The sequence below is a fragment of the Amphiprion ocellaris genome, chromosome 6, assembly GCF_022539595.1.
Source record: "Amphiprion ocellaris isolate individual 3 ecotype Okinawa chromosome 6, ASM2253959v1, whole genome shotgun sequence".
In the NCBI taxonomy this organism is placed as follows: Eukaryota; Metazoa; Chordata; class Actinopteri; family Pomacentridae; genus Amphiprion; species Amphiprion ocellaris.
Window position 1 is genome coordinate 16682621 of NC_072771.1, and position 56855 is coordinate 16739475.

Below are 56855 nucleotides of genomic sequence, written 5' to 3' on the forward strand. Positions count from 1 at the left end.
ATGGCATACTAGAAAAAATTACCTAACATAGCACAAACATCAGCAGAGCATGTTGCCTGCTCGTCTTTCACAGTACTAATCTCCCTCCTCTGACTTTCTGTCTGTTCCAAGATTGATTTTCATGATTTTATTGTTTGCTTTTAACGTTTTAAATGGTTTAGTGCCACCTCATTTAGCAAAACTCGACCATCTTCATACCCAGGTAAGGGCACTAAGGTTGACCAATTAGATGCTCTTGCATGTTCAGAAATTTAGAAACAAAAACAGAGGCGATCGAGCCGCTACAGTGGCTGCTCCTAAACTCTGCAACAGTTTACACACAGCTGCTAAAACTTTACAAAACTTTGAAGTGGCTGCTGAAGAGCCTCCTCTTCTTATTGAGATTTGAGTCAAGTAAAGCTTGACATCCTGACTTTGTCCGTTATATTAAATTTTACTTTTTTTTGTCTTTCAGTTTTATTTATGTTTTGTTGTGTCTATTTTAATCGTACAGCACTTTAGTTTGACTCTTGTCATTTGTAAATGTACTTTATAAATATATTTGACTAGACTTTCCATGCTGATATTACCATTTTGCTGAAAGCCTGAGTGCAGCCTCACAGAGCCACTATCATATCTGTTGTTACTGTAATTACTTCATTCACAAAGAAAGCTTTCAAATGTTTTCTCCAAAGCAGGTTAGTTCTTTTTCATTTTTATAAAAATTAGGTTACATTGTCAAAGCTACCTTTCCTTTGTGCTTCCTCTGCTTTCCATCTCCTATTAGTCGTTACACAGACCTCCTGCTCTGAGAAGTGTTCTGCATCTGTGATTGCAGAGACCTTTGACATAAAATAACACCCTGCTCCTTCCAGACATGCCTAAACATACACTCACAAAACCACACAGGCCATTTGGCAGCAGCTCGTCTGCATTCATCTGTATGAGACCGCTGAATCACACAAAGCTGTAGACCCTGAACTATAAAGCGCTATATAGCCGAGAACGTAAACTGTTGGATGCAAATAAGGCAATAAAACGTATTGCCTCTGCGGTCTTAGCTTTATTGCAGGAGAGAGGACTTGTTCTGAGTCAGACAGGACAGTTACCACAGACGGCACCAAGGTTAACACGAACAAATTTCAGAATGTACAGGTTTTACTCATACAGCAGTAAAACGTTTTTACATCAGACATCATAGCTAAACTTGCAGCTGTGGATATAGAGCATATTTGTGCTCTAAAAGGTGGACTTTAAATATGAATTTGGATGATGACGCCATTGCAGTTCTCCTCCCTGATCCCTCCCTCTGTATGTTTGTACAGGTGCACGCGTGATGTATGTGTTACAGCCACTGTGTGACTGAGCACTGACCCACTTCCACTATTTGGCTCGCTGGCACTGCTGCCTCTGTCCTGAGCAGAGAGACCATGAGGCCGAGCAACAAACAGGCCTCTGTCACTGGGAAGAAGCCATACTCAGTTTATGTTTAGTCTCACGCCTCTGCTTGGCCTCTTTGATGAGCTGAATTCACAATTATTCACGACTATATTCACATTATGTACATACAGACCTGCACTTAATGTATGTATCATGTGAAATTTGCACAGAAACTGTAAACCTGTAATATATACTGGTGTAAAAATTATCACCTGGAGCTCTGCGACTGACCGACCACAGCATTTACCAACCATTTAACAGCAAGAAGTTTGTCAAAACACAGCCACGCAGAGTAATGGGTAGCAGAAGCAATCAATGTGGCAACCATCAGCATGAGTGGGCCTGGTGGGAGAAGGAGAGTGGGGAGCACAGTCTGGCAGGAACATAGTAAAACCTGACCTTTGGGGTTAACTTACATTAACTTCTGTGCCAATTCAAGCATATTAAATTGTGGAGCGTCAACAGGCAAGTGGGTTTCATGTGTTCGCCATGCTGACTCTCTGTCTTCAGAGCTCCCCTGCTAAGCACCACGAGAGAAGCTGGAGATAGTGACACATTGTAAAGTCTGACTGATAAATTTATCATTCACATGTTATGTGTATATTTTATTATGTGTCAACACAGCAAGTAGGGGAGAGATTTTTTATACTGACTCCAAATGTGTGCATTATAACAGTGTTGGACAGAGTTGACATCTCTTGATGTTTTGAACCTGCTGGAATAAAGTCTTTCTTAAATTCTCAGGAGAAGAGAAGAGAAGAGAGGAGACGACCCTCTGACTCTTAGAGGGCAGACCAACATGAGGGAGATGCACGTCTCTTTGCAACTCTAATGTGTTTCTGTGGTCAGTGAGATCAATGTCTCTGCACCAAATCCAAACAGGCCACTAGGTGTCTCCTGTCACTGCTAACAAACAGTCAGCTCCAGTGTTCATGCAGAAGTGCATAAAGAACTCCACTAAAGTATTCAGGTATGTCAAGGCCCAGCGAGGATAATAGTTTGGCTATTTATGAACAATGAAAAATAACAGAAGAGACACAATTTATATGCAAGTCACGCATTTTAATCACATTCTGATGGAACAAACTTTGCACAAGGACATCAATGGAGTTCTGTCTGTTCATTCAAATAAACAACTTATTTAGTACAATTAACCCATTAATAAATAAAAGGCTGGTCACCCTTTTAAGTGATACATGTCTAAAAAGTCCAACAAGGAAGGCAGTAAAAACTGCAATAAAAAAAAAAAAAAACGCATTTTAAAAATATTTTCTGAAGCAAATACTTGCAAATTTGGACAAAAACTCAACCACATATCTCAGAAAACAAGCAGGCGACAGCCGTAGGCCCGAATGCACCTCGGAGTCATTCTGTGGAGAATCTCACTCAATGCACATTTTGACCTTCAAACTGGAATATTGCTTCAGCATACTGGTGATATAAAAATTGCCAGAGGGCAGAAAAATGCACAATATTTTCCTCTCCATTTTCCGGGTGAGTAGTTTATGTGTCCATATCTCAGCAACAGCACCAGTTATTTGTTGTGCCGAGACAGCTTCAGGGCCTTCGACTTTATGAGCCTCGGAACACAAATCCAGTCACAAAGATTCACTTTTGGCAGCAGAAATAAACACAGAGACTGTCGATGTAGGGGGACATGTCCAAATGACAAGCAACCGTATACACACACACACACACACACACACACACACACACAAACATATATATATATATATATATATATATATATATATATATATATATATATATATATATATATATATATATATATATATATATATATATATATATATATATATATAGGCCCATTGCACATAAATACTCGTGATCTGACAAATTAAGAAAAAAGGTGTATTGATTTTTGTTAGTCGTTCCAGCCCATCAGTCTACCTTCCAACCATCCTCCTCTTGGCTGTTGATCTCTGGGAGTGGTGTGTGAATCTGTCCCCCTGCCAGCCTCCTGCACAGCAGCTCTGAGACCTCAACTACATCTTAATGGTCTAAATTACAGCACTGCGTTTGATGGCTGCCTGGCAGAGAGGGGCTTTCCACACCTGAAAGCTGACAGGCCAGTGAAGCTGACTGCTGCTGGCAGAGGTTAGATTGCCTTTGCTGGACAGGGAACAGTCACTTTGGCCATGGCTGTGGAGCTATTCTGTTCACGGCTACAACCACCACCGTCACCCCCTCTTTACTCTCTGGAACTAGGCCAAGCAGTTTGGGTGTGCGCTGGTTTTTATGGAGCTGAAAAGCAATATTCTGACAAGCAGACATGCCTGTCCAAAAAACAAGTGACAGCTGAGCTCAGAGAACGTTTGGTGGGACATTAGGTCTAGGGTTGACTCCCTATGACTTGAAACTGCAGGCATATGGAAAAGCAGGCAAACTTCCAGGTCAGGAACTGGACAGACAACTTCACCAAGTGGCAGCGACACTGGGTGGTGGCGAAGAGTGAGGCTGCAGTATATCAACATCTGCAGTAAAATTTAAATACATGTCAACATTAAAAATAGTCACCTTTAACTAAAGCTTGAGCTTGAAATAAGCCAGTTACTCTTTTTTGACTCACAGCAGATGTTGTATTTTGTGGGACATTAGTCAGACTGAGTGTGGGTGAGTGACACTCTTTCCATTTTTAACAGCCTAATACACCTTTGAGGTGCACTAAATACAGATTAATGCATTTTTCTTACATGAACTTGAACTTGTCCAGCAGCTGTGATGGAACACTGCTGCTGGCCAATAGCACATTATGACAGGCAGACACTCCTCACCTCAGCTGATCCTTTGACAGACCCTGACTGTGCATTTGTATGAGCTGAAGAAAACTCTGAAAATAGTGGTGACCAAATTCCTGATCTGCATGTGGTTTATCAGCGCAGCAACCAAAACCACTGCGAGCTCTGCAGCAGATGGAGGTCTGGACTGCCTTCACTGAAGCATGGGGAGCCCATCCAAAAGAGGCTCAAGAAAATTGGTGTCAGCTGTTGAGATCCTCACAGATTTGAGGTGCATCTCCAAGAACAGATTTTGACGTGTTATTTTGTTGCCGTCTGAGTGTTTCTTGGAATGAAGTAGATTTGCTTCAGCCTGATAAGAATGTGTTCTCTATTGTTTCTACAGTGCATTACAGTAACGTTTTGCTGCTGGAAGTGTGTACGTGGTGCTGCTGCAGCACAGATTTGTGTCTGGGGCTACGAGCAGGGCTCCTTCCTGTCTCTCTCAGGATGTGGGGTATCCTGTCTGGCGGCAGCAGAGAGGGGCGCCCGGCTTCAAAGGCAGGAGGAAGTGGTCAGGGGATGGAGAGAGGTAGGCAGGACAGGGGGAGGAGGCTCACAAGGCCAGAGACTGAGCCCTGCAGCGATAAATGCCTCTCTTTCTTGAATTAAGTACATTTCAACATGAACTCCAGAAACACACAGTGCAAACTTCATAAAGGCTGCACTACAAGAAAGATTGATTTTTTCATACACCAGAGAGATGTTTTGCTTTACTTGCAGCAGCACTCTGACATTTCAGACATCTAGTAAAGCGGATACACACAACACACAATGCTGTATTCTTCTGAATGTTGTTAATAGCTCTACAACGCTCATAAGGGGCGCTCAGTTTCCTTCCTACAGACCCTCGTTCTGTTTACAAGTGAGGGGGCTGCCTGAAAGACACTTGCAAATCTTGACTTCAGAAGTATGTGCAGTTGGCTCGAGCAGACGCACCCTGTTCCACTGGCATCTGAGTCATGCCATCGTCAGCAGCGAATGTGTCAAGAGGCATGCATGCTGCACACACAAACAAATGGGAGAAAAACTATAGGGATAGGTAAGGCGGGAGAGAAAGGAGGGAGAGAGAGATTTCCTAATTGCACGTGTAACAGTAAAGTATGGGGCTTTTAAAATCACGCTCTCCTGTAATTTTATGCTTGCCGTGCAGGCTGACTTGCATGAGATCAAAGGCCAATGCTGAGAGAAGCAGAGTAGGAATCAAGTAATTATCACTTAAAAGATGAAACATCTCTGCTTGTCTTTGCTGTAAACCCTTTTCCTCGCCACATATGTTTGACATTAACTATCCAGTGCCCCACATTGGTAAAGACATTCTATGAGCACTAAGAGGGCCGAAGTAAAAGGAGGCCTGAGGCACAAGAAAGCCTATTTATAGACCTGGGTCACAACAAGCTGCCACTAATTAGTCAGGTTCATCACGAAACGGCAAATGTAGTGAAACACTGAGCAAGAGAAAAACATTGACTGTAAATAGGTCAAAACGGGTTGTTTGCCATGTGGGTTTTAAAACTTGAAGGCGCAAAAGCTGAGACAGTTACAGCAGAGATTGTAATACAGCAAATGTGCTTCTAACCAGCAAATCTGCTATAAATTTACCCAGTTACTTATTATCCTCGATATTTAATAAAGTATAAGAAATGCTTGCTATACATTATTCAGTACTTCAAAATAGTTAGCACAGATATAAATACGTGAGGAGCATGCAGGTGGGTTAACAAAGCTGTATTCAGAAATATATAGCCACACAGAGCAGATTTAGACTGACACATTAGCACCTGATAAAGTTGACATGGCAAACATGAAATATCTGTCTCTCTAGCTGTTAAACACTCCATCTATGTTCACAGGTTAGCTGCTCTCTGTTTATCTGATGTTTGGGTTTACTGTTTCTTTAAACTGAAAATGGCTACCTGCTATAGGAGAGCTACTTCAGTGAAAGCAAACCAAAGCACTTAATTTGACTCTGGAATAATAAAACAGTATGTTGAAAGATGTTAAATGCTCTGCAGGGCTGAGGGGAATGTTAGAGTTTTTTTTTTAAGTAATACATTACTTCACTTATTTGCTCTCTGTAGAAAGTAATTGGCACCGTACTCATTATACAAATCTTCATCCTTAATCAGGACACATGCCAGATCTTTCTTTATTCTCTTTACTTAAGTCTTACCACAAAGGAAACAGCAGAATTGGTTAAAACCAAGCTGAAAGAGCACTTCACAGAAACAAGTTATGCCATTAGCAAGGTTCAACTGCATGATTAAGGCCAGTGTTCTACTTTCCACGTCCACGATAACGCAAAGACCCGATAGGGATGTACATTTCTGGTCAAGTTCACTTGAGTCCAAATGCCCAAGTACAGTCAAAAATGTTTGCCCACGTCTGTCTTTGTGGCCACAATGCTACATGAGCAGAAATGTGCAATCACAGAATACATAGACACTGATCTACTGTATATACACTACCGTTCAAAAGTTTGGGGTCACCCAGGCAATTTCATGTTTTCAATGAAAACTCACACTTTTATTCATGTGCTAACATAATTGCACAAGGGTTTTCTAATCATCAATTAGCCTTTCAACATGATTAGCTAACACAATGTAGCATTAGAACACAGGAGTGATGGTTGCTGGAAATGTTCTTCTGTACTCCTATGTAGATATTCCATTAAAAATTTCCAGCTAGAACAGTCATTTACCACATTAACAATGTCTACACTGTATTTCTGATTCATTTGATGTTATCTTCATGGGAAAAAAAACCAACTGATTTTCTTTCAAAAATAAGGACATTTGTAAGTGATGCCAAACTTTTGAACAGTAGTGTATATCGGAATCCTCCAATTGGATTAGGAAGTAGTTTAATATCAATGCGACTGTGGTGCAAGGGAGTATAATCAAAGTTTAAGAGAATCAAGATGGCACTGAGAGTAGGCTTAACTGCAACAGGCCAGTAGTAACTGTAATACGATTACTGAATTTAGGGTTGCAGACAAACGTAGGGGTCCGTGTAACATAAATTTCACCATCCCCTGAAGTTTGTGAGAGTCTATGATGACATCCGCATGCAGCTCAAAATTTGTGTCCACACTGCTGCTACACTACTACAGCCACAGAATGCTGATCTACTGTAAGTGTATAAACATACATCTTCCAGAAGACTAGAAAGCAGCATAATTTAAAACAACTGCACATCCATGTTGCCCTCAAGGAAGCAAAATTTATAATGCGTTGTACCAGCAATCGTTGCACATACAAGGGGTCACAGGTTCTGTTGTTAATATGAAAGTAACACCGTTGCTTAAAAAAAACACGTTAATAATCACCTGCTCATTCACGAAGATGTATATTACATTTACAGTGCACGTTTGGGCTATGCAGAGTTTCTCATATAAAGCCCCATTGTGTGAATATATCACCAACTTGGTTGCATCATTTTGGACTAGTCTGCATTCTCAGTTTAAATGACGATATGGACAATTTGATCCTGAAGAGTTTCACAGCCAAATGATTAATGTTCTTAATGCAGAACTACCCTGGCCGTATCAGCAATAAGTTGATGATGTGTGATTTTAAAAATAGCAGAATATAAGTGTGACGTGCCTGTCTGCGATGTCTTACTCAGTCCATGCTTCAACGGTCTGCACTGCAAAGACTTGTATCACAGTCAAAACGTTAATGCATAAAAATACATTAGGCAATAAACTCGACTGGGCCAGAAAAGTAATAATATACGTCCTTTCACTTACAGTTCCAAAATCCACTAATGTCATGTGGTGCGACTGAAATACTTGGCTGTACTCTTATTTGGTCTGTGGCTCTGAGACGGAGGAGTTAGTATTCACAAGAGCGAAACCGTTGGAATAACAAAATGCTCCTGATGCCTGAACCTCCTCATAGATCCTGCCAGGGTGTCAACATGCCCCGCAAGAATGTGCTGAGCTCCACTCTGGCTGGGGGTCAGTCGAGTGTATGTGTGTGCGTTCGAGTGCCGTGTGGATTTGTTTCTATCTGAGGGATTCGCTATCAGTGTGTAGGCGTGTGAGAGGGCTTTAGGATGAGTCAGCTGGACCAGTATGTCAGGACAGGTTGGAGACATGAGAAGAAGAGTTCAAGTGAAGGAGGATGTTTGGTGCTGGACGAGTACAACCGCCGACCAACAGTAACCAACACTGTCAGCTACACTTTAGTACAACATTGTAGCAGCTGTCACTATATTACAGTGTGAGTGAGGAGACCAGTTTCATCCCACTGTGTCTGCAGCCACCCAGGTCCATGACAAAGACACAAAACTCTTCCAGTTCTGTATGTGACCTTTGATCTTCATGTGGAGGACGGACATTATCCAATCTTTATCAATGAAGACTGTGTGAATGTATGCATTTTAAGCCCACAGTTACACCCTTGTGGGTTCTTGAGGCATTTTAATTGCACTTAAAGATTCTGTGTGCAATCTTTCAGAAATACTGGATGCTGCCAGAGCACATTTCAGAGCACACAGTCAACAACAAAAAAAAAGTAATGCAGCCACAACTATTAGTCCAGCTATATGCCTAGCTTTGTAAACTACATTCATTTGGCCTCAGCAAGTTATTGTAAACTCAGGTAATGCTCTCTTCAATTCACCTGCCTCTCTTTCTCTATGCTCATGTCTGCTCTGCTCCATGTCTGTTTGTGTTTCTTTTTTTTATTCTTTATTTTTTATACACAGACTCTCAAACTGAGCTGGAACAAAATAAGTGCACATAAATCACGTCAATACTATATTAAATACTTTGTTTTAATTTTTTTATATTTTTAGGACTCTGGCTAAATGCTGAACTGTACTTTTGCGTTTTCATTCTGGTGTGGGAACTCACTCTCACTCTGTTTCTAAATGCGAGGGACAGTTTCAAAGGGAGGGACTCATATGCACTAAAATATAGAACAGAAAAGCTTGGATTACACGGAGAGGGAGTGTGAGTTTTTCTCTGCTAAGAATGCCATTCTATAACTATATATTTACATTGCAGGGAGCTATTTGCTGTTGTGTGATTGCTATATTTATATTCAAAATATTGCATAGTGCACCTTTAACTACTTCGTGTTCTCTGTGCGCACATACAATTTTAACACATTTGCACTGCAGCAAGGTGCATCATTTTCTTCTTGTCTCTCAATATGTAAATAATATCTTCGTCCTGTTTATGGGAACTGGGAGTGGAATTTTTCGGCTCCATTTTGTCCAGCAGCTGTTGCCCAGAGGGGCAGTCGTCCCTGCCTGCGGTGCCTCTGCAGGCCAACTCGGCCCACATGCTGTGGAGATGTGAAGTGGCACAGTGAACTCTCTGAACTATCCCCTAATCCCCCTTGGTAACAATGATCAGTCACAGTAGATGTGGAAAAGGTAGAGGATAACCTCTGCCCTTTGTCTTTGTGTGTATGTTAATGCAGTGCATTAACATTTACGTTTTTCTCTGTGGCAAGACTTTGTTTACAGTGTGCATATACATAATTTAGGTTCCCATTGGTGTGTACAGCCACTTTGTTTAGCATATTGGGGTGAAGGTGTTTTCACTCAGGTGGAAACATGGTCTAGGTCAGTGTTTGTCACATGGGAAATACAGTAACTGCTGTCAAGGATGCTGCTCAAAGACACAAAGGCTGATTCACAGGGCTAATGGGAACATGTGCGCAACACATGGTGAGGCTTGAACAGAGTGAGAGCCACGGGCTGGAGAGGCCCACAGAGACCTGGCTACAAACAAGCTACACACACACACACACACACACACACACACACACACACACACACACACACACACACACACACACACACACACACACACACACACACACACACACACACACACACACACACACACACACACACGCTTGCACAAATAACCATGTTCTTGTACATTCTCCTCTTTTACAGGGGGTTGAAGGTTCACGCTATTACTTTGGTTTCCAGGTAGTGCTCAGTGTGTGCGCTTCGCTTTGCTGTGAGAGCATGAGTGGGATGTGGTGATGAGGGATATCCGGTGCCAGTGTGTGAAAGTATTGTAGAACACCCAGAGAGCTCAGAGGGCTGATTACAGCTAATTGCCCAGATAAAGCACAACACTGGGAACTGTGTAGCTGTCATTTAGAGACACCAAACACACACACACACACACAGCAGTGACCCTCTGGTTTTTACTTGGACAGAACTGAGTTCCCTCTTTGCACCTCACCTCCTTATTCCTCTGGCTCTCGGACTCTTGGCAGGGCCAGATCTATAGCTCAGAGAGCTCTGCAAGATGACTGAGAGGTTGTTGGAGTCGATCTGAGCTGGCCCACATTCAGACTGCTGAGGTTGCTTTTTTCAGCTGTGGGGTTTTCCCCCTGGCTGTGGTATTGATGGAATCCTAAAGATGCTTGCAGCCAGATGTCTCAAAGACACAGAGAAAGACAGAAGGAGAGAGGGAGGCAGCTTGCAGCTCCGCAGAGAGCCTTCAACATGCCTGAGCTCTCCTCAAGTTTGCAAAGCCTAAAAAGTATGCATGCTGATCCTCGGGGATACAGAAATAAGCTGGTGCATACGTACACATTTTAATATTATGATATAAATATGAATATAAGATCACCATGAAACTCAGAATAAGTATCACGCATGTGAATTTCTGTTTATTGTGCAACAATAAATTAATCAAAAGCCAAATCTGCAGTTGTTTGAACAATAATAAATATTCAAAATGACTTCAAGACAAAATAATAATGTTGTTCTTGGGATGTTTAGTAGACTGAAAAATATTTCTCTGGTTTATAACAACATTGCCAGACTGTTCTGATGCAAATAAGAAAGCCAACAACACACTGATGATGACAAGTCATGCATCCCATTCTTCACCTCTGCAGCCCCCTTTTTGCTGTTTTTTTAAATTCTCATTTTCCTCTCACTCACACACATTCTTCCTCTCTCCACAGTTTTAGGCCACATTGACGTTGTCTTTCTGTCTCCCTGACCCTCTTTCCTGTCAGTCCTCTGGTCTTTCTCCCAGAGAGCAGCTCTGAGCAGCCAGGAAGTGTGGCCTCCTCTGGGTTGGGCCCATCGCTGCAGTGTTTATTGTCCTAACCTCAGAGAATTAGCATTGTAGACACTGAGTACAAAGTCAAGGGCATCGGAGCTGGTGGACTGGGGAGGGAGAGGAAGCAAAACAGGACCTGACTGGGTTGTATATTTGTTTAGTGAGGGGTGTGGGGCTGACAACAGGCAGCGAGATGATCGGAAAGGCGAGGAGAAGGTGGAACAGGGTGGAGTGATTGTTCCTGCAATTGTGGCCCGTGCGCCTCCTCATGCTTCTCCTGTCACTCTCTTCCTTTACTAATTTAAAAGCGGTCTGATTTAGGTATACCTCTGTCTCCTCAACTGATGAGTTGAAAAAAAAAGCTCAGATTCTTAGTTCACATGCTTCGCTCGACCCCGAATTCTCCGAATCACTTTTCCATATGTGTAAAATAGTCAGTGGACATGGACAATGAAAAGCCTCCATATGGCACCTTTTTGCCTAGCTACTTTAGGGCAATAAAAGGGCAAGTTAACGACTGAAAGTGTGTGTTCCTCCTTTGTAAAATGCCATGCAGAGCAATTAAAGTTCTTCTCTTCCACAGCAGCAGGGAACAGGAGGCTGCAGGAATGTGCTCTGTCCACACAGTGAGAGGCAAGAAATACTTATTCCAGCTCTGGAGAAAGCAGTGAGGAGGTGCCAGCTCCCACCTACAGAAAGTAAAAATACCAAAGCTCCATCTGCATGGCTTCTTAACAGCAAAAAATGTCCAGCTTTAAAATCAAACATGCAACTAATTAATGCAACAAAATATAAGGCAAAAAGAAAAACATCTGTGGTTTTTGCCTACAGATTTGCAGCCTATTGAAATTCTTTAGTCATGAACACAAAGCCGGCACTGTGCAGCCTTTTGTTAACACTTACCTACAGCAAATATGCATCCTGATTGTGACCAGCACAACCAAAGATGGATTTTCTGCTTTATTTTACAACATCTCTTTGGTTTTTACTAGTATAATGTTCAGCATAGGAAATAACAATCTCTAACACAGTACATTACATTTCTTATCACTAAATAGTAATTTCAAACAACTGTTATAGCGTGTCTTTATATTATTCTATTTCATATTATTTCTTTATGTGCTTTTTTTTACTATACAGTGTGTGCATATTACACAGACTGCACATATATTATACATACTGTACATATTTTAACATTATATACCACATGTTATTATATACTCTGTGCTTATTATTAATACCTAAATGTAAATACTAATACTAACTAAGGCTCACACACCATGGCTGCAAGAGTTTCACTTCTGGGTCTTCTTGTGCACAAATAACTGTGCAATTTACACACACTCTTATGTATTGTTAGGCACTATATATTTTACATATTGCTGTGTATTATTACCTCGCTCTTTATTAATTTGAAGTCAATCATTTAAAAAAAGAAAAATAATGATTTTACTGTGGTTCCTGTCTTTTTGTCTTGCAACCTTTCACATTTATTTTGCACTATCTTCTCATATGTACAACACATTTCCATTATATCATAAACTAATATGATAATTTAACATTTTAAGCATGCATTGAGTTTTTTTTAAATTCTTCAAGTCAGTGTGGGAAGCTGTAAACAACATACTGACACAAGAAATGCACTCAGAGAGCGCAGCACTCTGCCAAGGCTGTTCATTCCCTCATATGTCATTGTCACAAGTGCAGCATGTTTTTGTAGAAATGCATCATTTGTTTATTACTTATTGATGATTAGAAATCACAGCACTATAGAATGTGATCATTCTACATAGATGTACCTACAAACAAAATGACCTTGTGCTGAACACAGGTGTGTGTTATGCATGTGTACATTATGTACTGATACTGAATCACATGATCTAAATATGTAGCGGGTGATAAGGATTGATGGGACTCGGAAACACTCCCACAATTGAATCAATTGTTGCTTGTATCATTTGTGATGGATAAGTCCCGATAAGTCCACAACGGCTGATTTATAGTAGGATCGCAATCATGTGATCGTCAGTAGGCAGCTGATGTAGTGTTCACTTGTTGTCATAGTTACAGTGACACCGTGCTGCTATCTTGCAATGACACAGAAATCTTTAACAAATCTGTAGATCCAGACTATAAGCCACATCACTGCCAAAATCTATTCACTTGGTCTTTGTGTCATTTCTGACCTTCCCTGTAAATTTCATCCAAATCCGTTATTCCGTTTTTTTGAGTAATGTTGCACACAGGAAGACAGACAGATAAACATCACATAACTCCATCGCATTCCTTGACAGAGTAATAGCAAATAATATCCCCTTCAGTGGTCCATGCTGGCAAACAGTTGATGAAAGTAACATTCACTCTGTTTCTAGTCACCGTAGTGAAATATTTGGCTCTGTAAGAGGTTAAAACTTTAACTATGTTCACCAGGTATTCACTTACTGTCACTCTTTCTCTGCTTGATGCTGAAAATCCAGTGTACAGTCACTTCATCAGAGCTTCTGTCTGCTGAAAAAAGCTGCTTTCTGCTGATTGGAATAAGGCAAAACAGTGAAGGATTCAAAAACCAAAACAATGAGTTGAATGAAACAAATCTCTGTAGAGCTGAAGAGAACTGCAGTTTTGCATTTTGCATTTTTCACGTTAAACAGTCATTTGATACACTGTAATAATTTTAAAAAATATTGATTAGTGCAATTGACTTTTTTGACTTTGCTGCTGCAACATGGAACTGCATTGGTTTGCTTTCCTTTTATGCCTAGTCAGACACTCTTATTGAAATGTTTCTGAACTGGGATAAACGTGAAAGTTTCCTCTCTGTCATTTGAAAGTGGCACTAGCTTAAAGGACAACCGCCGCTGAAAACAGCCACGCAGTCAGAAGCAACAGCCATATCCTTTGGGGTAATTGCACTGTAGAGGAGGTGGGATAATTAACATAAACCTTTAATTAGTGTTAAATACACCGCTTTCCCTTCATTTCCTTCAATCAAAAACATGTGAAGGCTCCTTTTTGTGGAGAGTCCTTCAGAGACTGATTCACACAGAACAGAGAAGTAAAGAAACAGAAACTTCTATAGCGCTTTGTAAACCAAGTCAAATGTCAATGGCTTATGCAGTTAAAGCTAATTCCCATGGTTTGTGGTATTATAAAATGCCAGGAGCTCGGAGCCAAAGGTGGCCAGTAAGAAAAAGTATCCACATTCAGTGAGAGCCAAGAAATTATCTGTCTCATTAGGCAAAGAAAAGCGTTTCAGTTGATGTTGTTAGCGATCGAATGCAGTAAAGACTTGCAGAGAAAAGCTGAGAGGGCCGAGCTCCCCCGGTGCTCTGCTTCCCTCCTCTGAAATGAAAGCCATTCCTCTTCCTGAAGAAATGCAAAAGGAGAGAAAGCGACAGAGTGCAGAAGCAGAACACCGGCCATGCCCAGATTAGTTACGCTGTGAGCAGCCAGAACGAGAGCTGGACATTAATAAAGCACTTCTACCTGCTAAAAATTAAGTGGATTACAAATAAAACCAACTGGGGCATGATTCAGTAATAGATTTGCCACTAATGTCCAAAATAAGGTGGGAAAGGAGAAGTAAACACACCGGTTTATGAGGTGACTTAAAAATACACAACAGCGGTTTGGAGGTCAGCCTCTTATGAGGGTTAGAGTGTGTTTGTTTGCGCTGGGTTTTCAGTGAAAGAAACATCTATGCACATAAATCCTTCAGCACTGATTGGGCTGTTGTCCAAATCAGATGTTACACAGAGTTTCACGCTTGTGCCTCTGAATTTGCCGAGAGGGAAAAAAATCACAGGGGGAGGCCACACAACTCAAGCGCAATCAAACTTTAAGAAACTCAACGGGCACACAGTGTGACGTGGAGAGAGGCTTGTTGCAGGAGGATTAGAGCTGCAGTTGTTTTGCTCCTGGTTACGACCATAGCTGGGCCAGCCGTGCATGACAAATCCCATAGACGTAAATGATGGAAGACCATGAGGATTTAGCTGTAAACGGGGCTGAAGGTCTGGCACTCCCAAGAAGCCGGGAAATCTCTGCCATTTCATCCACTGAGCTCTGTGACACTAATCAGGAAAATCTCCCTGAAGTGGAGAACTTGAGATGAAACCACAAAATGTCTGGAAGGAGTTGACTCCAGGGGAAAAGCTGGGGTAAGGTAAGATATGGCAACCGGGCCTGGGCTTAATCTGGAGTGCAGAAACAGTTATAAGGACCTGCCCTAGATAAAGGCACTGATTAGTGTAAATATAGGCTCTGGTGTCTGATGAATCAGCCCGGCTGGCTATCAAAGCAAGACTCTACGCCTGGGAAAGAGAAAGATCTGGTGAGCAGTGGTGGTAGAGTATAACTCAGGACCTGCAAGTATGTGTGGGTCCGTAGCTTTTAGCCCAGCTGTCCTGCCACTCTCAAACCTCTGTGAATTTTGGCCTTTGGGTTGAGTTAGCAGGGGAATGTTTTCATACTGCTACTTCAGAACTGGAATGGAAGTATTAAAGCAATTCCAAACATGACCCTAATTTATTAAAAGTCATCTGTTTCCTATAAGAGAGTGCTAATTAATGGCCGTGGCTCGGGGGGGAAATGAGAGGCTGCACAGATGAGAGGCACAGAGGGAAAGAGGAACGTTTGTGTGGCTTTGGGAATTAGAGGACACAGAGATGCTATACATTACTTACTGTCACATGTTTCAAATGGGATTACTGCTCGAGTTAGACAAGCGGGCTGCGCTCAAAAACCATTTTCACTTTCACAATGTTTTGATTAAGACCAATTTGCTGTATTTGTTTGGTGACTGGAAAAGCAGGGTAAACAAAAACGAGGGTGAGTTTCCTCTGTGTTTACTTTAACATGCAGGGAACAGCATATGTCTTTGGACCACTTATGACAGCAATTTTCTCAATCCCAGCGAGATGTATGGAAATGATTAAAGGAAAAATGTGCACTGTGGTGGTCACAGTTATTCTGGCAATCAGCAGGCGGAGGAAACCTTGACTTTTTTTTTTTCTCTGCATTTTTCTTGCACCTGGACTCATCCTCATCGATAGAGAACCATTAGAGATCCTTTTCAAGAATTGAAATGCAATGTGTGCTTTTCCTTTCTTCTTTTCTTTTCTTTGTATTAAATAATCAGATCCAACTGCAGAAGACATCAGCGATGTGGAAAAACTCACAATACCTCTTCCCTTCAGACAACCATCAGTCAGGTCTGGCAGGAGGAAGTGTCCTTGTCTCCACATTGAATATTCTAGATTAAATCAGCATCCAAAGTCTGGAGAGGCTCAGAATCAGCCGACCAGAGAGCATCCGGTAGCAACATCTCCACATCTCTCCCACTAAATCTCACACCCCACCTGTCGCAGACTGATGAATTCCATGTTTGCACAGCTGCTGCTTGTTCAGCCTTTCTCCATAGTGCAAACTGTTTCATACACTCCTGCTACAAGAGAATAACATTGCAGAAGCCCCCAGGTACCGCAGCCTGTCTGCAGCAGCTCCAGACCAGTAACTGAGCTCCTGGATGACCACGGCCTGACCGACCCGCCGGACGTCCGCTCTCACGGTTGCACCGAACAAGCTGGTGTTGACAAAGGAATATGAGGACATCTTTGCTGGAAGTGCGGCTGCTTTTTTCTCCCTCAATCTAATAAATGTCTCAGATTTCCAGAAAAGCACTAAGTCCTGGTTGACTACATGGCTGTCAGCAGCAGTGGATTTCTTACCGCCCACCAGCTCAGGCAATATATCTTTACATCAGTTCAAGTAAACCTCTGCTGATAGACTGTTGACCAGCTCTGACACTAATGTAGCTGTTTTATGTACCGCAGTGTGGAGTGGTAGACATGAGGTACAGCATGACATACACTACCGTTCAAACGTTTGGGGTCACCTAGAAATGTCCTAAACTTTGAAAAAAAATATTTTTTTTTCAATGAAGATAACACTGTAGCTGGAAATGGATGCTTTTTAATGGAATATCTCCATAGGGGTACAGAGGAACATTTCCAGCAACCATCACTCCTGTGTTCTAATGCTACATTGTGTTAGCTAATGGTGCTGAAAGGCTAACTGATGATTAGAAAACCCTTGTACAATTATGTTAGCACATGAACAAAAGTGTAAGTTTTCAAGGAAAACATGAAATTGCCTGGGTGACTCCAAACTTTTGAATGGTAGTGTATAACAGGATCTACAGTTGAGAAATGAAACTCAAGGGAAAATGTAAAGTTGAAACAGCATCTCCATTCAAACCGGCCTGTTTAGTTCAGATACAAACTGATCAACTGCTCACACTCACTTTTGTCCTTCACCGCCTTGACACAAATATATGACAGTAATCAAAATAATATCAGCCCTCTTTCCGAATCTAAGCTTGTAAACAATGTGTTTACAATGAATATGAACTACAAAACCGTGCTTGTAAATAACATCAGCGCATTAATTAAAATCAGATCCTGTGATTAAATTTAATTTGGTACTAAACACTCATTACTGTGGGGATTTTCTCCTGCACTTCCCACAAATACTTGTTCATTGTGTTACTGTCATGTCTGGGATGGATCTGACAGGGATTTACAGCCACGTCTCTGTTGGTCCACCACTTTGGTCCAGACTGGAATTATTATAAGCATTAGATGCAATGACGTGGCATTTATGGAAATTCATGGTTTACCAGATTCTTGATGATTCATGATCCTCTGAAATAAACGTGCTGTTTTGTTTTCGAGTGAAATATCCCAAAAACTGTTGATATATTTCCAATAAGGTTTGCCACAGATACTCAGTATCCCCAGAGGATGAATAGCAACAATAATTGCCTCCCAGATTCTTGCTTAAATGCCCCCAGCAGGCCAAAACTATCACATAAACAACAAAATATCTCCACACATATGTGATAGACACAAAACATTTGTTATTCCCATGCATTATAATTTCCTGAGTTTGGTGATCCTCTGACTCTCTCTCAGTGAAATCATCAGTTGACATTGTGGTTTTAATTTTTTGTCCAGCTGTTGCATTGCCTTGAAAACTGGTACTCACATTCCAGTCCCCCACAGAGAAGCTTGATTTATCCTTCTGCACTGAATCTACAGAGTCCATACTGTGATCCGCACAAGTGGCCTAAGCTGTTGTGAACAGTTGTTAACTGGAGCGTCTTTGTTGCAGTGCAGTTACAGTTACTTAGAGGTGGGTTTTCTGTCCCACTGCGTTGAGTTTCTTTGTGTTCTTCAAACAATGAGGACTGAAACAGAGCGGCCCATGTCGGAATTTGAGCTAATAAATGTTGAGCATTAGTTATTTCATGGGGAAAAAGTCCTGACATGCAGAAAAGAGACAAAACATTCGAAACAATTGAGTGTATAGAAATATGATAATGAGAAAATGCACATCATGGCTATATTGGCAGAATAATGGCTATTGTGTTTGCATTATGAGCAAGCCAGGGACAACAACAGCTGATTGCATGTTATATTTAGTTTCACAGAAATATTACCTTTGCTCATAGTGGATCCAAGGATTTGGATTTGTTGGGTTTTTCATGTATATTTTTGCAGGGTCAAATAAATTAGAATAGAATAGAATAGAATAGAATAGAATAGAATAGAATAGATCTTTATTGTCACTGTTATAGAAAATAATGAAAATCGGTTTGGTACTCTCTGAATAGCAGCATTGAAAATAGACTATATACCACACCCTAAAATATATACAACATAAGAGTAAAATACGGAAACGGTTCGTGGTTAGAGACCTGCTCTACACATGATTATTGCACATGAAATATGGATTGCACTGATATAAATATTGCACTTGTAGGTATGTGATATTGTCATTCAGTGGGGAGGGAGCAGACATTTGACAGCTTGGGGATAAAAGCTGTTTTTGAGTCTGTTGGTTTTGACTCTAAGTGTCCTGTAACGTCTACCTGAGGGGAGGGTGGAGAACAGAGAGTGTCCTGGGTGTGAGGGGTCTCTGGTGATTCCCCTGGCTTTCCTCTGAAGTCTGCTGGTGTAAACGTCTCTGAGGGGAGGTAGTGTGGTCCCAATCACCCGCTCTGATGCTCTCACCACCTGTTGCAGGTCCTTCCTGTCCTCTGCAGTCCAGCAGGTGAACCACACTGTACAGCAGTAGGTCAGGAGGCTCTCAGTGGTGGAGCGGTAGAAGTTTATGAGCAGCTTTTGTGGGAGATGAGCCTGACGCAGCTTCCTGAGGAAGTACAGTCTCTGGTTGGGCCCTCCCCACCTGGTGTGAGGTGTGGGTGGACCATGTGAAGTCCGCAGAGATGTGGACCCCGAGGAACCTGAAGCTCTCCACCCTCTCTACCTCCTCTCCATCGATGTTGAGAGCGGAGTGCTCGGTTCGCTTTGATCTTCTAAAGTCCAAGACCATCTCCTTGGTCTTTCCAGTCTTGAGGTTCAGGTTGTTGTGGTGACACCATCGTCGCAGATGCTGGATCTCCTCCCTGTAGACTGATTCATCGTTGTCTCTAATCAGTCCTATGATGGTGGTGTCATCAGCAAAATTAGGTTAAGCTCCATAATTAGCAGTGCTATGCTTACATCGGTAAGGTTAAATTCCACCATTTATGATACCGCAGGGTCTTAACTGAATTGTTCTGTCAGTTAGGTTGCGCCCCCTTTTGTTATTATTATTTTTATTGTTAATATTGTAGGGTCTCATGTTTATTACGTATTGTAGTCATGTAAAGTAGTATTTGTTTATTCCTTATTATGTAAAGTGCTAAGGTAAAATCACACAGTAAATTCTAGTTTACTTTTGGAGCAGTAGTTATTATCCTTTTTACTGGAAGGCACTTGTACAGAACTGCAGTTGTCTTGAACATCCATCCATCCATTATCTATACAATGCTTAATCCTCATAAGGATCGTAGGAGGGCTGGAGACTATCCTAGCTGACTTAGGGTGAAGGCAGGGGACACCCTGGACAGATCATCAGTCCATCACAGGGCTACATATAGAGACAATCACACTCACATTCACACCTACAGACAATTTAGAGTTACTTATTAATCTCAGCATGTTTTTGGACAGTGGGAGGAAGCTGCAGTACCTGGAGAAAACCCACATATGCGCACACACACACACACACACACACACACACACACACACACACACACACACACACACACACACACACACACACACACACACACACACACACACACACACACACACACACACACACACACACACACACACACACACACACACACACACATATATATGAGACTAAATTCAATGTCTGTCACCACTCCAATTATTGTTTTTAAATCACATTTTCACCGTTTTTACTACATATAGATCTACTTAGATGAACTGAAATTAAGAGTCATTGTTTTAAGGATTTGTTATAGGGGATGATTGCTATTCTAAAGTACAATTTTAGAGCCTGGGCTTCTTACTTATTCAATTGAATTTGTTGTCAGTATTTGTCTAATTTGACATCTGTTTTATTGTAAACCACTTTGTAACTTTGTTTTCAAAAGATACTATAAAAATAAGGCATATTCCTAGCAAGCAGATCTATGTCACCTCTGGCTGCAGTTTCTATTTAATGCAGAAGATGAAACTTATGAAATATGACATACAGCAGCGGCTGCCTGAAACGAGATCGATGAATATAAACTTAACATATGTTTCTTCAATCCTGTCATTTAAACAGCAGCAGTCTTTTTGATGCAGAGTGCATCGTGTAACAAATCAAAATGCTGAACTGGTTCAGGTCCACTGAGGAGAAGAACTGTAAAGTGGTGACAAACACACTGGAGATGAAAGGAACCCATCGGGAATGATTTGATCTGTGTGGGAACAAACATGATGAAAGAAAGAGAGCATTTTATGCCGTAGTAAATTCGTCCACTGAAGGGTGGGATGTTAATGCCAAAGATAAGAAATATTTACATAAAATGTGCCAGACTGCTTTGAGGGTGTGTTTGTTGGGAGGGGGCCCTGGTTCAAGGTGAGATTATGTTTCCCTTTCAGATAAGAAGTCTGGGATATGTCAACACGATCTGACTCCCACATTCACCTTTGTCTTTCTCACACGCTGGTGAAGACAGGCAAATATAATCACACTGTTTTTCATATTTCGAGGAGCTGCGGATGTTTTATCAAGCCTGATTCATCTCCTGTGTAAGTGGCAGATTTCCATGTTTTCTCAGAGCAAACAGTTTGGTCGTTAGGCGGCTTCACTGAGCTTGATTTCAGAGATCACGATAAATCACCCACCCAAACACCGAGCCACACTCTGCAGCCTGCTGTCTCCTCTCATACGTGTATTTTTGGACAGTGCCACTGGTCCTATAGTTGGTGCAGTAGCAGGATATTTTTAGCCGGTTTATGTTTGTCTTATATTTGACTCCCATTCCTATTTTCTGTCCTTCTTACGCCTCAGCAGCAGCCTCTCTGCTGACTGCTGCTTGGGTTTGGCTGCAGACACAGAAATGCAGGAGGAGGCAGGAGCACCGACAAGGAAGGGTGTGGTAATAAATGTCCAAAATTCACGGTAGGCTGGAAGTTAATTTTAGCCCTCTGGAGCCGGCAACTACCAGGGAGGCCCAGCAACAAACATATAGAGGGAAATGAATGTGATGGGGTGAGCCAGAAAATGCTCCTGTGTGAGAGACGGAGACACAGCGTGGTCATACAATCTGTCATCAACGGCCAACGGTGCTGTATCACGCCATCATGTCTCTGTCTCTTTCTCTCTGCCGTTTATAAATGTTACACGAGACTAATGTGTACCTCTGTCACCGTCTGGGCACATTAGAGCAGAATGTTCGGTGTCTGCAGGCCAATTCTGGGGGCAGTTTTTGTTCAGCACAATTCAAATAGTTTGTGCAACGGAGCGTACAGCATGTGGAAGATGGTTTACATGCTGCATGCATACATCAGCGCATACAGTACATACATTCATACCAACACATGCGCACACGCAACCCGAGGCCGCTGTAGTTGTGCGCGTGTCCAGCATCAGTAGTTTTCAGCCAACTTAGCAGCATAGCTCCAGGTGTGACAATGCCAGTCAGTCTGTCTGTCACATTGTGAATAAATCCACCCGACTAAAATATCTCAATAGCTATTGACTGATACTGTGCCAAATCAATGTGTGAGTCTCAGCCTCCAGAGGATTATTTGTGCTGACTTCGGTAATCCCTTTGATTTTTCTCTAACACCAGCGTAGGGTTGACACTTTGGAGTTTTAGTGAAATGTCACAACATTTGGATGGATTACTGTGACATTTGGGACTGATAATTCTCATCCAAAAGGGGTGAAACTGGTCAAATATTTCTCTTATTTTGTGAATATTTTAATGTATTTTTATGTATATTATACATTGGTTCAAAAAAAGAAAAGAAAAATGTGAAATTAGGTTTTTATTTAAGTCTCGAGCCAAAAAGAAGCTGTGTGTCTGTGCTGGATTATAGTGATGCTACATGCATACCTCCTTCCATTGTCTACATGCAGTGGATACAGAGCACTGAGGTTTGCTGCGAACATTAAATCTCTTAATCACCATTGCGTGTTACATGCTTGAGTTGCCTTGTCTACTTGTAGACTTAGTCACTTTCATGTCTGCACTCATAAAGCCATTCTTGGTCTACTTCCATCATATCTAACATCTGTATTTGTCAGAAAAATTACAGGAAGATGTTGTTTTCTCTTCCAGAACTTATTCCTGCTATCTGTTCCCAGATCCTGTAATAAATTGGGGAAAAGGGTGTCTAAGTACGCTGCCCTCTTTTCCTTGGAATCTGCTGCAAAATTTCCTCAGTTGTAAAGAGAGGATCTCACTAAACAAATTCAAAGCAACTTTATGCAACTTGGAGACACATTCATATTTAAATGCTCTGACTAACCCACATTGGCCCCGCTTGATCATTATCACTGATGACTTGTGACATATTTTTGCAATTTTATGATACTGTAAAACACTCTTAATCCTTATGTAAACCTTATTTAAACTGTTTCATGTCCGTAGGTCTGCCTTTCTTGGCCAGAAAGCTCTTGTAAAAGTGATTCTTAAACTCAATGAGCCTTTTCCTGGTTAAATAAAGGTTAAAAAAGATGGAATGACACAGTTTTTCTACATTTTGGAGAAGTCTGGTGAGGTCCAGATTTTTCTTCTTGTGTGAGTTGACATTTGAGAATTCTCAGAAAGATTGCCATGAAATTTGGTACACACACTCATGCCTCCATAATGACAAATTGTAATAAATTTGGTTGTTCTTCAACAACTTGCAGAATCTGACCACAGAGAATGTGGGTGGTACCAGGATTCCTGCTTGGCGGCTGGGAGTGATTCTTTATGGCCCAGACTGTTTATTAGAACTGTTGTCCCGTTGACAAAAAGCCCTACGACTCGGATAAGACTTTTTAAGTTTGTTTAAGGAACTTTGACCTGCTTTTTTTAGTAACTTCTTTTAAATTACTTTTGAATATTCATTTGCATCAGATAGCTCTCTTATAAACTGCATTTAAATTTTTATGTCTGGTTTTGTTCTTGGCCATGAATGACACTGCACTTGAGTCTTGCATTACTCTGTTTTAAATTTAAACCGACCCACTGCTGACTGTTAAGATTTTGATGTTTTTTTCTCCCTTTTTTTAGCATCCATTGATTAAAATTTAAATTCTTGTTTAACAAGAGTGTGTATTGTGTTATTTTGTGTTTATTACTCCGCCAAGGAACACGGCGGAGTTATGTGATGATCGGTGTATGTTTGTCCGTCCGTTAGCAGCATTACTCAAAAACAGACAATTGGATTTGGATGAAATTTTCAGGGAAGGTCAGAAATGACACAAGGACCACCTCATTAGATTTTGGCAGTGATGCAGCTTATAGTCTGGATCCATGGATTTGTTAAAGATTTCCATTGCAAGATAGCATCACAGCGTCACTGTAACCATGACAGCAAGTGAACGCTGCGTCACCTGCCTGTTGACGATCACATAATTGTGATCCTACTACAAATCCACCTGCGGACTTTTTGGAAATGATACAAGAACAATTGATTAAATTCTGGGGGTGTTTCTGAGTCCCATCAATTCCCGTCGCCTGCTACATATTTAGGTCACGTGATTCAATATCCGTACATAATGTACACATGCATAACACATGCCTGTGCTCAACGCAAGGTAATTTTGTTTGTGGGTTCATCTATATTAAATGACCACATTCTATGTTGTCGTGATTTCTGATCATCAATAACTAATAAAAAAAATGCTGCATTTCTACAAAAATATGCTGCATTTCTGACAATGCCATATGGAGGAATGAACAGACTTGGCGGAGCACTGCGCTCTGAGTGCATTTCTTGATGTATTATTTTTCACTTATGGATTTGAATCAACCTGTTGGACAGATCTGGCAAATTAACAGTAAAATAATTCTAGAGTGACTGTCTCCTAAATATATGTGTTCTTGTAAAACTACACTGCATTCTCCATTACATTTTAAGGAAAGTTTAATCAACTTATCTTTGACATTCATTGTATTGCTTTTTCAGTCAATCAATCACTTATTAAATTGTTACCCCGATAACACAGAAAATGGATGAGAGACTTGAGATGTATTTTAACCGAAACCAAGATTTTTTTATTTTTTTTTTAATTCACCAAACAGTTTAGGCGCCACAACCTGACCAATACAGACTCGTGACTAAAAATGGACACATTTGCAGCTATGTCCTGTTACCAGACAAGGAGGACACATTTCAAAACCTAATTAAGAATGTACATTTGTTATACAGGAACATAATTTTCAAGAGATTGGGTGGAAAAATGTCACTTTTCCCCCCCTTGCCTCACTGATTAAGGTGTCTATTGTCTTTTAAGGGTTTTAAAGTAAAACGTAAAAAGACGTCTGCATACTTAAGTGGCAGAGTGTACTAGCTGGTGATGAAGGCGCCACTTGTGCAACCAAATGCAAATTGTTAAGACTTTATCCCTACAGCACCCTAACCCAAGCTTGTGTGGTGAGCATGTTTGCTCAGAGCCAGCATTTAATAACAAGTTATGTACCCAATTGAAATAAATAAAATCTCAGAATTTCGTGCCAGAAGCCAGCATGGTCCCAGAAGTGAAGCGCTCCCTCAGTGTTTGGGTTTGTGGGCTGTCAGTGGTGGTGAAGACTCAAGCTCTTTGGTGAAACGCATTCATGCCCATCATGCATAGCAGCGGTGAGGGCGTTTCTCTTTCTCTCTCCCCCCCTTCTTTCCGATCTCTCTCTCTGTCACTGTCTTTGTCTCCGTTTTTCCCCTATATCTCACTCCTGACAGCGGCAGCGCATGGTCTCCGCTTCTCACTTTGTAGGTCGAGCCTGAAACCCAACACTGGCACCAGGAGTCACCTTCCACATGGCTCAAATGCCCACCACCGTCTTTGTTCCCCACAGTCACAAGACTGAGGTGGGACAGGGGGTCAGGATGGGAGGTGGAGCTGCAGAAGCAGACCAGGAGGTGGACCCCCCTCTTGGGATGCTTACATAACTTGAGAACTTGTCGGATGGGACGGCACCTCAAGACACATGATCAAAGTACATCTCTGTCTGCTTGATCAGTGCTGGGGTCGGACTCTCAGGTGGGCTCGCTGACCTTCCATAAACCTACGTGACCTCCCCTGAGCACTCCACTCGCTCTCCCACTCCCATTCTGAGGGTCCAGTTTCAGCAGAGCCATGCAGTACATTCCTGTAATACACACAGGGACAAATTAGAGAAGCAGTGAGTGAGAGAAAAGGAATGGCTGCAATGAAGGAGTGAGTGTGGAGAAGAAGAAGTAAAAAGGCGTAAACAGAGGGATGAGGTGGCAGCATGCAGACAGACTGGTCGGTGCTTTTCTCGGTTGTTGGGGCTTCAGATGAAGAGATTGATGGTCATTGGGTGTAAAGTGGTGTTTGTGTGTGAAAGTGTGGGCACAGGGTGTTTGCTGACTTTCCAAGAAGTCAGCAGTACAGAACCTGAGCCCTGGTCAGACCACCCACACTGTCCTCAGCCTGTCAGAGAAGTGGCCTTTAACAGAGTTAAAGTGACCACATGAGCAGCGCCAACCTCCTCCTTTATCACTGCCAATCTCATCCTACAACTCTTTATTGAGACTTGGGTTTTAACTTTTCATGTCAGTGTATTCACCAAAATAACTGCTGATGTGGGAACTTGTCAACAAAACTAAGTATGACCAGGCAAAAAATACATAAAAGTAGATGATGAGACATGATGTAAACATGAATGCAGTTAAGTTAGATACAACTGAAAAGTCAGAAAAACTTTGGTCCGACACATAAAATAAAGTAGGTCAAAGCTGAGAAAGTCATTTTGTAAAGTACTGGTTGTTTTAAACAGGCAGTTTGGAAACTTTTTTGACAGTTTACATGTTTTTTTACCCAAGAAGTTCATTTAAGCAGTCACACTTCTTGTTATCAGTGTAGTCACATTTCCAAATTTCAGCAGTTAAGCTTGTCAGAGCATGTGATTAGTATCATGATCAAAACTCTGAAAATAAAGTAAAATTTGCTGTAAACTGGAATTTTCATTTTACTGCTGTCCCTTGAATCCTCACTTTAAACAGGAATTCATGGCCACATTTGCTTACAGTCCCTCTGTGGTCACAGATACAACAATTAAAAACTCATCATCATGTAACAAACTTACAAATTTGAAATTTCATTCAGTGAAAAGAGTTTGTTTATGCCTGAAAATATCTTAAATGGAACTGTACTCCATTGATTCCCTTAGAATGTGCAGACCTGTAATGTCTGAATCTGAATTTGTATTTTTAAGATTGTCATTTTTACACTATAATTTCATGGTGCGAATGCTCAGCCATGGTGTTAACCCTCGTGTTGTCCTGCGGGTCAGATTGACCCGTTTTAAAGTTTGAAAATGGGGAAAAACATATATTTTCACAGTGAAAATTCTGACGTCCACATTTTGGGAAATTTTTGAACATTTTTTGGTGGAAAAAAAGAAATGTTAAAAAAAAATGTTTCTTTACAAACATTCACAAAAAAGTCTAACAAAATCCAACGAATTTCACAGGATTTTGATTGATTTTTTGGTGAATGTTCTAAAAGAAAATATTAGAAGTTTTACTAATATTACTGATTACTGATATATGAATATATCAGTAAAACTATATATATATGTGTGTGTGTGTGTGTGTGTGTGTGTGTGTGTGTGTGTGTGTGTGAGTGATCACTAGATATTTTTAAAAATATATATAAATATTTACAAGAATTTTCTTGTAAAATTTGGGGGATTTTTTTTAAATAAAACTTTTGAAGGAAACTTTTAAGGAACTATTGGGATTTTCTTCCTGAAGGTTTTGCAAATTTAAAGTTTGAAAATATAGGGGAAAAATATCACTTTAGATATTTTTAGGATTTTTTGGAAGATTTTTACTCATTTTTTGAAAATATTTACAAGGATTTTCTTGCCAAATTTGGGGGATTTTTAACAAAAATAAAACTTTTAAGGGAAACTTTTAAGAAATTATTGGAATTTTCTTCCTGAAGGTTTTGCAAATTTTCGGAAATTTAGGGGATTTTTTTTGCTGAATTTTTGGATTTTTTCTCAGACGAGGAAACAATATTTTTTGGTGCCCGTAAATGAAGACAACAGGAGGGTTAACTGCTTTTTTTCATTATTCATGATGCATCCTCTGTTATACAAAACACCACATGGACATGTTAACACAGTAACAATTAGACTTTTAATCATAAGAGATGTTAAAAACAGCCCCATAGATACATTGTACACTGATTCATTGTGACAGGGCCCAAGATAACATAGTTAAGAGGTCGGGGTCGATAGATGGGACAAGGAAACACATATGGACATATTATCAAGGTCAAAACTATGACATTTACAGAACTCTTTAAAGTTGCACAAACACAATATTTTGATATTAATAATATATCAAGTTCTTATTTGTAATGTAAGAGGTATTGTGTTTACTGGCAGCCCCACAGTGAAATCATCACCCCTCTGCAATTTCCTGCAACTCTGCTGTACTTTTGAGCATCTTTCATTGTTTCTCATTATTGAATTTTTTACAGATTTTGCAGTCTGCAGCTTTATTGTTAAATTCACTATCACAGCTCTCATCTACAGTGTTTCTTTCAGCTGCAACAGGCAGCTGTTTTTGGTGAGAGAGCTCTGATAAAACCATAGCGAACAGAAGGAACCTATTAACAGCTAAAGAGTCAGATATGTCCCAGGAACTGGTGGAGACCAAATCAGAGCTAAATACTGGATGGAAGCATGACTGAAAATGAAAGGTAATGTTGCTCTGTGTCCGCTGGGTGTGTAAAGAGGCAGCGGTTTGCAAACACATTTGCCATGATAACTTCATATGTCAGAGAATTGTGTTAACAGCTTGCTGTGACACGCGTGTCTGCAGCATCCTGGAAACCTGCACTCTTTTTGCTCTGTTAACACTCCAATCACACAGCAGCAACCGATAACAGAGAAAATATACATCTACAGAGCTGACAGTAATTTAATCCTCATCTCAGTAGTCGACATAACTGCTTTTATCCGTGCGCCCCAAAACTGTGCCCCCTGTGACCCTGCTGCCAGTAAAGGTGACACACGCTGTCACAACATCAGATTGCACTCAGTCATACAGTTACAGCCAGCAGCCCCTGATGTAAGCTTGCACACATTAAATTCTTCTTGGTAACTGAATGCCGTGGGCAGCCATGCAGGAGCCAGCTTCCGTGAACCCGCAGAGAGTTATAAAAAGAGCCGAGTGCAAGCAAAAGGGCACTCCCTCTCTGTTCCTTTGCCTCTCTCCTGACCTCCATCGGCTGGTTTCCTCCAATTATTCACTTCTGCTAGAAATAACAGCTAATAATTGTTATGGCTGATTAATAATACTGGGAGTGTTTATTGATTTAACTTTAAATGCCCCTAATTGTGATATTGAGAAAATGATCACAAATCAAACAAATATTATCACGTCACACACAATATATTGTCATATGATGTCATGCAGTAAAATAAGTTTTAATTATTATAAACATAATGAACTGTGTAACAAGTATTTGCATGTGGTTTCCTAAACTGCCTGAGCTTCTCCTATTGTCATGCCTGAGATTTATGGAAAACCCCTCTAATGTGGCATTCATCCAGAATAACACCAGCAGTATTAAGGCATTTTGACAGATGACCGTCCCTGCCTTTCCTTTGGGCTATGTATTTAGCACATAGCTCAGAAGTTTAAAAAAAAAAATATATAACAGGACTAAGGCCTTTTTTCAACAGAAAAGTTCCCAAACTTGATGTTTAGTCTCCAAAAGTCCTTCATGTTAAAATACTGAAATTTACAGCAGAAATAAACATGCTTCAGCCTATTACAATAAAGACGTTGGTCTCATTACAACTACACAGAGAATAAATGTTTACATAACTCACCCATTTAGATTGCAGTAAAGTATTCAATTGTGCATAATTAAAGCTCGTGGCCACTTTGAGTGACAGGTGGGTGCCATCACAGGATAGGCTGTGGACCACCCCAGCTCCACTCATGCTCCACCTCTTTACTCATTTTTAGATTAGTCTGTAGTTAGGAGGAGTCAGACTCAAGACATCTACAGTCAGAGGCACCACACTGAGATTCAGAAGCGCTCATCCAGAAACATACGGCCATATTATTATTAAACCATATCTAAATTCGTCTGCAGAGGTTTGGAGCAATGCATATAAATGTTCACTACAGTCACTATCAGTACTACAAAAAATAGCAATAAGGATAATCCATAAAACTGGTTATAGAGAGCACACAAATTCACTTTTCTTAAAATCAAAAATACTAAAATTCCCTGATCTGGTTCATTATCCAACAGCACATACACTGTACAAAGCAACAACCAAGTTCCCGTAAATATTCAGAACTACTTTTTTAACATGGGTTATAATTGGACAGGGGATTTAAAATGAAAACATTTCGCAACACACTAAAATCATTTTGTCATTCAACATGTGGAGTGAGGTTATGGAACAAACTGGAGGTGGAGCTCAAGCAATGTCCAAGCAGGACCCAGTTTAGAAAGCAATAAAAAAATATGGTTTTCAGGAGGTACATGGAGGAGGAGGGGCTTTGACACGGGTATACAACTGATTATATAATATCTGTTTATTTATATTATTTATTTTCTATTTTTTGTAAATACATACATAAATAACTATGGGAGTGGGGTACTGAGTGACTGAAGGGGTAGGAGGAAATAAGCTTATGCTTCATCCTACTCCTTTTTGAATATGTTGGGTTATTATTTTTTGCATTGTTTTGCTGTGTTTTATTTTGTTTTGTTGTTGTTTGGAATATTTTGTGGCTTTATTTTCCTTCACATGTCCAAAATAAAACATTCATTCATTCATTCATATTATTATATGTGCCACATTATCCATCTTTTTATACAGTCATCTCCACCAACTCCTGTTTCAATGCACTTGTTGTCCGACATATAATTGGTTCTATATCTGAATATAATGTGTCTGGAAACCTCAGAAATGAGAGTAATGATAGAGAACCGAATAGAAAGGGTGGGGTCAGTAAACAATGAGTTGAAAGTTGAAGCTGAAAATTTTCTAGTACCCGAATTTACTAGTTATCATCCAATAGTTTTCAAGACGTCAAAATCATCCCTTTAAACTCGCACTGTGTTTCACACTGTTTGAGATAAATATCAACTTGATGCATCACTACTGAGCCACAAATTCAAATAGAAAAAATACGAAACAGCATTAAAGACAAATACTGTACTTCAAAATGCTCTTTAAAATAATGGAAACTAAATGCACATTTGTCTGTCTAGACGGAGAGTGATGGGATGAAAGAGAGGCTGAGCTCTGAGCTCTGCCTGCTGTCCCATGTGGATTGAGTGTCGAGGTGTTGAAATGGCCCATTGAGCCAGAATGTCAGCTATACACAGCAGATAGGACGGAGCAGCGATCTGTCCACAGCTCAGAGCTGCTGCACCCAACACCTCCCACCCACTGACAGTTCAGAGCCTGTGGAAAACCTCCCACTGCACACACACAATTCACACATATACAGCACCAGCAAAGGGGAAGGAAGCAGCCAAGTATGTACTTAAAAGCATGTAAACAGCATCAGTACATGCACACATTTTAAGTGTGAACCGTGTTTTTTCCTTCAAAACTTCAACTCCGAAAAAGAATCTGGGACCTCTTTGCCCAGTCTGACACACAGAAATCAATTGCCATTGTGAAACATTCAAAGGAATCTGTTTCTCTGAAATGCCACGTCCTTAACAGAAAACGCATGGAAAACCTTCACAAGGCCAACATTGTTCCTCAGGCCTGTTAAAATGCACATGGAGACATTGTTGAAAGAAAAAACCTGATGTAGCACTGTGGGTGAGAGTTCAGGCCACTGAAAGATCGTTGGAAGTGGGTGAACAAAAATTAACCTCTTACAGAGCCAAATATTTCACTACGGTGACTAGAAACAGAGTGAATTATACTTTCATCAACTGTTTGCCAGCATGGACCACTGAAGGGGATATTATTTGCTATTACTCTGTCAAGGAATGCGATGGAGTCATGTGATGTTTATCTGTCTGTCTTCCTGTGTGCAACATTACTCAAAAAAACGGAATAACGGATTTGGATGAAATTTTCAGGGAAGGTCAGAAATGACACAAAGACCAAGTGAATAGATTTTGGCAGTTATGTGGCTTATAGTCTGGATCTACAGATTTGTTAAAGATTTCTGTGTCATTGCAAGATAGCAGCACGGTGTCACTGTAACTATGACAACAAGTGAACACTACGTCAGCTGCCTACTGACAATCACATGATTGTGATCCTGCTACAAATCCACCGCTGAGGATCAAGAAGCTTTTAAAAATTTCATCCATCGGAACTCATACAAAGACTGGGCAGCCTTGGCAGAGTATTGCGCTCTCTGACTGCTTTTCTTGTTATTATTTTAGTCAGTCAATTAATCAATATGTTTGCACATAGAGCAATCCTCACAACTTTCTTCAACATCTTGCAGTTCATTGTCTTGTTAGACAAACAGATTATTATATTAACTAGCTGCTAGAGCATTTAACAACTAGCTAAAACCTTTTGGACTTACATTCATGAATGTGCCAGAAACACTCCAAATAAATGCTAACGTTGTTACACGTCGTTTGGATCGGTGAATAAGTATCTGCTAACATCTTCACCATAACAATTTAAAAATTATAACACTTCATTGACTAGAAAATCTGTTAATTTAAATTAAGTTTTAGGAAATGCTATTTTTGACTTCTTGTATTTTCATCTAGTAGTAATGATGTCTGTTGCTTTTTCTTGAGTAAATCATCTGAATTCATCTCGCACTAGTGACCACAGGTAATCTCAAACACTGTCATTCACAAAAACATCACCCAATCAGTGGACATGTCACCTAACATCAAAAGGAATATCAGGACTCCAGCGGTTCATCTGAGGCAACTGTGAGAGCCTGCTGCAGGGTATGATATGTGCTAATAAAAGTGTGGCTGAAGGCCAGCTCCTCTGTGTAAGTAAATGCAGCCAATGTTTCAGAAAGGCGATAACAGTTCCTTCCATGCTGCAGTGACGCCCCCCTCAGCACCCCTGGACGTGTCGGCAGAGTTCACCTCCCTCCCAGTGCACGGCAGAGCAAACACAGGAACCACATCAAAGCAGCTGAGTCCGGCCGCAGTGCCCCTGTGTACTGCTTTGTTATTCTCCTCCAAAGGTTAATTGCAGTGGGGATTGGACGGGCTGGTTGGCCATCTGCAAGGAATTTGAACGTTGAAGTCTGAAACTCCTGTCAGGCCGAACGAAAAAATAAACAGACCAATCAATCAGCACACTGCTAAATTACACACCGCTCCACTGTGGTTTGTAGGGGGTAATGGTAAGTTAATGTCTTACTCAGAAAATAGCTTGTGACCATCAGGGAGAGATTTGACACCTTCATAATCCAATCTGCAGCGCAGTTCACGTGACGAGGTTATCTCAGGGTGTATCACTGTAGGCACAAACGAGGCACCAGAGGAAATAATGCAGTGAACAAATGTGCTGCTGGAAAACATCTTTGCCATGATGTAAATGCCTCCGTATTGAGGTTGTGGCACAGAAGGACAGGGGGGATTTTAGGACGGAAAAAAAACACAGGAAGAGAGGAATGCAAACAAGAAAACATCGGGGAGTCAGAAAAGAAAGTTGGAGGGAAAGGTGAAGTTATACGGGAATGCCTTTACATCCACAGCCCTGCATGGTTTCTTACCCCGAGTCATGCCATAACTCTGCAAGTGGCGACAGTGCATTTCAAGGCCTGCTGGCGTCCCTGGCAGCTCTCATTAGTGCTATGAATAGTCAGCTATTTGTGTTTGTGCAACTGAATCCTGGGTTTTTTATGACTGTTTACCAGAGGGAGTTTTGCTAAGAGCCCCCCACACTATAGGGTGTCACAAATAAATGATATCCACGGCCAGAGCTGGATCAAACAGTTGTTCAAATACGCATTTGTTTTCCCCCTCCTCACAGGGCCACATGAGTGGACTTCAGGGTATCGGCACATTTAAAATAGAGTCTGGTCAACTGGAGCAGAGCACGGGACATATTAGCTTTAAAATATACCTCTCTAAACTTTCTCACACTGATTGCACCACATAGTGTATATACTGGCGCTAGGGTTAGCTTAAACAAACCACAAGAAATATACGGCTCAAACCCCTAGGTGTGTTAGCCACTTGTCAGCTGTCCCAAACCTGCAAACCACCTCTGTTTATTCTAATAGGGCACAGAGGGCTAAAAGTGAAGCATTAACTGGGTATAGTTGTGCAGTACCCCTCAGTCTGTATTTATTATTCCAATATGGAGAGCAGGCGTGTCTAATTGCTTGAACAGCTATGTGTGTGTGTGTGTGTGTGTGTGTGTGTGTGTGTGTGTGTGTGTGTGTGTGTGTGTGTGTGTGTGTGTGTGTGTTGGGCTGTGCAGTACACAGACTGGATTGGACTGAGAAGTGGGTCCCTTGCAGAGCAGCAAATCCAGGCTCACATGGTTTTAATGCTTCCTGCTTGTTGTTTTATGTGTCTGCATTAAATGGAGCCACATGCTATCAATAGACTTATACACATGTGGAGGAAATATTGGTCCTTGAAAAAGCTGGGCCCGTTTAGTTGGACACATGACGAGGGAAATCAATAAATGAATCAGTGGAAACGTCGCAGCCGTGAAACGCTCCTAAAAACCTTGTTGGCCTAAAAGGTCTTTCTGTGCCTCAAGGGTCTGACGGGCAGGATTCATTTGCACCAAGTACGTCAGAAGCAGAGTTTTTGCACAAGCAGGGTGTGCCTTGGTGGCATGTGACGGGCCCGGTCGGTGCAGGTGTCACAATCGTGCAGTGAGTCACAGTCTGCATCTCTTTCCACGCAGTCACCCTAAACCGGCAGCTCAGGACTGCGTGTGTGTCACGCACCCGCCAAAAACATTAGACCTGCTCAGCCGCCGCACTCCCTACATGCATGTGCGAGCATGCTGAGGCGTGCACGCTCACATGGCATCAAATGTGTGCTTCACAGGACAAAACCATGCAAGCTGAATATAATGTCATATTCTGGCTCCACAAACAGCCAATCATGCCAATAATTATGGTGACGGCCTCTACAGAAGATACAATAAAACAACTGCAGGTCCACAAATACTTGAAGGTCTTTCATATGCCACAGCTGAGAGTTAATATCACTCATAAAACAGGGAAGAGATAAGATATCATGTTTGTGTAATCATTAGATGACCTGTTGTGGCGCATAGCGAAACAGAATATAGGAAGGAATCAAAAGAATTCTCCTCTAATTTTTCATGCAGGTGGGTCTAGCAGTGCCAGAAGACAGACAGTTAGTGCACAGAGTGTGATTCATTAAGAAAAATCTCCAAGAGAAAAGGAAAGTCTCTCTGCTCTTATCTTATCAATTATCACATCGTTGGCTCGGTTCCGATAAATCACTGTAAAACATGCAGCCATCACCTCACTCAGCTGTACCCCAAGGAAGAGGCTTCAGTGACTTGGCAATGGAAGAGTGATGGCTTTAAATATATCCATCAGCGGCATTGGTAGTAAATCTTCATCATGTTTATGGCCTCCCAGTGCTGAGGGAGTACAGGGGCAAGAATGTGTCTTCCAAAATCCCTTGACTCACCAGTTTCTCACTGCATCTCTTTCAGTCTGCTAAATACCAAGAAACTGACAGTAAATGCAACATGAGCCAATTAAGCACATTTCCCCTAATTATGAAGCAATTTCTCTTGAGATTCATTTACATGACTGTACTATATTAAGTTTTACACACAGTTATCGTGACTCTTTGCCATGAGTCTGCATGAAAAAGCCTTAAAATGACTGTCAACTGGGAAAAATTTTTATGTATTTACCATATTAGTGTAATTGTAGTATTGGGGTTATCTCGGGCAACATGTTCAGTTTTGCAAAACCTTACAGCACATGAGGCTCCTGGGTTGAGGTGGGACCACCAGTGGAGATAAGTGCTGCCACTTCCCGTCCTCCTGTCCGCAAAAATGTTCAGAAAGACTTCAAATTACATGGAGAATGTGAATGAGGTGCTCCGAAAAAGACTCCAGTGTAACCGTCAATGAATATTACACAGTAGCTGCCTCTCACAAACGATACCTATTTAGTAAATGAGTATATGTAGCAGACAGATTGAAAATATCCAAAAGATATAAAGCTTGGAGCCACATCAGCAAAAATGTGTGTCAAAATCTTCCCCTGAAAGCTGGAATAGGTAGAAACGTAGACTCTCCACCTGCAGTTCTTTCCTCCTCCTCAAACTCCTCACAACAGACAAGGACGGTGCACTGGAAACATGCCCCTCTCAAAACAAGAAAAAAAAAAACTCATTTCAAGGAACTTTTAACTTGAAATAAGTGAAAAAAAAATCTGCCAATAGAACAAGTGAAAATGGCTTGGTAAGATTTTCTGAAATAAGATATATTTAGAATATTGAGATCTTAAAATTAGCTGGGAAAACTTATTTTAAGCTATATGTTACCAGGATTGTCAAGCTTAGGCGTCTTAAAATAAGCCGGACATGCTAAATAAAAAAATAAATAAAAATAGCAGTTTTTCACTCAAAAATAAATTTTTGCTTTCATGTGATCTTCTAATTTGAGATGTATTAACCCTCCTGTTGTCTTCATTTACGGGCACCAAAAAATATTGTTTCCTTGTCTGAAAAAAATACAAAAAACAAGGGAAAAAAAATTCTCCAAATTTCTGAATATTTGCAAACCCTTCAGGAAGAAAATTCCAGTAATTCCTTAAGTTTCCCTTAAAACTTTTATTTAAAAAAAAAAAAAAAATCCCCCAAATTTGGGAAGAAAATTCTTGTAAATATTTTTCAAAAAATGAGTAAAAATCTTCCAGAAAAAAATCCTAAAAATATCTAAAGTGATTACAAATATACCAATAAAACTTTTAATATTCTCTTAAGAACATTCACATAAAAATCAACCAAAATCCAGTGAAATTCACTGGCTTTTGGGTGATTTTTTGTGAATGTTCTTAAGAAACATTTTTAACATTTCTTTTTTTCCACCCAAAAAATGTTCAAAGATTTCCCAAAAATGTTGAAAATGTGGACATCAGAAGTTTCACTGTGAAGATATATTTTTTCCCACATTTTCAAACTTTAAACCAGGTCAATTTTGATCCGCAGGACGACACGAGGGTTAAACTTATTTTGAGTTTTCTTGTAACATACAACTCAAGAGAAGATAATTTCAAGATCGTTTGACTTAACAAGATACTTAAGATGTGTTGTCTTAAAACAAGTCCCTCCATCTTGCTGAAATGACACTTGTTAAGTGAATTTATCTTAAATCAAGTGGGATGAGACACTGACTAAAAATAAGACAAACAGACTTGGTAAGATTTTGAGTTTTTGCAGTGTGATTTGCATTCATTGCCAGCTTGCAGGTAAATCTACCTGCAAAACCAAACCACTGCAGCACATTTAGGTTTTACAGGAAAATTAGGTCAAAGAAGAACTGCAAGCTCAGGTTACAGTAGTTACTCCAGCTCTATGAGTACACTCCACCAAAACACTTTCATATTAGTGTCATCAGGCCTACGCTGACAGGGATATTCGTCTCAATGATATACATTTGCTCCTTTCAAAACATAAAAATAAAAAATTCTGTCCACACCATCATTTTACAAAATACGTCCGTACGAAAGAGAACACAAAAACCACTACAATCACCTTAACGACTATAGTAGCCCAGTCTACATCCAGAATACAAGTGAAGAGGACATCATTTCATCATTCCTGCAGACTTCAAACTGTGGATACAGTAGACTGAGTGATATCAGGCACAGCAGACATTACAGTAAAGTGGTGCAGCAATGTCAAGTTAAGTTGTAACCCTCTAGCAGCAAGTACTAAGAAAATGTTGTTTCAGAACCATAATCATCAGAGCAAAAATAGGCGAAGTGAACTGGGACATCACTGGTTTCCAAACTGTTTTACATTTGCCCATGAATACACAGAGACCAGGGTTTAAAAATGTTAGATTAGCGTTTCTTTTTAACCGGCAAATTAGTACGGATTATTAAGGTTGTTTCAAAATCTTGTTTTTAGAAGCTGGAAAAAGCAACTTTTCTTAGAGGTTTTTGTCTACACTGAAGCAGTATTTCCACCATCAGGATGCATTTGTAAAGCCAATAGGAACAAACAAGACCCTCCTCTTAAAAGAACCTGTGATTGGCCAAACTCTCCAGCCAAGATGATCAAAAGCCTGCAACTGGAGCCAAGAGAAGATGCAGAAGACTATTTTCTTCTTAGTTCACTTGAATTTAAAAATAGCGAAAAGTTACTGTGGGATTCCTGTCCAGTGATGCTATAAAATAAACTGATTACCCCATCTTTAAAAGTCCAAATCAAATCAAATTTTAAAATAACCTAAGTTGACCAAAGACGACACAATATTAAAAAAAAAAAAAGTGCCAAAAAGCAAGGCAGAAAACTTACACAATCAGTTTGTAACCTTTAAAGATCAAACTCTAGAATAAAACACATATAGAGTCGCATTAAGTTATGTCACAACCATAAAGTGATAAATAGATGTAAATCGCTTCACATTCTAACACATAGCACCTCTAAATGTTCATGTCTTTCTCTCTTCTGTCTTCATGTAACTTCCCATGAGCTGTGGTCTACTGAAACTGAATACCTTGAAGATAGGTTTTTGTTTTTTTTTTTTAAAAACCCAAATAATATTTCTCTGAAAGAAAAATGCTGAGAAGTCACAAGAGAATGACTGTAGGAATGTGCTGACTACATAAAGCTCTCATCTCAGACCTCATGTACTACCATGATAACTCTCAATCTGTCAGTCAGGAGCCTGCAGCGTTCCAGTTCTGGCTGTTCAAGTTACAACTGAAATGCAGTATTTCACTAGCAGCACAATACACTCAGCAAAAAATGGTGACTGCAGTGTGATACGGCGGTGATGCAGACGAGGGGACTAAAGTCATAATGAGACGCCCACATGACAAAACAACCCCGACTCCCAGTGCAGCTATAAATCGCTTCTACTTTTTAATCAGCCAGGGAAGAAAAATGAACATCCCCAGCCAAAAACTGCACATTAAATTCATTAGCCGAGGTCTTACAGTAGGGCAGCGCATACAGAGTGGCATTTAAAAAGTCATTTCTTATTCCATTGAACATAAAACTTTTGAGCTGTCGTTTGAACTCCGCCCCATCCCATTTTCCTTGCGGTATTTGGGCTTTGTGAGGGATAAAAGCGGCCTGTGAAAGTGGATCGGGGAAAATGGACCAGTTGGCTCGCAGCTCAGAGGAGCGAATAGAAACATCACTCCAAATCTCTGCTCTCCAACTCAAATAGGGCCCCCAGTTTAGCGGCGGAGCTGCACTTGCCACAACAGTCGAGGCTCTTTATAGCTTACATATGCACAAATCTTATTATATGTTCCCTGTTTGGATGCTCAGGGGCTGATGGATACAGTCAATGTGAAAATATTACCGCCGTGGAGGCAAATGACCCGTGACGGTCGGGCTAGAAAAATCTTTCTCTCTGTTGTCTGATCTGCTGTACCTCCTGTACCCGTCTGCCAGTTTTGTCCAGCAACTTGAGGAGGCCGATGCAGGCAGCAGCTGTACGCTCTGCTGCTGTTAAAGCAACCCTCAGGTCAGTTAGGGTCAGCGTGGACTGATGGGACAGTGGTTAAGACGTGACTTCAGTCCAGCCCCACACAGCTGAAGACATTCGCTGCCAAAACCAGGCAGGAGCTTAAGTCTGAACCCTCATATCCTGTGTAAAAATGGGCCATGTAAAAATGGAGTAGCATCTCCTACTCCTTTAATCACTGCAGGATGAGGAAACTAAATTGCAGCGGTTTGTCTAGATGGGACACCAGAGGATCCAGTTTCAAGCAGGTTAAATAATTTCCAGAATGTTTTTAGCTCGTCTTAAGCCAGTATACTAAGTGGTCTGCTGCGGTGTGTGTACACAAACACTTGAACAGCAGGAAAGTCCACACAAACACTCGAACAAACAATCATACTTTTCTCTGGTGAGGCAGTTCCACCTGTTTGATATCACCAGCAGATTGAAAGATCAAAGATAACATTGCATTCTTTCTCCAGTCAGTCAGACTACATGGTTGTACTCAGGCCAAGTCAGGAGCTGTGGCAGGTTGCACACTCCGACCTGCTTTTAGGAAACAACATCCTGGAATGTGGCTGTCGCAACGACTAACTGCTGTGTAAGTAAATCTGATCGTCGTCCGTCCTCCTGACAGACTTCAGCCACTTTAAACCACCAAGAATCACACCTTCATGTCCCAAAACTGTGACAGCATGGAGAGGAATTCAGTAGTAAGCGTTACTATAAGGAGGAGAAAGTTGTATTAGTAGAATCAATGCTAATGTAACCAAGTTAGGACTGGTGAGGGTCTTCTGGTTTCTTTTAACATGGAACCGACAACGCCAACTAGGGACTTTCACCCTAAGAACGTTAACAATCCTGCCTCTCAACAGAGGGTTTCCCCTACTAAACACAGGTACATGCACAAATGAATACAGAGGCGTGTATAGAAAAATATCAATACAATTTTTATTCTGGGACAAAAATATGTTCAGCACACACACACTAATGTTACTATAAATGCAGTTATTAGAAATGGAGGTCACACAGGCCCTACGCAGCTATGGAGGGGAGAAACCTGATTACTGAGCCAGAGAACACAGCCACAACAACCTAAAGACAAACACACATGGGGAGAAACGAAACTAAACTCGAGCCAAACAAACTAATACAGAACTAGGCAAAACAACTACAAACTAAAAGAAAGAAACAACAAAATAAACAAACAAAAAGACAAGGCAACATAGGCAAAACAGTAATGAAACAAAGAAATGTTTAACCACAATCAAGCAACAGAACGATAACAATAAACAAACATTTTGTTTACCTCGGATGTCCGACCCTACACGCGCATGACGCCGCCGATAAGCAGAGACACCGTCAGCAGACTCTGCCCTGCAGCCACAGAAGACTGGTCTTAAAAGGAGAAACAATATTAATACAAAATCTAAAGCTTACCAGTGTTTCGCTTGCTGCACAGCGCGTACCTGTCCAGGAGTGTTCAGGAGTATACTGGAACTACGTCCGTCAATCAATTTGAACCCCCTGCTGCAACATCCAAACCAATCATTAGTTCCCCCACAGCTGTATGGCGTGATGGCTAATCAGCTGGTCACACTAAGATACTTTTACACTTTATCAGCACACTGAAACCAATGGATTGAGACACAGTTCCTGGCTTTGTGAATACATTTTTTTGTGGCTTTGTTTGTTTTGCTTCCTTCTATGTTGTGTTACCATTGTTTTCAGTACAATGTGACAACATTGTGAATTATGGATTTCCACCACCAAAGTGTAAACTATAAACAGAAAAGTGAATATGCATCCCATTAGTATTTATTTTGTATCGAGTTTGTTAAAAACTTTAATTGCAAAAACACACACACACACACACACACACACACACACACACACACACACACACACACACACACACACACACACACACATATATATAGTCAGTATATATACACTACCATTCAAAGGTTTGGGGTCACTTAGAGAAAAGCATTTTTTTTTTCAATGCAGATAACATTAAATTAATCAGAAATACAGTCTAGACATTGTTAATGTGGTAAATGACTATTCTAGCTGGAAACAGCTGATTTTTAATGGAATATCTCCATAGGGGTACAGAGGAACATTTCCAGCAACCATCACTCCTGTGTTCTAATGCTACATTGTGTTAGCTAATGGTGTTGAAAGGCTAATTGATGATTAGAAAACCCTTGTGCAATTATGTTACCACATGAATAAAAGTGTGAGTTTTCATGGAAAACATGAAATTGTCTGGGTGGCCCCAAACTTTGAATGGTAGTGTATTTTTCTGCAGTGCCATCTGTCAGTGTCTATACTGGCACTTTGTTTGGTTCAACATCTGTTTAGGTGAAAACTACAGTATGGCTTTCAGGGCAACTTACTTTGTTTCACTTTTTTGTGGTCCGAAAAAACAGACACAACATTTATGAATTACTTGTTTTAGCTGTTATTTATCATGATTCCTATTAATGAAAATAGTAACAATAAGAACAAGAGAGGCACTCAGAGAGAGCAGTACTCTTCCAACGCTGCTCAGTCGTTGTATCATTTCTGACGGCTGAAATCTTGAAAAAATTTGTGGCAGAAATCATGGCACTATAGAATGTGGCCATTTAATATAGATGTACCCACAAGCAAAATGACCTTGTGCTGAGCACAGGCATGTGTACGTTATGTACAGATAATGAATCCTGTGACTTAAATATGTAGTGGATGATGGGAATTGATGGGATTCAGAAACACCCCCACAATTTAATCAATTGTTCCTTTTATCATTTCAGACTGATGAATCCCAATAAGTCTGCAGTGGTGGATTTGTAGTAGGATCGCAATCATGTGATCGTCAGCAGGCAGCTGACGTAGTGTTCACTTGTTGTCATAGTTACAGTGACGCCATGCCGTTATCTCACAATGATACAGAAATCTTTAACAAACTGCCTATCACTGCCGAAATCTAATGAGTTGGTCCTTGAGTCATTTCTGACCTTCCCTGAAAATTTCATCCAAATCCATTAGTCCATTTTTGAGTAGTGTTGCGCACAGATGGACAGACAACAGATTTACAGATTAACAGAAGGACAAACGTACGCCGATTGTCACATAATTCACACCACATTCTTTGGTGGAGTAATAAACAGAGAGATTGAAAGCTGACACTGCTTTTTGCACAACGGGAAATTGAGTTTGTTTGTTTTTGTTTTCTCCAGCAGTTGGCATCAACATTTTTTTTCTTTCTGATCTCTGAGTTAAAGTTAGTGAAGTTCATGATAATACATCATCACCAGCATGCATGCTTGTATCCTTATCCTTATGAAGTAATTTAGCTTTTATCGCCCTCATTCATGAATCATTTATCAGCTATATAGCTCAATTTTATGATCCATAACGATGAAAATACAGAAAAACAGAAATGCATGGCAAAAATGACATACTGTGACTAATTTAGAAATCTCTCTAAATTTCACAGCTCGTGTTTTCATGTGTTCATGTCTCATTGAGAGAAACCAGCCTCCCACTGGCTCTCCTCTAGATCACCAACTGGATCTGGCAGTAAAACAGTTTGTAATGTAACCTTAATTCAAACAAACACACCGCTGCATTGAGTTTCCTCGTGTTTATTTTCATTCTGATGCGTGTGCCGGTTTAAGTGTTAAATAATTGCTTGTAGATCCTCTTCAGTGAATACAATATGAGGCTGTGATGTGAGTAATGAGAGAGGCACTCTATAATTTTCGGGGCACTGACTGTGGCTCTTCCTGCACCATCATCAAACTGACATTAAGCAGAGAGTCTCTCAGCAAGCAGCAGCTCTGTGATTACCTCGCCTTCAGATTAATATTTGCCTTTTTGATCTGATTTTAGCCAGCAAATGTGTGTGTTACCTTCAGTACTTACACACCTCTGAGCTCTGTGTTGAAGAGGTGCTTCCATGTTTTTACACTGTGTGGGTGTGAAACAGTGCAATTTCATTCGGTCTAACAAGTTGCGGCAGGAGTTTTTGGTGTGGCACTGCAAATACACCCACTCTGCTCGTCTTGGTTTGTTTGCCTCGCTGTGTATACGTCCTTGCGTGCGTGTGTGTGTGTGTGTGTGTGTGTGTGTGTGTGTGTGTGTGTGTGTGTGTGTGTGTGTGTGTACAGGTTGAGACATGGGCATCTAAACACAGCCTGTTTACCCACAGCTGTGTTGAGTAACAGCTCAGAGATGTTTCCTCCCTGAGGCCAGACAGCGGCTGCAGAAAACAAGAACCTCTGTCAGCGTGTGTCACTGCAGACGAGTCTGATTCACTCGTCTCCCATCAACAAGAGCCTTAAGGCACTTTCAGCACTGATCAATTTTCTAATTACTTTACAGTCTGTGTGTGACTTTTCAAAAGACTTCCATGAAAGACACGAAGTGCTCTTGAATGGAACAGTAGGGTGACCGTTTGGTGAATTCTCCCAGAGGTTCAAAAGCTTTTCTCTTTGGATCCTTGAGCTGAAAATGTATTGGGGGAAAAATGTGAGGAATTTGCTTTTCTGTTATGCTTTGGTTGGGCTTTTCCAGACACCTCCAGCCCCATGTACAACTTTAGAGCAGGCATGAAACTGTCTCTGCAGTCTTCCACTGTGCACTGTTTTGCTGGAATCCACATGGACGTTAACTCACACGACCGTCTTCTAATAGTTCACATGACATGACTGGTTCAGGAAGGAAGAGAGAGGGAAAGGAAGCGTCAGTCAGTGGAAAGAGAGGTCCATGTATGAGAGATGAAAGGTCAGTGCTGCATTTAGGAGGGCTTGTCAGACTGAAGAGTGTGGGAGTGAAGCCAGACAGAGAGAAAGTGAATGAGTAAGTGAGTGAGTGATTAACTGAATCAGTGAAACTCGGTGAGTTTGAATGATGGATAAAGAATGTAAGCAAAGGGGGAGGAAACTCAAACAGAGACAAATGACACAGCCAGTTAAAGACTCATTTGAATTAAAGTCACGTTCTTTATGCTGAAATTAATGTCTTTGTACGCCAGCGGTATTAACTGTAGAGTTTTCCTAACATGAGCTCCATTTCTCAGAAACCAGCTGGATCTTTGCTTCTTTGATCAACAGGTCACAACCTGTTGGAAGTAATTTTCATATTGGGTTTTCATATTTTCCAATAACTATTCCAGCTGATTTGCCGTAAACCAGACTTGTCCTGCAATGTGAAACGGTGTAAAGGTCCGAAGAGGCTTGTAGTCTTCTTTGTAATGATCCCATTCATATAAAGCAAATTTATTACTGTCTGTAGGGCCATGATTTCTTGATGTTAATATGCTATATATGCCACATTTACTGAAAATAACCAACCAGTTCTCATTCCCAGAGTTTAGAATACTGCTGCTCTGTCAAAGCTGCTCGCTTGTGGGAGATACGTACAAAGTGTCCTTTGGCGTTGGTACCGCATGTGTCAATATTCAACATATAGGAGCTTTTCCAGCTTAAAATACAGCCTTTCACAACATCAACCGCATGTTACAAGGCAAACTTCTCATTACCTGAAATGGGGCAACAGAGGCAACACCTGCAGAGAACATTTGGCCAAAGACTCATGGCATCGCTTTCAATAAGAGACTTTGTATGGACGTAAAGAGTAAAGGTTACTGCAGAAACATGAGCACACTAAATCAACGTTTTTGGCAGTTAGTCTCCATTTAGAAGAGACATCATAAAGCTGAGATTAAAGTAGGAGATAAGGACAGGACCCCCAAAGTGTTGATGCTGATGGTGGTGGAGCAAAGTTAGCAGATGGTTGATGGAGAGTTACTGAGACATCCTGGAGAGTTTCATAATTACAGTGAATTTAAGGAACGGTGTAGGTCATGAATGACTTTGAAAATGCAAGCAGACAGATTATATCTGTCCATATATACACTACCGTTCAAAAGTTTGGGGTCACTTAGAATTATTCAGTCATTATTTTTGAAGGAAAAGTATTTTTTTTTCAATGGAGATAATAATATGAATCAGAAATACAGTCTAGACATTGTTATTGTGCTAAATGACTATTCTAGCTGGAAACAGCTGATTTTTAATGGAATATCTCCATAGAGGTACAGAGGAACATTCCCAGCAACCATCACTCCTGTGTTCTAATGCTACATTGTGTTAGCTAATGATGTTGAAAGGCTAATTGATGATTAGAAAACCCTTGTACAATTATGTTAGCACATGAATAAAAGTGAGTTTTCATGGAAAACATGAAATTGCCTGGGTGACCCCAAACTTTTGAACAGTAGTGCATATGATTAGAGAAGTGACATTTAAGTTGAGAATGATTTTGACAGTGTGGGATATGATGAGCAGAACAGAGCAGTGAGAATATTCCATGTGTACTGAGAGGAGTAAAGATAGATTCACGGTCCTCCTGAACTATTTTATGCATAAAACTAATTTGACTGAATTTTCAGAACTTTCTGATTACCCTGCATGTTGAAAAATGATGGGACACGGTACCCAGTGCATTCAAATATGACACCAAACAATTTTCACAGCCGTATGTGAAGCAACGTAAAACAGTACAAGAAGGTTTGTCATCTTCTTTGCAATGGTCACATTCATTTACAGTAATTTCCTTACAGTCCATGATTTCTCAAAAATAATCTGATGAAAAAAGCTCCACAGTTTCCAAGAAAGTCATGCCAGACTCATACAATCTAATCAATAATTCACCAAAATCCAAATTTTATTAATCAAAAAAGCTTGACTTGAAAGTTGATGACTTGTAAAAGCCAATCAGATTTTAGTTGCAGCTGTTTTTTTTTCCTAACTCACTAAATCTTTATATTCAGTGGCGAGCTGCCATGCACTATTTTTTGGTGGGTTAGTCTGAAGACCCCCTGATCATGCAGGATGCTTGGGAAGGTGGAAACACATGTAAAGCATTGACACTGTAGAAAGGAACACATGGAGAGCAGTTTGTACCGCTGGAGAGGAGCCAAGTCAAGATGTGGTTTGTCACCAGAGTGCAGAGAGTGTCCTCCATAGCAGATCCTCTGACCTGTGGGGAATGGGCAGCTCATGAATAACTCTCCACCTGAACTTTACAGCCTCCTCCTCAGCCAGGACCTCCTGTGAGCGGTGCTTATTTCAGTCTTTCTTTAAGGTTCTGAGAGGAAAAGAAAGGGAGCCTTGACAAAGCTGATTACTTTTGACAGAGGCACTGAGAGTGATTATAGATCAACAATACAGCATGTAACATTGTACCCAATGAGTGAGAAGAATTTGGCAAGACTCTTAACTAAATTACCAGATCATGCTGTTTTAGTTATCCTACTTCAAACCAGTGTCTCTTTGAAAAAGGAAAAGATCCAAGCAGGTAAGTGACTGTTACGCTTGAATGCCGCCAGCGCGCTTAACCAAACATTTTGAGAAGATTAAAAGCAAATTTAAAAAGCCAAAAATATTGTTTACCTCTAACTTTCCCAGAACCACAACAACATTCATATCATGTCTTGAATAAATGTTTGCTTTGTGTCACGTAAAAGAAAAGAATCAATTATAAGTCATTATAGTGTGATCGCTTTAAGTCTCCGTGTCTGTCTTTCAAAACAAGGGTTCATCTCACTGGCTAAAGGGCAAGTATGCAAACACAAACTGGAGCTTACAGTTTTACACACACACACACACACACACACACACACACACACACACACACACACACACACACACACATTGAACCTGGGGGAATTTTCTTCAATAACAGTCAGGCCAAAGCAGACATGGGTGGTCTGTGCTTGTCATTATATCCCCGCAGGCAAGAAGGCAAACACAAAGCACCATGGGAAACACAGCCTTCCCTGGTGGCAGAGCGGTAGAGGTGCTGTCAGTCTGGCAGGAGACAAGTCGTGAACTCTGATACCCATTTCCGACCAAAAAGAACCAGGTGCTAGCTCGGTGCTAGTGCTTAGTTGGTTCAAATCTCGTGCCTCCTTGTTTTTCCATTGGCAAGGAGCCAAGTTGGAGCCACGTCATTGCGTCACCGTAAAACGTCGGTACATCACTGCACGTGTAGCCGTTCAGCAACGCTGGCGCGCCGTAAACACGCTAGTGCCGTTCCTGACTTTGCAAGCCTGCACTGCGATCCAGAAACAAATAATCACACTGTTGGTAGCTACCTTTCTTCATCGTAGTCATAAGCAACGACTACCTTTGAGAAGACAGGTAATTGTCAAAGACGTTTTGATTCTCAACAGTGGTTTGTTAGCGTTAGCTTAACTATTTAGCTTCGACTACATTTGCATCCATTACATAGCTTTTAAACAAACATAGTAAGTTGATGATAATGTCTATGTTTATCTTTATAGATGGTCTAAAGGCTAATTGTGAGGCACAAATCACTTGGTCTGATTCAAACTGTCTCCCAGGCAGCACAGGGGAGGAAGCTCTGTGGTGAAAATATATTGTGGCGAATAAATCCCTGTGACACTGAAGAGGAAGTCACTACTTGTTTGTTCTTCCTACAACCTGGCCTGAATCACTTTGGTCTAATCGCAGGGTAATAAATATTGTGTTACTGAGGTGAGCTGCTCTCATGTTGACATCAATCTCAAATTGCTGTGTTTGATTTGGTGCCTTGAGCTACCTATGCACCGCTAACCCTCTAAGCCTGACCACAGGCCTGAACAAACACGCTGAGCAAACAGGCAGGGCTGTTGTCAGGACCGGAGAGTGAGGCTTGTTTATGCTTCAAAAGCAAAGGCAGCGGGACGAAAGGCAGAGTGTGGAGATGAATGTGTCTGAAGGGAGATGAATGGGACAAGAAACATAAACAGCTGTTATCTGTGTGTCCTCTACCCCTGCTCTGACCTTTTCTTGTCTTTTTCGACTCGCTCACTTGGCTGTGTTTGCTCCCCTGCTGAGCCCGACTCTCCCTGTGACCACTGTACACCTTGTTTAGTCAATAAATAACACTAAGGATCGACACTGACACAAAGCACAGATTGTAACTGCCCGTGTTTCTTTTTTCTCAGGGTGAATACCGCTGACACTCCTCCTCCCTGGTGTTTGTCTGGCAGGTCTGTGACTCATGTGCACCAACCATGTCTAAACCAGAGACCGACTATTGACTGTCTCTGCACACAGTCGATTTTTGACGACGTTTCATGTGTTTAAATTATCTCTGCGTATTTACTCTTGCAGAAAAGGGATCTACGCATGTGTAGATAAAGAGCTATGCACCTAATCTGTATCCTGGAGCGTGTCGGGAAATACAGTCAGTCACATATCTGACTGTTACACATTAAACAAAAGCCATTCTCGTGTTTACCTATTGACTGTTCACACAAGGTTACGAGGAAGCGAAAATGTCAGAGGAAGCAGCGTGCAGGTGAATCACTGATTACAGCGGAGAGTGGATGAGCTGCTAGCATGCAAGGCCAACAGCTGTGGAGCCTCAGGGAAGTCCCAGTAAGGAGGTCACAGAGTGTGCAGACTGCAGCGAGCAACACACCGACTGATCAGCTCAGTCCTGAATGTGAAAGGACACATTTCTGCAAAAGGTTTTTAGATTTAAAAATAAAGTTTCCAATAAGCTGAGCTGAGCTGAACACGGATTTTGTCATCTAGAAAATGGCATTTTAAATAAAATACCAATGAGCCACAACCTTAGGATGTGAACTTTGGATAATAAATAAAAATCGTGTAATTCCTGAAGTTCCTACCTCCTGAATATGACACATAGATTATATTAGAAATGTCATTATTTCAAAAGAAAAGCAGTTTTTTTTCCAATGAAGATAACATTAACTTAATCAGAAATTCAGTCTAAACTGACTATTCTAGCTGGAAACGACTGATTTTTAGTGAAATATCTACATAGAGTCTACATTTGTGTGTATGTGTCTGTCAGTGCTGAGGAGTAGTCTGGTTACACCTCATTATCACTCTGCCACAGGGGATGAAAAACATTCTGACTTCTATTTCTTTGAACCAATCACAGTCGTTTTGGTTGTGGTAAATCCAGGACATAGCATTCTTGCAAAACAGTGACAGGGGAATTGTTTTGGAGAAACATTTGCATGGTTAGAACTGCTAACAAGCAGCCAAGCAGGCTGGCCTTATTGCACGATCCAAATATCCCTGGCAAAACTTGCAATATTCAGCATGCTGGTTGCTGCTCAGAGATTCTTCTTGCTGTTTTTCAAAGCCAAGGGAATTTTCAAAACAGTAATATGCAGATAGCAGAACAAAAGGACAATGTTGTGGGAAATGTGTGGTGGAAATGGCAGGCTCATCTCCCAAGTCTAAGTTTGGTGAGTCAGACTAGGTTTAGGCACAAAACCTTTTGGATAGGTTCAAGGAAAGATCAAGATTTGGCTTATAATAGATGACCTTAGTTGTCATTGTTGCAAAGATTAAGACACATTTGAGGCTGTGAAAGTAACACTGACTACAGTTTAAAACAGGAAATGAACAGCGGTCAGCCATATTAAACTCCAATGTTTTCTTGCCCCATCCATCCACCCCAACCTCCTCCACGTGCAGGCGCTGTTACAATAACAATAGATTACCCTCACATTTTTATTACCTTGTTAATGTGTCCATGTGGTGTTTTTATATGCTGGAAGACATCATGAGGAAGACAAGCAGCCAACGGTATGACTGAGCATTTTCTCCTTGAAAATACAGTGTACTGATGTCTCAAAAACACAGATTCAGATTCTTTGGTTTCATACAGAACAAACCTAGAGAACAAATCATATCAACTTGCAGGCTGGAACTTTCTGCATTATTATTCTCATTCAGACTTAGCTTCCAATGTGAACATGTAACTAAATTATTTGAATACTTCTACTTGCTATTGCTTAGTGCAGAGTAGTTTAACCCCTTGATGCCTGAATTTATTTACAATTAAATAAAAAAATATTTTGTGTGTGTTTTTGCTTTCCAGCTGATGCTAAATTAAGTGGAGATCATTAATTTATCTATTACACATAGAACAGACATATAATAATAATAACAGATATATAATAATTAGGTCCCACTCCGACCGGTCCTACAAGAAACCAGTGCTTGCAAAAGGTTCCGAGGTACGAATAGAATATGCACAAATCGGCACTGGGAGAATGGATACATTATCTCGGCTGCAGTCTGAATGAAAATGGTATGATGCGAATTTGCGATGATAGGCGTCAAGGGGTTAACAGTGTTTGAGCATGACGTATGTGAGCTGGTGTGATTGAGCTGCAAGCTATTTTAGACATAAAGGGACCATTTCCATGAAAAAAGTATGAATATTTAATTTTGATACACAGAGATGAGTTTTTAGGGGTGAGAACAATGACTGGAGTGAAAACCTAAACACACATTGCACAAAGCATTGGACTAATTTGTGACCCACTTTCTTTCTCTCACCCGACAATAGAGTCCATAAAAGTAACTAGACTGATAGAATACTAAATCACATCAGTTTTTAATACTGTTTACCTTCATTAATCCAATATGCTGCATATTACTACTGCAAACTTTTGATTTTAACAACCTTAAACTTGAACTAAAGCAAAGCGTTTTAACCTACTGTGCTTGTTCACAGGCTTCTCGGTTTCCTTTATAAATATGGAAAAGTAATATAACATTTAACTCTGTGAGATATTTTATAGGAAACCCAAGAACTGTTTTCCAGGACGAAAATAGTCTGGTGATGTTGTGATCAGTGGCAGCATTAGACCGTATATAACCTATAGAAAAGAGAGATTAAGAATGAAGGGAGGAGGAGAGGCTCGGTGGTGATAGAGGGAGCTGCAGGGTGAGGACTGTCTTTTTCATGCACACATTAAAACCAGATGCAGCCAGGCTCCAGAGGAGTGAGGTGCAGTATGGACTGAACTTTGAGGTCTGGATGGCATATTTAAATCTGCCAGACTCATCCATCATCAAGTCAAAGGCTGTTCATAACTCCTTTTCAAACATGGGATGGGGAACAGAGCAGAGGCTCAGGGTCACGTGAGCTCGCCGAACAAGCATCCAGTGTTTATGTGTACATTGTGTGAAAAGCAAACTGGAGAACGGTCACCTATCTGCGAGACGGAGGAGATTCGTGGCTGAGAGTCTGAAGAAGAGCGTTGTGTGTGGAAACCACAGTGACGTCCCCGCCAGCTCAAAACAAGCGCCGTGCCAGGACTGGCCTCTCTGTGGTTTGTTTACATTGAGAGCTATTCCAGACGGCAGGTGCACACGCCGACGTGCACGGTGAGCTGCACACCTCCACAAAATGTGTGTACCTCACAGTGAAAACGTAGACTGAAAAATGGGGCCGGAATGAATGCGCCTCTCTCCGGCTGCATGTTTGTTTCACTCGCTCTGTTGCATGCAAACAAACACACAGAGAAACACCTGTACCACTTCCCCCTCCTGTGTGACCCAGTTCCTACAGCTGGCCTGGCAAGGTTGTGAGAATGCAGTGAGAATGAGACACAGATTTCTGCAGATCAGGAATGTGCGAATGAGTTTCTGCATACAAACATGTTGCCGTGCGTTTGTCTGTGCATGTGTTTGTGTGTGTTTGTGTGGCAGGATGTGAGGAATGATTGCCCTGTGAGGGGGAAGGATGATAGAGCACTGAAAAATGAATCATCAGCAGACAGTTTGGCTGTCCTCCCCCTCTGTGCCTGTCTCAGTGCCTCCTGGGATCCCAAAGCTCTCAGGAACAGAATCCTGATTGCAGAACTCTTCAATCAACTCCCACATAACGGGGGCGGCCGCTTGGCCAAGTAAAGGTGTCTGTTCAATACTGGCTAAAGTCTACCATCCATAATGGAAAGGTCATAGGTTTGATATACAGCCTCAAAGAAACTTTACTGAATGAATGAGAAGAATAAAACAGGTATGCAGGCAGCCAGCCTCTAAATTAATGATCACAGTCTGTCAAAGAACAATTCATCTCCCTGAGCATGTGATGAAGCAGAGCACATGGAGAAAACATTAAGCAGGCTTGGTCAGAATATGACCCTTTTCTTGTTTGTTTGTGCAGAACTGTGACCAGCTCAGAGCTAAACTGACTCCCTATAGATACTAAACCCACAAAACTAAACATGGACAGAAATATCCCAGGTGATTTTTTTTAATAATCATTTTTTAATTAGTCCCTGTGTGTCTGAATTTAAAGTTTTCCCTTAAAAATTAAGCCCCATGTATCAAAGTTGCGTGTATTTAGACATTTTCTCCATGAAAATAATTCCTGTCTGATGTAACGCTACACAACTGCTTCGTGTAGAATGTGCAGATCTATGTAGTCTCTGTCCATCTCTGCTCCAACCTTCCTGTTTGCTGCAGCTCAAGCACAACAGCTCACCTGTGATTCTGCTCAGACACTGTAAAACTGCTGCATGTTGCACAATGACAAGTCATACATGTTCAGACTGCAAACCAGTTTTAAAGAAGGATAACAAGTAAAGTTCCAGCCTGCAAGCTGGCAGGATTTGCTGCGTAGATTTGTTCTATTATATGAGGCCCCGCAGACACTTTAAAGCAGACGTTGCATTCATTGCATCACACTTACACTTTTTAAAAAAATACTTGCTTCTATTTACTTGTATATATATATGTGTGTGTGTGTGTGTGTGTGTGTGTGTTTAATACTTCTTTATACAGCTGTTCATTGTTTGTTATACTATGTTGTTTTTGTATTTTTGGAAGTGGCAACAAAGTTTCGTTGCAGAAACAATAAATATCCTTGAATCCTTGAAACCCTGAAAGTCTGAATCCATGTTTTTGACAATGAAGGTTTAAAGTGGAAACACTAATGTAGACTACTTATCTCACTCCTGATGTGTCTCGTAGAATATAAAAAATATGGAAATGCTAACAAGTTAAAGTATATATATTAGTGGTGGGACGCGATAAAAAAATCTAATTCATTACAGGCTTTGTAATTAATCATGATTAATCGCATTTTTGTCAAATAGCAGTATTTGGCACAATAAGCAAAATTTTTCAATGCAAAGTCATTTTGGTTGACAGATGAATCAATAAATAGACATATACAGGTTAAAATTTTTAATTTCTAAAATTTTTAAACAGGACATATAAGAAAAAAGTGGTTTTGATGATTTAAAGTCTGGATTTAGTTGGGTTTTTCACTGTATGACACACAACATGAGCATAAGTAGTTCAAGGACCTTCAGAAAGTTGAAAATCCATAGATTCATTCTGTTTTCATCGTTTCTGGGTCTGATAAATGGTGTCATTTTGATGGTTCTATTTTTAGGAATATAAAATTTTATTTATAAAAAAAAATTATTATAAATTTATTTAAAAGTTTAGAATTAAGTTATTAAAAGACAGACAGACAAACCAACGCCGATCGTAACATAACTCTGCCGAGGCTCTGCCTCCTTGACAGAGTAATAACTTAAACCACAAAAATGTTTCTGTTTCATTTCTCTTTATCGGCATTTTTCATCTGTCTGCGACATTCACAGATTGCTGCAAACTCAAAGTGCAATTATAGCGAACATATTCAACATTTTAAGACTTTTTGTAATTTGAAGCACTTTCAATGTCTTGAAAGTGGTCTATTATGGGATGGCTACACCATTTGCCAGTACCAGGACTGTCATAGCTAACGTTAGCTAGCAGCACCATGTTTTGCATTGAGGTTATACCATCGGCCTGAAATTTTTTTAATGCATTAATTTTTTTGTAATTAATTAATTGAAATTAATGCGTTAAAGTCCCAGCCCTATTATGTATATATTTTTGTACTGCAGGGGCTCTTTATAAACTGCCCCATAGGTGGAAGCAGCTTGTTAGACTCATAGTTCTTTCACTGTGACTGCGCCCAAGCCTGTATAGGGAGGAGGTCAAGGTGGATGGATGGGAGAACAAAACATTGGACGTTAACCTTGATGACCAGTATTTCTTTCCTGTTTCAAAGAAAATGCTCATTATTAAGAATATGTTTAATTTTATAACCAATAAATAAATAAATATTATAACCACCGTGACAATGAAGGTAATCAATTCAAACCTAAATCCTGGTCTTTCCCTCAGCCTGACCAAGTTGTTTTTGTACCTAAAGTTGGTCTGACTCACCAAATGTTGACTTTAGGTATGAGCCTGCCATTTCCGCCACGCATTTCACACGGCATTATCCTCCCTCTCGGTTATCTGTGTGTTACCATTGTGAAAATCCCCTTGGTTATGAGAAACAACAACAAATGTGAGTCAAATGTTGCTTGATGGTGTAACGGTGGAAATGACAGCATATTAAAGAAACGGCATCCTAAAGTTCATTCAGCACAAGCTTTAAGAAACATGGAGGTTATAATAAGATACAAAAAAGACGTATATCCCATTTTGTAGGCACTGAGAAACATCAGTGTCACAGAAACAGCAGCTAGTCTGTTTTGTCATTCTGTTCCTAAACAGGACATTTACCGGCTCTGGTTACCCCTGTGGTCAGTTCATCCAAAAATACATATTTTGTGGTTTGTTTTGAGATATCCATCCATACATGTTTTGGTTTTATTTGGCCAAGTTTTGAGATATATGAGATTAGTGCCTCCAGCCAAATACAATGGACCTGAATGGAATTTCAGTTGTGGTCCTCACAACATGAAATAAGAGTCTGTAGCCGTGTTAGCGGCTCTGTGAGACTGTAGTTGGGCACAGCAGACAGAACTGAGTTTTATGGTTAGTCCAGCAAGACGATGTACATTCAGTGATGTTTAGCATCGATTGTATAGGTCAGTTTATAGGATAATCTGTAATTCTGAAAAGGTGTAACTGTGTTCTGTTCTGGAGTCAGTATTTTTATTTTTTTTTAAAAAGGGAAAATGAAACACAGTCAAATTTAAGTTTTAGCTTTCGATTCTGTTTGAAAACCAAAATCTAGGGTCTTCTTGTCATTTTTGGCTTCTACTTTTAAACCAAAAAATTAATATTTGTTTCTTTTTTCCAGACGAAAAAAAAAATGATGACCTAACTCAAGAAGATTAAATTTGGGTTAAAAAACAAGAAAACTTATGCAACAAAAATGGAGATTTAAAACTAATTGGGTTTTTTTTGTCTTTTGACATGAAACCTCAATCTGTTTTTCTGTTTTCAGTTTTGAAACAAGGTACAAAAATCTATATTTTTGAATTACGGGTTAACCTGTGATACCCAGACTTGTACAGCCATCCGTGTTTAGCATGTAACATGTTAATTAGTGTAAGAAAAATACAACTTTGACCTGATTCAAGCAATAAAAATAAAAAGTCAGGGTAACCACAAATGTTCCTACAATCCTCCTCTGGGGAGCAGGAATTAACTGCCAGTGTGGCCTAAAATTCTGTTTTAAAGAATTCTGCAGCAACATTTCCATAACCACAAATGAAATCCATTCATGGCCACTGTGTTGGTGTGGAGGCAGAAATTTCAAAGACGGAAACCTTCAAGTCTACAAAAATAAAACCAAAATTATCTTCCATGCTACATTGCATAAGGTAAATGACTTTTGGGGTTCTTATTTTTTGTCATGTGTCCATGCAGAGCAGAGTGGATCTATGAGCAGACCGACCTCCATGTAAAATATCTAACTAAACCCCAGCATGGTCACTCCGGTCATTTCCACAGCTCTCTGGGTTCTACTTCGGTGCGGCTGCAATTGAGCAACTCTTCCCTTCGGCATGTTCACTGACATGCCTGCACTCACAAACATGCTCTTCATCTGTGTCCCGGTGTCTTATAGCTAATCTGTACCAGATCTCCGCACTAATCCCTTGAATGCCTGAGGATCAACGTGATGGGCTCTTTAAGATGGACAAGATGACACGAAAACACACCTGACTTGGGGAACGCCAGTAAAACTTTACTCCACGGCTTCCTGCTGTGGCTTCCAAGCAATAACACAGAGGAGGGAAAACAATTCTCAGCAAACAGGCTTACAGCTGCACAAGCTTAAGAGGCACTCCATTAAGTGTATCTTTCAGACAACAAAGGCAAACACAGAGTTATCTTAGTTTTTATGAGAACCGAAAAAACAATCACGCATGATTTCCTGGCAATCTACGGTAATCACCGTGGAAAGCTGCTGGACCATCAAAGATACAATCAAACACTTAAGACATGTGCTCTGATTTCCCTTTTGGCACAGCTGCTGTTGGTAAGAGCAACAGCATGAACGTAGAGCACCGACATTATGTGGAAGGAACCGTCAACAAGGATTCGACTGTTTCTCTGCTGCCCGCCCTGATGACTGCTGTCTGTTCGTCAGGTCTGTTTTGTCTGCTCGGCCTGTGTGTGAGTTTGTGTGTGTGCAGCTCATTTGGTTGCTGGTGGATGGAGCGTTCCCACCCATCTCCACCCAGTCCTGAAATACACCAGGCAGGATAGTTACAGAC

General features: G+C 40.6%; 1 long non-coding RNA gene across 1 annotated transcript; it reads right to left on the reverse strand.

Moving 5' to 3' along the window:
* Positions 1-24874: 24874 nt before the first annotated feature.
* LOC118471627 (uncharacterized) lies at positions 24875-41169 on the reverse strand. The gene is made up of 3 exons (XR_004848971.2): positions 40966-41169; positions 40806-40894; positions 24875-25987 (listed from the first exon to the last, which is right to left on the reverse strand). It is a non-coding gene; the product is annotated as an uncharacterized LOC118471627 (long non-coding RNA).
* Between the last annotated feature and the right edge of the window lie 15686 nt (positions 41170-56855).